We start from the raw sequence: 72,089 nt of genomic DNA on the forward strand, positions 1-72,089 counted from the left end.
GGCTCACACAGATTCCGTTAAAATTAGACAGAATCTTGGACAAAAGTTACAAAAACATCGTGGTGAGTAGGTTTGGCATGGTTTTTGATGGGGTAGGCTTTCACACACACACACACACACATATATATATATATATATATATATATATATATATATATATATATATATATATATATATATATATATATATATATATATATATAGAGAGAGAGAGAGAGAGAGATGAAAACCTACCCACTAAAAAACATGCCAAACCTACCCCATGAAATTTTGTGTTTTTTTTTTTCAAAATCCTGACTATAAATGTGTTCAGCAGGATTGAATTACTAGAAATTGACACTAGAATCCTTAATTTTGGATAGAAAAAATGGCATTTAGAGCCTTGAAAATTTATAAAAATTATACACCATTGATTTTAGAAACTTATAAAAACCTTCTATGCTTCTTAATCAAATGCTCCAAGAACTGATTACTATAAAAAAGCATATAGATCACATCAATACGATTGAAATTTTGAAAAAAAAAAACAAAAAACCAATAAAACGTGCGGTGGGTAGGTTTGGTATATTTTTTAGTATGTAGGTTTTCATCTCTCTCTCTCTCTCTATATATATATATATATATATATATAGAGAGAGAGAGAGATACGTAAGAAGGTAGGTGTTGCACCCATTGAAAATAAGATGCGAGAGAATCGTTTACGGTGGTTTGGACATATTCGGCGAAGGCCTAATGATGCTCCAGTTAGAAGGTTGGAGAAATGGAAAAATATATTAGTTAAAAGAGGTCGGGGTAGGCCTAGGAAGACTTGGATGGAGATGATAGGAAAGGATATGAATGCTTTGAACCTCACCGAGGACATGGCGTTGGATAGAAATGATTGGAGGAAAATGATTCATGTGGAAGACCCAAAATGAATTTCTTTTTTGGTTCATATCGCTGACCCCAATTGTTTTGGGATGAAGGCGTAGTTGTTGTTGTTGTATATATATATATATATATATAAACACCACATGGTTACGGGAAAAGTTATTGCTATTCATTGCAAAAGATTTTTAACTGCCAGCAGCGTCCCTATACAGAATATGTTTCTATTGTCTTTGACAGGATGCAGCTTGTTCACTCTCCTGTTTTACACATACTTCAGGACCCAATCACTCTCAAAGTTTTTGCCAAACGAAGCCACCACACATAGCCCGCTTCAAACTGCCAGTCATTCCTATAATGTTAGGATAATACAATATCAATCATAATGATATCCACGATGAAACCAACAGCCTTACATGTTTGAAGTTTGAACAGAAGCTGTATAAGTTTCATCTAATTTTCATGATTTGATTATGGAATGCATGCATTAAAGATAATAATGAATCAACAAAAAAGCTTGAGAAGCAAAATTCATGGCTAAAATAAAAGATCAAAACGGGTTCATCATCTTTTCAGTCATCTGCACCATAGTTTACATCAAAGATGCCGAGATCTGTGCATATCTGAGCAGGCACGTTTCCTCCTCTGGAGAATAAGTTTCTCTAATTCATTCAGTCAGTATATTCACACAAATAGAGTAATAAATGCCAGAGAGAACTTGTGAAACTCTTCTATATTTCTTGTCAATTAGGATTTTTACGGTCTATCATGATGCATGGCAAAAAAACTCAGCAGATCTCCACCTTAGTTTACATCAAAGATGTTGAGATCTGTGCATATCTGACCAGAGAATGCATGGCAAAAAAACTCAGCATATCTGCACCTTAGTTTACATCAAAGATGTTGAGATCTGTGCATATCTGACCAGAGATGTCTCTTCCGGAGAATAAGTTTCTCTAATTCATTCTGTCAGTATATTCACACAAATAGAGTAATAAATGCCAAAGAGAACTTGTGAATCTTTTATTTATATATTCCTTGTAAATTAGGATTTAACCTGTCTATCATGATGCATGGCAAAACAACTCAGTACATCGTTAAAGAGGAGACACAAAAGTGTTTCATGAATGTTTCTGTGCCATGGTGTCCATGCATCATTTTTTGATGCTACATTGTTATGCAATACAACCTGTTTCTTGCATGTGGACGTTCATAACTTAAAGAATTTGCATACCTGACAGTAAAACCTCAAATCTCATCTTAAATGTTTCCTTCCTTTTGCCTAGAAAAAATGGCTGACTCCCTCAAATCTATACAGACGAAAAATTACTAGGAGATGGTATGTTGCTCTCTCAATTCTCCTTTTGTCTCACAAAAATGACAAGCATCAAAATCACGGTACTATTGATCAAGAGAAACCCCAAATGAATGGCACATCCGTGGAATATTTTTCCCACACCACCAACCAGTGCATCAGGAACCACCAAAGCACAGATCATATATTTTGTGCACAAAGGGCTTTTAAATAATGGCATGGTTCTCACCAAATGCACATTTTTATCACTTCTATCCTTTTGACTTTTCTTCACGCTGCTTTTCTTCTTGACATCTTTCATCTTTCCAGTTTTGAATTCTGATTCATTATCAAGAGGATTCACCTCTTTGAACTTGATTGGGTTTATGGGAACACCAGGTCTCTTGACCACCTGAAAAATTAAAACAAAAAACTTAATTAAATCAAACTAAAAAAAATGATGGAACAAAGAAAACTTGCTTCAAAGTCCCATTTATATGAAACCCTAATTGTACAAGTAATCATACACATGGGATGTAACTGTACATGGCCATCTTGGCATGCTACCCATGGATTGGCTTGAGCCAAGTTGTGTGATAAGATCCCTCTTCTAAGGATGAAGATAAGAACCTGTCCATGAAAACGAAACTCTTACGAAAAGGAATCTTATCACCCTTCTTGAACCATGCTATCTCATTCCCCTGGTATCTGTCAAAATAAATTTAATGGCCAACTAAAGGTCAAACAGTAATCAAAGATTGTCTCACTTGTGAGCACACACACACACATGAACTGGGAAAATGCAGCATGCACATGAAAGAACGTGCATCTTCTAATCTAACAGATTGGGTGGTGCACAACATGAAAAAGCACCCTTTAGTAGTGGGCAAAACCACAGAAGCTTTTAGCAGTGGTTTCAGCCACTATTCAAATTCATTTTGCGGCTTTTTTTCCCTTAGAATTGACGCAAGGCACCGGTCTGCATTGATGCAGTTCATACCTTCTCAATCCTCTGCATATGTGTGCGTGTATATATATATATATATATATATATATATATATATATATATATATATATATATATATATATATATATATATATATATTTTGCAATGTTTTACAGTGTTCTCATCCAAAAAGCAAGTAGCACATGGTTTTACACATGAAAACAAATGGGAATACTAACTGTTAGATCAAACAATAACCAGCTTTCTAATATTTTAGAGGAAAGACCCATGTTTATAAGCTTTCCTCATCTATCATACTTAACATTCATTTGATGGGAGAACACAGTTTCTCTCTATCTCCCACACATATGCACAGGCCCCCAGAAACTAGCATTTACTGTTTAGTAAATGAACTTCGTGACTCTTTATACGTTGACAACTTTCACTCTTTTCCTACTGCTATTTTTAATAGTAAAACACAGATATTGTTCTCTTGGCTGCAACATTTGCATGTTTTCCAAGGAAAAACAATTATCCAAGTTGAATACATTTTTAAGGAAAAAGGAAAACAAATGTTTCAAACAGTACTATTAAATATGCTTGGTATCACCTATGTCTATGGAAAATCAAGCAATACACATTTTTTCCAAACAAAATTTACCGACTGAACTATTTGGCAGTCTTTCCATATGTGAGATATGATGGTTCAAAGTTCAAACATAAGCTTAGGCAAAGAATATCCTAAAGGGAAAATGGAAGGGAAAACAACAAGTTCAACTTCCATCTTTCAGACCCATTTCCCTGCATTTAAGTTGGTTCCCAACACAACTGCCAAAACTTTTGAAAAAATGGTATGGTTAGTCAACTTCTAGAATCAAGACAATCCTCGCTAAATTCTGTCACATCAAACATGAAGCATTAGTAACAAACAATATTTGCACTAAAAGAGGGCCGATTTAGTTCTCGAAATGACTTTGCTGGGTTGAAATCAGGTCCAAGAGGCACTCACATGCTTTGTTCAAAAACTTCCTCGTACTTATGTGGGAATGGTAATGCTGCTGTATAAAATTTCTCAGCCTGCTTAAACAAAGTTCAGTCACTACATGATATATAAAGTGAAGAATAACTTACAATAAAACCATCATATCAAGGATATTCAATAAAGGCAAGTGTATTGACACCCAGATCATGCAGTCAAACACAATAACAGGGAGCTCCATTATATCGTTCTCACCATTCTCAATATCTTTTCTTTTTCCTTTTTTGTTTTTTCTTTTTTATGATGAGGAACCTGCCTAAGAACAAGGTCACTTAATGTGCCACCCCTAATAGATAGTAAATCCCAGGTGAGAGCCCTAGCCAACGAAGAACACCACAGGGCAAGCCTGGGTCTCACCGTCTTTGCAAGAACCGCCTTGACCACTTGGGCAGCCCATGGCGGGATTTTCTCTTTTAAAACCAAAGATTAGCACAACACCACAAAAAAATGCAAACAGACACAGGCATGCACACGAATGTGCATCACAAATACGATGCAAAAGCATAGGCACAACATCCACCAGATAGGTGGGATTCTTTTTCTAACCAAAATGCAAAATAAGAGTTAACCCTCATGTAACCTCCTCTAACAACAAAAAAAGTACAATTCAAAGAAAATTAACCTTAATATGAAAGAATATCCAGAAGTATTAGGACAGCATAGTTGATAAATGTACAAAATTCAAAGCAAAACTGCAGTCCATGGCATCATAAATGTAAAGAAACCTGGCTTCAATGAGAAAATTTATGTAAACAACAAAACGATTGTCAGGGCTAAGCCTACCTATAAAGTTAGGGGACCATAAATATTCAACTGGAGGCAGTAAGTTAAATGAAACCACAACCCATTCAAGAAAGAGCCAATTATTGCCAAGGTAGACAACATCATTAAGCAATGAAAATTAGGACTTAATTAGGGTGTGTATTGTGGAACATAACAGAGTAGTAGATATTAGTTAAACTTACACATATATAGATGCAAAGCAACCACTATATATCTTAGTATGCTGGCACAAGGAAATGGATTATGTACTTCACAGTAAGAGAGAAACAAGGGGTGAAAAGACCACAAGAACATGATAAGAGGGTTAACCTTATAATTTGCAGACACATTTTTTTTCTTGTTTCTTTACCATCACCAGTTGGTCAACGTTAGGTGAATGATAATACCTTTTACCATGATGGACCAAACAAAAATATCACTGGCATTAACACAACATAGGAAGTAGGTTTACCATATATAGGTAAAACATATTATCCAGCAAGCAGATAATATAAGTGAGAGCAGCCTAAAAATGTGCCCACTAGTACCATTACAATGCACCATGAACATGAAAGAAGAAGCCTCTCTATTTTAGCAGCTAGACTTACATATGTACCATCTCAAGTCTAATGAGTTTAACAAAATAAAGCATAGGAATTAACAACAACAACAACAACAACAACAACAACAACAACTACTACTACGCCTTCATCCCAAAATAATTGGGGTCGGCGATATGAACCAAAAAAGAAAATCATTATGGGTCTTCCACATGAATCCTTCTCCTCCAATCATTTCTATCCAATGCCATGTCCTTGGTGAGGTTCAAAGCATTCAAATCCTTTCCTATCACCTCCATCCATGTCTTCCTAGGCCTACCCCGACCTCTTTTAACTAATATATTTTCCCATTTCTCCATCCTTCTAACTAGAGCATCATTAGGCCTTCGCCGAATATGTCCAAACCACCGTAAACGATTCTCTCTCATCTTATTTTCAATGGGTGCAACGCCTACCTTCTTACGTATCTCCTCGTTCCGAATCTTATCTTTTATTGTATTTCCACACATCCATCTCAGTATACGCATCTCAGCTACACTCATTTTTTGAATATGATGTCTCTTGGCAGCCCAACATTCCGTACCATATAGTAAAGCAGGCCGAATAGTCGTCCTATAAAACTTTCCCTTCAACCGCAATAGCATTCTACGATCGCACAACACTCCAGTTGCACTTTTCCATTTCATCCACCCAACCTTTATCCTATGATTTACATCTCCATCAATTTCTCCATACTTTTGAATGATAGATCCCAAATATTTGAAACAATCATCCACCGGTATTTCTTGCTCACCAAGCTTCACTACACTCTCATCATTACTTCGTTGCTTACTAAACCGACATTCCATGTATTCTGTCTTACTCTTACTCAACTTAAAACCTCTTGCTTCCAATGTTTGTCTCCATAATTCTAACTTAGCATTAACCCCAGCTCTAGACTCATCAATCAAAACAATATCATCAGCAAACAACATACACCACGACACATTTTCTTGAATTGATCTCGTAAGCTCATCCATCACTATAGCAAATAGGAAAGGGCTTAAAGCATAGGAATTAACAAATTTTGAAAATGAAGAATTTTAGACAAGCTTCAAGAATTCGGAGAACTGACCTTTTTGTTGGTCCTCTCAGATATAATTGCATGTTTAAGATCTGCATCTTTTCGTAATTTAAGTGCATCTTCCCTGGCCTTTTTCGCAATTTCATGCTCTTCTAAAATCCACGAAGGCATGCCTCTTTTCTGTTGGACATCAGTCCATTGTCCCCACCAAGGAAGAGACATTGGTTTCTCAGGTACATGATTTTCCTCATTCAGGAGATCCAACTTTTCCTTCTTAAATTCTCCCTCCACATCATCACCAGAAAAAGCACGTTGTATAAGCTCAGGCATTGATGGAAGCTCATAGTCCGACATGGAATTATCCGACTGACTATCATCCTCTGTCCCATCAGCACCATCATAGCCAATAAGTTCATCCATTCCCTTCACATATACACAACACGAAGAAAATTGAATCAGATAAGAAAATTTGGTTGATATTTCTAATGAAGCTGAGATGATACAGACCTCCCGATTTTGACGAAGATTCTGCTCCTGTGTCTTGGGAAATTTTACATCCTTCCTACCTGCTATCTCTTCATCCTTCCACTGAAGAAGGCATCAAATTGAATTAAAATATGATTAGATAAACAGAAAATTATGACTTCAAAAAAGCTAATTTGATCGGTATCAAAGTTAAAACCACCTGTATCAGAGATTCTGGCGCACAAATTGAAACCTCAAACGTTGTCTTAGGACCTGATTCTCTTTTCAAATCATCAAAATTCTACAGGCCAATAAGCAATAACGTAAATGGCATCAAATCCTTATAAAAATCTTGAATCTCAAACTGGAAAAGCTAGAATGTATGATTTTCTACCTTTAACACTGGATCATGATGAATCCCCAAATCTTCCAAAAGTAAAGTAGGATCAATCTCAACATCCTTAGGAGCTCGCCTGGTTTCACGTGGACCAGCATTGACCTTTTCCGCACTTTCAATATCACCTTCCACACCTTCATTATTAAACTCTTGACTAATATGATCCTGTTTAACCCTCAAGCTAGTTCCCTGAGATTGCCTTTTTGCTTCACCAAACACCATCCTACCACTTGAGACACCTAGTTTTTGAGTTTCAGCACCACATGCACTATCTTTAGGCTGCAAAGATGAGTCATACTCATCTTGAGCACAATGAGCTTCTTCATAAGCAGCCTCCTTTCTTTTCTCCATTCCACGGACCTGTTCATACAGTGTATATAAAGTTAAGCACCAGAACTAACTATAAGAATAACAAGTGTGCATTCATGTTTTAAATAAAATACATATAAAAAAGGTATGATCAGGTAAATAACAAGCTACATGATATAAAAGTATAATATCAGTCATGGCTCATTACTAATTTACATCAGTTGATGCATATTGCTGGGTACTTTACCAATAGCTGCTAGAAAATGCATACAAGTGATAACATGAATCAGATTATGCTAGATCAATAAACCACCCTTGTAAACTAATGAAGAAATGTACCAACCAATATGATTCAATAAAGTACTCATTTTTCAAGACTATCAACGATAAAACTAGAATAGAAATTTTAAGAACCTATCCACTAATAGTACTACAAAACAACCACTAATATATGAAAAAAATGTAAACACTAAAAACAATCATAAAAATAATGAAAAGAAGAGGGAGGGGCAAATAGATACTAAATAAGGATATGACAAAGGAATGCCCCATAACATTAATTTATTCCTTGTCACCTGAATATCCTTCAAACAAGGACAAGTCCCCTTTCAAAGAAAGGTCCAAAATAGAACATAAATAATAAGGCAAAGCACAAAGAAGATCTGGAGTGGGAAAGTTTCTCTGATTGTGCTCTAGGGCCAAAGGTTTAAAAAGAATTTTAATAGAGGCAATATCGAGGAAGCATCAAAGACCTAAGAAGGAGATGTCATCAGTCTTTGAAGTAAAAAAGGGTGAAAGGTTGGGAGGGAGTGTGACATGAAGCCAGAATGAGTTAGGCTAGGTGGATTATAAAGTATAAACCCATCAGCTTGTTACGCCAACAAGATGCAGAGAGAGATATTTTAAAACAAACTCCATTGAAAAAAGGTAGATGGCAAGCCCCAGGCAGTTAACATTGTTAGAAGAAACATCAAGGAGAATAACAATAAAGTTAATAAATAGCCCATCATAATAAACATCTAAATTTACCGATTCCAAAAGAAATAAGTTTAATCTTCTATTCTATTGCCATAGCATCGCCCTCCAATAGAGTAAAAGAGCACAAATAAAAACTTCAAAGAAAGTTTTTTTTTTAATTTCAATAATTATATTTTGATTTTTTTTTTTTGATAATTATATTTGGCTGCTGAATTCACGATATTCCTACAAATTCTTTATGACTTTTGCTTGCCACATTTTAGCTCTAACGTAATCATCTTACCAGAGGACCTTGTGGTTATGGCTTACCTTTTGATGCATAATTTTGAAAAGCTGCGCATGCATTTGTAAATACATGAATCCTTAGGTGTCTTTTTGTAGATAGTCCTAGATTTTAGTATGATCTAGAATGGTGATCCTTATAACATTCAATTTACAGGCATTGGTGTAGGGTTTACTATACTTGCAAAAATCCTGCTTATGCCATCGCAATAGGATGATTCAAGAGCTGGTCCTTTTAAAACCAAGCATGTAGATCACATTCGAATAGTCAGATCAAGAAAGAAAAACAAACAAAAAAACCATGAAAATCTTGATTCACACTCTAGTTCTTATATTTCCAGTTCTCATATTCTAGTGAGTGTAGAACTTTTTGTCGAGTCTGAACTAAATGTTATTTAGTACTGAATTAAACCCAACACAAACCTAATGTTGTACCAAATGGAACCAGTTTATACCTGAATGGTTGTGGACCCAACCCAGTTCATACTCAAAATCATCATGGCTTTAGTGATTGGAAGATCACATTTCTTCCAACTTCTTCAAGTTACCAAATGGTGTAACGATCCAAAGGCACCAGATTTTGTGTGTCTTCATTCATGCGCCCACGTGTGTGTGCGCGTGTGCACCTGCATGCAAAGCATCAAGGAACAATGCCCTCAGTAAATCAAGTGCTGCAACTTCTTTTACTCACGTGAGGTTTATTTCTACTTCTTTAAGTGGTAGGCTCGGTAAGGGCTTGGGTGTCAGTGTTCCCAACCAGGGTTTACCTTCCAGGGGGACGGGCCCATTAAATGACCCAGTTCTCAGCATGGGTTCCTCGTCATTAAAAGAAAAAATACTATGTTATAGACAGTAGATTGTAACTCTAGTAAAAAAGAAATTAATCTGTGTTGGCCTTGATCACTGTGAGCTTTAAGAACAGACACGAGTTCAGGTCTATATCCAGAACTAGCTGGAGAAGACCTGGGCCTAGCCTGATTTGTTAATTCGAGTTTGATTTTTGAAAGTTTTATGCAAAAGTTGAGTTGGATCTGGACTTGAATCCAAGTCAGAAATAACCAATCTAGCTCCTGTTTTGTGTGAGGTTTAGATCCTTAGGGAATGAATTCACTACACCATAACCAGCCATAATGACAGCCCTAGGCCGTCACTGATAACCAAAGGAGCCGTCGCTAGCCATCATGAAAAGTGTATACAGTGATGGCCATGGCCGTCAATGATACTCGTTGGAACATTGTAATTATCTCCAGAATTGGTGACGGCTAAGGCCCTCACTAATTCTGGTTGGAGTGTTGTGTAAAAACTATTAGTAACGACCATGGCCGTCCTTAATTCTATTTAGCAAAAAAAAAAAATTGCACACAGGTCCTTTTAACAACCTACCAAATCAATATAACATCAGTCGCAATTTCCATTTATGATGGGCATGAAACAAAGAAACCTTTCAACTTCTCCAGCATGATGCTATTAAGGAAAGGAAAAACCTCAACAATTCTGGTTATTGCCATTACCAAGAATCCTCACAGTTTAAAAAGAATTATTACACAACCACGTCATTTCCTTCTTTCGCACTAGCCAACGTCATTTTCAGGTCTTCAACCTTATGGAGAGTCTCAGCCCCCACCAAGGATTGCTTTCTGTTGGGCTGATTCTGCTTCCTTTCCATGTATGTCAACCTCCTTCATCAAGCGAGTGACTGATGTATCGCTTTCATTAAGATAGCCTGCATCAGAATGAAAAATAAACCATGTTGCATATCAGTATCAAGTGAAATGACATACACAACCAACAGACACTCGAGGGCATCGGCTATGAAACCTAAACTTACATTCTCATATATGGAATTGTCTACATGAAATTCAGTCTCATGCATACTTTATGGCCACCAATCTTGTTCTACATGTGCCTCATCATTGATTCTTTCTGGATATACAGTCGCAAAATAAAGGGTGCCTCATACATCTAATTTTCTCCAAATTTTCAATCAGAATAATGAACATTGAAACCAAATCAATCAATTAGAAAATAGAAAGTTCAATATTTCCAAATAACTATCATATTCATTAAATTCCATATAGCAACAGAATTTATCCACATGTGTTTACTACTTAGAGAAGAAGATGCTAAAAAAATGATACAATAACATACACTGCCAACACTTCCAGAAAAATAATATATAAAGAAGAAAAACAAACCCTTGGTGCTTGCCATTTTACTTTGAGGGCCAACAGGGACTTGCTCAATCATATCATAACCAAAACAATGACGCTGTAGTGAGCACTAAATGAAACCAAAGTGAGAAAAAATGAAAAAAAAAGTTTGGGTGGCATCAGTGTACCTGTGCAAGAAAGAGGAAAATCCAATTAAAAACATAAGCAAGCTTTGATGCTGCCTTATAAGCACTTGTTGACAGCAATGGTTAGAAAGAAGTTCACGTTCTAACAATGTGCCCGAAGCAATTATGCTGAAAGATTGAAAATATTTTGTTAAATATGCATGAAATTATTGATATATGAACATGAAGACGAAGGACCACCTGGCCACCACCACCAGAAGGCAAGCGACATTAGTCACTTGAACTCTAGTCCTGCTCACTTGAAGAGCTCAAGATATGCCTGCAAATCCAAATAAAGAACTAGATTAAGGCTTGTTCCTATTCAACAGGCATGTTAAGTTTTTCTTATTGTTATAGATTTTAACAATGAGTGTGAAGTAATAATTCCTAGGGAAGCAAAAACAAAAGGGAGTTCCACCTAGCTCAGTTCATGTCAAGCCGCCAGTCAAGTGCTTTCATTAGCAGGAAACGTATTCATTACTCCCTTTGCTCCACCGGTTTTGTTTCTCACATGTTTTATGATATTCTGCTTTCTTGAATTCCTGCAAACTCAAGAAGCATGTCCAATGGAATTTATTTGAAGGCAATATAGAGCCTTATCTTCTTAATAAAAGTAATAACTCAATAAATTTTAAAAATGATGTGCAGAGATGTTCTTTCTGGAAATAAAATAAAATAACACAGTTTGAGGCAAAGATGAACTGGTGCATTTCAACTCCACATGATATACTGTTCTACCTGAAATATGCAGAATGGATGTTAAACCAAGAGATTAATCATGCCTCCTAATAAATATGATAAACAGGGAGAGAGCTCTTATGACACTCAAGACATCTCAACAAGGGAAGGGCCAAGGTTGGTATTCAATCAAAGTAAGGCAACTTACAGTTTTAGCTAAAAGCCACACCCCATGCTTATGGACTTCCACAACTAGCAGCTCCATCCTGTAAGCAGCATATATCAATTGCAGCAAAAGTTGTTCTGTTACTCACTCTGAAACAAGTCTAACTTACAAGCATTCATAATTGACCATGAGGAAAGAAAGATTTGAAGTCATTTTATAACCAAGCACCAAAACTTGAACAGTTTTCAACTTTTCAGACAACTACCTGTAGACGAAGAAGTTAATGTTACAAGTGATAGGGGGCAAAGGATGCAACACTAAAAATTCCCTTAGGCGTGAAGATTCCTACTTGGTGATATAATGAATTAATTATTTTGAGTTAGGAAATAAAGATATCAGAAAAAGAAAAAAACTGAATGAAAATAGCAAGATAACTAACATCACAAGGGTTTGAGGCTTGAGCATGTTTCGAGGACACAATGAATTCCAAGAACATCTTACAATGAAGACCAGGAAAACAAAAGCACAAAGGATAACCAAACCACCAAGCATCCAACAAACCACATTGAATTCCTGTATATGAATAAAATAGAACCAGAACACACTATACAATGGATCAAATGCAAATTAGCTAATTTGAATTACATTGCCAATATAGGTTGATAGCATGCAGTTCTGATAGTTAATCTGGTCAGATCCGCTCACTTTTAGTTGGACCTAATTAGACCTTGAACAGTGGATTCAAAGTCAGACTCACACTTTAATGCTTTATGCTAAAAGTAATAGTACAAAATTAACATTAGAGTGCTAATTTGACATAATATACTCTAACAAGAGTGAAATTATGACTTGACCTTCATTTCAGGTTGATGAACAACAGTTACACTACATGACAATAGGTGCAAACTCCAAGTTGACTCTCAGTGGCATCACAAAATTTTACAAACATCAACTATAGATGTCCTACACAATTTTACAACATCAATGTGGGAAACCATCCCAGTTTCTGTGCCTAATTACACCAGAACCACTTCGTAGTTCTAGGGTTGTAACCAGTGTTGTCGGTATACGTATCGTATAGCCAGAAAATCGATTCGATACTGACCTGAATCAGTTATTTTTTAATAAATGTAAAAAATAGCTTAAAATTAATTCTTAATATTATTTTAATGGCTTTAACATGTGTCACGTTCTGATTGACACGTAATATTTTTTAATTATTTTTTGGCAACCATTCACTTAAGAATCGATATCAGCCGATTCAGGTGGCCAATCGATACACGGTCCGATTCTGATACTGACAACATTGGTCATAACAATGGGACCCTAGCCAAACTTTTAGCATAGGCAGTCTAAGGGAACATGATCTTACCCTGGATTCGGCGTTTATTTTACAACAAATAAAAAATTAATATAGGCCATGTAGGGTTTTACCAAAGAATGTAAGAATAATACCTCACTAATAACCAAGAGGGAAATATTGATTTCAGCAAATCAGTGAAACTCACACTAAGATCGTGGGGAAAAAAATGAAAAGAAAGGAAAGCATGTATTTTAGCACATGAGAAAAAAATCTTAGATCCATGTTTAAAAAACAAACGAAAAGTATTAGAATACCCTAACAGTAGACCTTTGCATTAGAAAATAAGAGTGATGTATCATAAATGTTAAGTTCAGACCCTATCAACACCCCATTTTGATGCAAAAACCAAACATAAAATAAGCCAGCCAACATCTGCTCTGGGCCTGAACTGTTTCTAGGTTTGCTCCAACAATTACCCAAATGTATTTAGCTGCTCCGGGCCTGAACTGTTTGCACCCCTACCCAATGGCATTCAAACCCAGATCCCTGGGTAGAAACAGCACGAGTCTTGCCGGTGTTGCTACACCACCTTAGGATCATTAGATTGGTTCTACATTGTGATATTTCACATTTTTGATAGATGACACGACATAAAGCCATATGGTAAATATAATCCTAAAATTGCAACATCTTTGGCAGTTCTATTGAATTATATTAATGTAAAATTAGTGTAAAATTAGCTAAAACATCTGGAGCCCTGAACCACAGGGACCACTACATGTGAAGAAAATTAGTACCAATATAAAGAAACCACACACACTGCCAATCAATCAGAGATCAACAAATTCGACCTATGTATACATTCACAATCAGGAACTAAAATTAGCCATTTCAAATAATAATGCCAAACATCTTGCAACTAAACAATAAATGAAGTTGAGTAAAACTCATCATATTAAATGATAATACCTGTTAGAATCTGTGAATATAACAAATTGATGAATTAGATAACAATAATTGTACAAACAGTTCAGTTTTTGAGTTTAAATTTCAGATGGTCTGTAGACAGTACAGTCATCCTGATATTTTAGTTCATTACGGCTGCAAAATGCAAACCCACCATTTTTGTGCTCCCTCAAGTATCTGAGGCTCATGCATAAGAGCTTTATCAATCAGCATAAAGCAGGCGCAGTCTCTGAGATGATTATGTCATTGTTATTGCATGAAAACATTTTTGATACACTTGGAGAAAAGAACCAATGAGAAGACAAGATACAAATGGTGCCTCCAATCTCTGAATTTTGCTATTACATCATAGTATGAAGTGAATGCCCCACTGCTGCAATGTTATGCTACCATAAAAATCCATGCCAGTGTTCAAATCCAAGAAGTTCTATATTGCCTTCCAAACAAGTATATCAGAAGTGGATTGTCTTGTGAAATTAAAAGGAGCATACAAAATTCCTTGAAATGCTGGCCATTCATGCAGTTACTGAATATGATCACCTTTTCACCAGAGAGAGTTAATGCAAACAGCAATAGAAGATGCACCAGAAGCACTAGTAGCAGGTATTCTCCCACATAAGACCAACATTTTCCCCGGTAACTGAATGTTATCAACTGTTCTCATTAGAGACAGTTGAAAGCAGTAAAAAAATGTACCTGAAGTAGACATTCATTCCCATCGAACTAATGCTTTTCCACCACAAAAGGATCCATGGGGATGTTAAATTCCTTTATTCCTGGCTGTTAAAGCAAACATTATTTTTTCTCATAAGCTCTATATTCTCAGCAATTGTTGAACCTGCAGTCCCAACAAAACCTAGTGAAGCACAACTGCAGATTGTCTCCTCAATGTACAAAAGAATGTCGGGTAAAGCCGGAGAAGGACAATGGTTGTCTCTAGTTGTTTCGCCAAGTGTCTTTGGAAGAAAGCCAGACCTAATGCCATGTTCTGCAGCGAGGACCTTTTGAGTAGTTTGTATCACCAATTCATCTCCTTCATGCAGGCTATAGAGCCTATATAATTTAAAATCATTAGCCAAATCCCCCAAGTATGTCCCAGTCCAATTAGCCAAGGGAAGATCAGTCATAACAAATACGTGGACAGTGCCACCACTCTGGCCCTTCAAGATCTGAACCTTATCCTTCAATGCACCAAAGGTAGCCTTCCAATGGTTCTTAAACTGCCCATCTAGCAGTCTAAGCTGCGCACATAGAAAAGAAGATTTTATCATGTTCACTGCATAACTCTTTCCAGCACTCACAATTTCAGGAGCAAATGGAAGAAACTCGATCTGACGAAGCAATGTTTGTATCCTATCATCCCTTGGGGCATCATGGATATCAATATATAACTCAGAACCTTTATAAGGAGCAGTGAAAAGGCTTCCAAAAGAGATCACAGTGGCTATGTCTGCTGTGGAACCAGGCCCCAAGGCCTTGTACACGTCCCTTCGTTTTCTAACATAGGGAATCTTCTTCTTTGCTTGCATCTCTTTGTTGGGCTGGAAGGAATCCAAAGTCTCATGGTCATTCTGCTGGTAGGTCCAAACCCTTGTTCTACAATCTTCCTCTACACCATAAACACAGTTAGCTAAATCCTTGTCTAAACCTGATAATAAAGATCCACACTGCTCAAAGCTACCCCACGATGATAGTCCCTCAGAAATGCCACAGCAAAGACTACCAGTGCAAGCTAAGCTCACATCTACACTGCACCATAACCGAACAAAAACTCGCAAGTCGATCGTTTTAACTGAAGAAGATGATTTCAAATATGAGAGATCAATAATATCAGCTATTGAGATATACCTGCGTTTGATAATGAAGAAAATCCTCAAAGTGGCTTCATAAAACATGAATAGAAAGCAATGAGAACAACAATATAACCAAAGAGAGGCTTAATACACTAGATATAAAAAAAAATGGGCATCATTCTGAGGTTTATGACAGTTACCAATTGCCTAAAATGTAGATCTTCAGACTCAGCTAGTGAATTTGAACATAATTGACAAGCAATTGATCATAGTTCTGACAACGAAAAACTCGAGACCAAAATAAATCTAAACCATCAAGTAAATTCTCCACAAGGAAATCAATAATGGTAACAACCGATTCACACAAATCAAACAAAATTAAACTGTCATGCAATTCTCCACCAAAAAAACCAATAACATAACGACCAATTCACCCAAATCGCATCAAAACACCGCTTGTGAATCGGAATCTACACTGAAAAAAGGAAACAAAAAACCCACAAAATTCTAACCCTGAGATAAAGCAGAAAAGGATGAATTAAGTGCATCCAAAATTTCAGAGAGGAGGGGGCTTCACCTACGACTCCGAATCAACCGAACAATGCTTCGCCACACTGCAGATCGGAGATCCTGCGGGCTCTCAACCCTGAACTTAGGGCAACTCCCGAGGGCGAGGGCGTGGTGATCCAGCACGGGGGGAACTATGAGCGTCCTGTTGAGTATCCCCGCCATCAGCAGCGCGTTCTTCAGCTCCGCGACCTGGTTGCTGAACCCACTGTGCGGAGCGAACCACAGGTACTTCTCCCCAGGAGGAAGCGTACCTAGGGATTTTCCAGAGACCCCGCATTGCGAATTTGGGCCTCGGAGTTTGCCGGAAAAGAACAACGGTGGGTTCGAGGAACGGAAGGCGACGACGATCAGGAAGGAGAATAAGAAGAGGGGAGGGAGGAGCTTGCAGAGACTGGATTTGAGGAGGTATGCTAGGGTTAGGGTTTTATTCTTTGTCTGATTTCTGGTACAACTGGAAGGAGGCATCCTCCCTTCTCACGAGTTCTTCCTTTCTTTGGGGTTTCTTTCTTCCTCTCAGTGACGAAAGGGGGACGCGGAAACTACTACTAGGCGGAGGTCGGCGACGACCCGATTCCGTCCGGTCTCTGGTCGAGGAAAGGAAAAGAGGAGGAGCAAAGGACTCTGGCGACTGCGTGCGAGGAGGGAGAAAGGAAACAAAGGAGAAGGCGGTGGTGGTCACGGCGGCGGCGCGGCTCCGGCCGATTGGTACACGGGGAAGGAAGGAGGCGCGGCTCCGGCCGATTGGAAATCCTCGGGTAGCTCAAACTCGAAATTCTCGATGGGGTCGAACCTCGGTTCTTCTTGGTCTCCTCATGCGGCAACGGCTCGTCGTACTCGTAGACAGAGTCCCCGGGGTGCCGATTCTCCTGCGACTCGTCGCCGCCGAGTCCTATCCGTCCTAGGAGCGGGATCGGGCGAGGCCGGCGAGCTCTCTCTTGAGTCCGGCGGGGATCCGATGGCCGGTGCCGCCGCCGCTGCCACTCCTGCGGCCCTTACCGCCGAATCTCTGCTTATTGTTCCTCTTCGAGTCGCTCTCCCCGTGCTTCCTCTTCCTCTTCTCCTCGTTCCTTTGAGATGGAGAAAGGGGAAGGCTTGCGAGTAGCGCGACCTTCTTCTCTCCTCCGCTGTGGAGACCAGGGCGGGGAAGAACAAGCTTTTATGCTAGGGCTGTTGGCGGGTCGGTTATGACCAAGATCCTGAACCCGCATTTCAACGGTTCGGTTTCAGTCGGTTGTGAACTTTGATCAAATCAAAGACCCATGTGGTCGGAAAGTGCTGTAAATGGGTTTGGTTTATGAAAGAAACCCGACCCGAATGCCCGCGTATCAGCATGAAAATTTTCAACCTGAATATTATTTGGGTCTGTTCGAACCCAATCTGAGCAACAGGCGGGTCGGGTTTATCATGCAATTTTGCCTACATATCTGACTCGACGTGACTGACCCGATCATTTTATATGTATTTTTTAGTGAAAACATGCATTTTAAAAACTTTTTATGTTATCAAATCCTGATCTAGCACACACCAGACCAGTTGATAGTATGTTGTCAGTATCGGAATGGGCCTTAAATCACTGGACTGCCCATTCAACTGTATCGGCTCCATACCGATACTCAGCTGAATCGTTCTGTATTGGCCCCAAAATAATAAAAAATTATTAAGCGTCAATCATTATATGACACATGTTAAAATTATTAAAATAATTTTAAAATACCTATATGGTTGTTGTCCGTGTCCCACCCCCCTTGCGGTAGTTAGGATAGTTGTCCTGACACCTTAAAACTTTGTGAGCTTAGGTCTCATCCCACTGTGCCAAACCCCTTTTGGGCCCTTGAGGTCTCTCTTGCATACTGAAGGCTGCACTCAATTTGGATGTTGTAGCAAGAGATGCTCCTTGTGGATTTTGAACTAGTGACATTAATTGTGTATGTTTTTATTGAATCATACTAATTAGTGTCAATTGGCAGTGTAAATTTTATTAACAAGGAAAAAAAATGAGATTCAATATTATATTGGCATAATATTGATGCGTAGAAGATTACAAATTTCAATAAAAATACAAATTTAAGAAATATGTAAAATATAAAAAATTGAGTTGATCATTACAATAGTATTATGATAAAAAAAAATCAAGATATTCTAAAGCTAAGTGATGCTTGAATTATTAGTGTGATTTTATCAAGTTTTGATCATATATCATGACCCTTTCAAAATATCGTCATTATTTGTAACTATGATTTAAGGAGGTCTCGGCCGCTCGGCGGGATCCGCAAGCGGCATCTCCTGGGGATATGCATGCGTTCCTATCATCGTCGTTGTCGTTCTTTTCTCTATTACTAGCGGTTTCTCTCCGTTGAGTTTAAAGAGCGTGACTTCATTGCCGGAGGATCGGATGCGCGAATCCGAGTTGAATGCTCTGAATTTATTAAGAACCCAAAGATTAGGGTTGTTACGATTCTGGAATCTCACATTGGCCAATTCTGTGGCATCGAATTCATCGTCTATATCGATAAATTCAACCACGAATGTGTGAACCTTGAGTAATTTATATTGCTGTTGGAGATAAGACATGAAACTGGTTTGGATGGTGTTAGCTGGAAAAGCTTGTGTAAATGGTGAGGGTAAGATATGGGTTTGATGCGGGTGATCAAACTTGTAGAAAGGAGGCATTTATTTGCTTCCAAGTTAACACATTCACATCATTTGTACTGGTATTTTCTGTATCTATTGGTGTTCTTCATTTGGTGTGTGATAGATTGGGGTTGGAAAAGAGATAGGGATAACAATTTGCGTTAATTATTTTAGTTTGAGATGTCTGAAAGCATAACTTTGATGGTTAACCATGAAGTCATGCTATTCTTCTTCTCCTTGAAGTGGCACACTTGCAGCTGGTAGGGATTAGAGAGGAATATAAGGTAATCAGACAAGTTATTCAATCCAAGAAAAAAAAATCCAAAATTTGATGAAATCATGACCCAAAATTTGGGAAATGAGGAAGGGCCTCAGGTAGTCAGATACGTCGTCAGTGTCATATCAGCACTCAACTTGATGGTGGTGCATACAAAAGGTTAAGGTTTGCTTGATAAGCTTTTAGCTAGTATTTCATCTTTCATAGAACTAAAGATAAGCTTCATTTCTTCTTGGACTCGACTATACTAGTTTTTTGGAAGAAAGAAGAAGGTCAGGTAACACATAACAACAGAATCACATATAGCTTTTTCACGTCTCAATTATTGAAGGAAGGACGTGTGACCCTCATGCTATTGTTAAAGGCCTGGAGTATAATCAATGCATATTGAGGGTAAAGTTGAACACCTTCAAAAGAAGGCATTACATGTTTGTGATGAATTAATGAAATTCAAAGCCAATGACTAAGTCCAAAAGTCAAATCAGAATGATCCTTATTTTCTTCACTTGCCATTTTGCATTGACAAAGTTTACATCCAGAAAAGGGTAACTCTCAATGGCACCAAAATCACATTTAGGGAATAACAAAATTTCAATTAGTATGCCAATTGGGCTTGAAGCATGTCACACTATCCCTAAAGTTGCACAGGTTGAGCTTTGGCCTGCTTGAGTTTGGCTTGGTCTGTAACATATCATGTTGTGTAAATCAAGGTATTACATGATTAGTTCAAGATGTGAGACAACAATAGTAACAAGCCTTGTTGTGTCTTGCCGATGAGAGTGTGAACTCTTTTCCTTGATGTCAGGAGTCAACTATCTTAAAGATAGTGATAGTCTGACATGCACCAAGTTCAGTTTGGGATCTATTTAATGATTTTTTATTCCCTAAATTTAAGCTTCAATTAAATGAAGCCGAGATTTAATCTTGGTGTATTTACTATTTACTCAATTGTTGTATCTTTTCGAGTAGTATTATCCCTAATTTGATCTAATATATTATTGACTTTAATTCTTTTTTTTTCCTCTGTATATTCACCTTCGTATTTGCATTTTGGCCATGGATGTTTGTCTTCCCAAAGCATTTTCCATACTTTGCATTTTGCACTGGAGAGTAGTGGAAAGTTTACTTGTGGCTTAAAAAATTGCTTCTCCAATCGGGGAAACGTTACATCACCTGTGCTAAATTGGTTCTATCACTGTTGTCACATAATCAAACTTGATTGCCAAACTTCTTGCACTATGCGGTACTATGAGGTTTTCTATATGAATTATCATGTCATAAAGTTTCACACAAAATTTTCAGAGTGGAATTTCTCCACCTTCTCCCACTTTTCCAGGTTGAAGGATGCATTTGAACACTCCTTCACTGTTTATCTTTTTTTGTTGGTTGCTTTTCTCCTTCCAATTTGTTCACTGAATTTCAAAAAAGTTTTCATAAGCCCAGTTGGAATCAAGAACAGGAAGTTCTAACAGGCTGTCAACGGTCTGACTTTCTTTTGTTTACTTTGTGTAAATCATATAAGATGTTTGACATGTGATGTGTGTTTTGAGCAGCTCCTCTGACTAATAGTTTCAATCTTATTATTTTATCTCATTTGCTCTATAATCTTGTCTTTATTATTATTATTGCTCCTCTCAAGATTTTCATGTAAAGAGGTTACCAGTTTCACTATACCTGAAAGAATATATTGCCATAGTTTGATTAGAAAAAGTATATCACTGCAATCTCATCAGGAAATATATCCGGTGGTGGCGTTGGATCAGGGTTACTGGAAACACTATAAAAGAGTGGGAAATGCGTTTTCCTGGTAAACCGTTTCGGAAACAGGAAACACTGCATTTCCGAAACATTTGGGAAACACCAAAAAAATCATGGGAAATACATATATGTCACAGGGACTCGGCAAAATGGGTGCCGCACCCGTGTCGACGCGATGCGACATGGGTGCACGTGCGACACCTGGTGCGGTCAACCCGACCCTGAGTGCGGTCAACGCACCCAGGGTCATTTGTGTCTTTTTTTTTAAACTTAAAAAAAAAAATCACCCGATAAATTTGTTGCTGAGGGGAGGATTAGGAAAAAAATTTGCCCTAATCCTCCCTTCCTCTCCTCCGCTGGACCCGTCGCCACCGCCGCTGACCGTTCCGCCGGACCTCTCCTCCTCAGGTACGCTCTCTCATCTCCAACTCCCTCTGCTCTCCTCCTCTCCTGTCTGACTCCCTCTGCTCTCCTCTTCGGCTCCTTCCTTGCACAAAGAGGGCTCATGGAGGGGGCTCGACTCCTCCCCTACCAACAGAGAGTGCATGGAGGGGGCTTGACCCCTCCCATGCACAAAGAGGGAGGACAGGGAAGGGGCTCGGCCCCTCTCGTGCCAACAGGGAGCACAGGGAGGGGGATCGACCCCTCCCCTGCACAAAGAGGGAGAACAAGGAAGGGGCTCAGCCCCTCTCTTGCACCAAGAGGGAGGATAGGGAGGGGGCTCGACCCCTCCCCTGCCAACAGAGAATGCAGGGAGGGGGCTTGGCCCCTCCCCTACCAACAAGGAGTGCAAGGAGGGGGCTCGACCCCTCCCCTGCCAACAGAGAATGCAGAGAGGGGGCTTGGCCCCTCCCCTGCCAACAAGGAGCGCAGGGAGGGGGCTCAACCCCTCCCCTGCACACAAAGAGCACAGGGAGGGGCTCGGCCCCTCTCCTGCCAACAGGGAGCGCAGGGAGGGGGCTCAACCCCTCCTTTGCGAACAGAGAGTGCAGGGAGGGGGCTCGGCCCCTTCCCTGCACAAAGATGGAGGACAAGGAGGGGGCTCGGCTCCTCCCCTGCCAACAGGGAGGGGGCTCAGCCCCTCCCCTTGCCGCCTACGTGGGCTTTCGGATGTTCGGTATGTGTTGGTTCATGTGGAAAGTAGAAACAACTCTCCTTCCTGCACTGATATTTTCAATGTCGGAATCGACGAATGACGCTTCGCAGTTGCGCGGCCTTCGGGCCAGTGCTGCGACGTTTATGAGGGATGCTACCTGGTTGATCCTGCCAGTAGTCATATGCTTGTCTCAAAGATTAAGCCATGCATGTGTAAGTATGAACTAATTCAGATTGTGAAACTGCGAATGGCTCAATAAATCAGTTATAGTTTGTTTGATGGTACCTGCTACTCGGATAATCGTAGTAAAGCTAGAGCTAATAGTCTTGTAGAATAGAATTGTAGATTGTTAATTTGATTTATTGCATGCATGATGAATTGATTTGATGAAATTGTGATAATTGTTTTTGATTTGATGAAATTGTGATAATTGTTTTTTATTTCATTAGTGTTAATGTTGTTAACTGATAAAACCTAAAAATTATATATATATTGCCGCACCCGCACTCGCACAGCATATGAGAAACATGTTTCCATGCTATGGGAAAGTGTTTCTCGTGTTTCCCCTCACGTTTCCCATGTGTTTCCCAAGCATTTCCCTTTCATGGGATGCATATTTTTTGTTTTTTTGTTTCATTAATTTATATATTACTTTTTCTTAAACGTTTCTCATGCATTTTCTGGTTCGGTTCCGTTTTTTGTTTCACATGCGCCTAAAAAACCTCATTTCCTGTTTCCCCGTTTCTGTTTCCCTTTCTGGCAACCTTGCCTTGGGCTTTGTGTACACACGTTCATGTATGACGCACACATGCACATGTACTCGTGACAGACACAAACTACTGGACTTCATTCATTTATACACAAGGATGGCTCGAATTGAATTGCACTGAATTGGTTGGTTTCTTTTTCTTTATAATCTAAAAAATCATAAGGAAAAAAAATACAAAAAAACAGCCTATTCAACCCCAATTCAGTTCGAATCAGGCCGATTTCTTAGTAGGGCCTGTTTTGACACTGAAGCCGCCAGTCAAGTGCTTTCATTAGCAGGAAACGTATTCATTACTCCCTTTGCTCCACCGGTTTTGTTTCTCACATGTTTCATGATATTCTGCTTTCTTGAATTCCTGCAAACTCAAGAAGCATGTCCAATGGAATTTATTTGAAGGCAATATAGAGCCTTATCTTCTTAATAAAAGTAATAACTCAATAAATTTTAAAAATGATGTGCAGAGATGTTCTTTCTGGAAATAAAATAAAATAACACAGTTTGAGGCACAGATGAACTGGTGGATTTCAACTCCACAGGATACACTGTTCTACCTGAAATATGCAGAATGCATGTTAAACCAAGAGATTAATCATGCCTCCTAATAAATATGATAAACAGGGAGAGAGCTCTAATGACACTCAAGACATCTCAACAAGGGAAGGGCCAAGGTTGGTATTCAATCAAAGTAAGGCAACTTACAGTTTTAGCTAAAAGCCACACCCCATGCTTATGGACTTCCACAACTAGCAGCTCCATCCTGTAAGCAGCATATATCAATTGCAGCAAAAGTTGTTCTGTTACTCACTCTGAAACAAGTCTAACTTACAAGCATTCATAATTGACCATATGTTAGAGTGCTAATTTGACATAATATACTCTAACAAGAGTGAAATTATGACTTGACCTTCATTTCCGGTTGATGAACAACAGTTCCACTACATGACAATAGGTGCAAACTCCAAGTTGACTCAGTGGCATGACAAAATTTTACAAACTTCAACTATAGATGTCCTACACAATTTTACAACATCAATATGGGAAAACCATCCCAGTTTCTGTGCCTATTACACCAGAACCACTTCGTAGTTCTGGGGTTGTAACCAGTGTTGTCAGTGTACGTATCGTATCGCCAGAAAATCGATTCGATACTGACCTGAATCAGTTATTTTTTAATAAATGTAAAAATAGCTTAAAATTAATTCTTAATATTATTTTAATGGCTTTAACATGTGTCACGTTCTGATTGGCACGTAATATTTTTTAATTATTTTTTGGCAACCATTCACTTAAGAATCGATATCAGCCGATTCAGGTGGCCAATCGATACACGGTCCGATTTGATACTGACAACATTGGTCATAACAACGGGACCCTAGCCAAACTTTTAGCATAGGCAGGCTAAGGGAACATGATCTTACCCCGGATTCGGAGTTCATTTTACAACAAATAAAAAATTAATATAGGCCATGTAGGGTTTTACCAAAGAATGTAAGAATAATACCTCACTAATAACCAAGAGGGAAATATTGATTTCATCAAATCAGTGAAACTCACACTAAGATCGTGGGGAAAAAAAATGAAAAGAAAGGAAAGCATGTATTTTAGCACATGAGAGAAAAAATCTTAGATCCATGTTTAAAAAACGAACGGAAAGCATTAGAATACCCTACAAGTAGACCTTTGCATTAGAAAATAAGAGCGATGTATCATAAATGTTAAGTTCAGACCCTATCAACACCCCATTTTGATGCAAAAACCAAACGTAAAATAAGCCAGCTAACATCTTAGAATCATGTTTGGAAAGGAAAGAAGACCAAAAGCATCAAAATAATCTTGCAAATAGATATCTGTATATGAAAAGTGAGGACACTTGAGAAACGTTGCACACACTGATCAATATTCAAAGAACAATTTTAAGAGATGTGGTCGTCGGTGGTTTAAAGATAGGAGTTGTGATCAAAGCAACCCAATGGTTATGAAAATGAAAGGAACAGAGCCCACAATCTCAGAGAGAGAGAGAGAGAGAGAGAGAGAGAGAGAGAGAGAGAGAGATTACATATGCATGTGTGCTCCATAGTGACAAATATCGCGAGATTTATGAACATCTAACGATAATATCACAAGAAATTGCCTGAAAGTTTAAAACAGTGATTTCTCGCAAGATTTTCAAAATGTCATGACATTTATGAAAAAACATAAATATCACGATTTAAACACGATATTTACGTTTTAAACAACTATTTATTGTGAAAAAACCATGTATTTTTATTTTAAAATAATTTTTATTAATATTTTTTGCACAAATTATTATTTATATTTTTAATTTTTTTTTATTGCCAAGATTTTGCTGAAAAAAAATTGAGATTTATGAAAAATTTTCAAATTCTCATGAGTTCTTGAAAAATGAGATTTTGCCATTTTTAACGTTTGTCACTATGGTGTGCTCGAAGGTTAATCTAGGCAGACAAAATCAATGTTGTTACTGTTATTATCACAATTATTATTGTTAGAATTAGTAAGAGGCACCGTGCAGATTAGCTTAAAATCAGACACCAAAGAGCCATTATTTGTTATGGAAATTATCATCATAATTGATATTCATTATTGGACAAACATATATAGGATTACGTCTAACAAGATCTTGACAAAATAAAGATAAATATGGTACATCCGTGCCCACTTTCACTAGCTTGATCAAATTGACCTGAAAAGACTCATTTTAATAAAGTGCTTGCAAAGGCAATTTGCATGTAAACTTGGTGTATACAACCTAGTCCTTTCTTGCTGCAAAGTTAAAATGATACATGAACTGTGAGTTTTAACCAACTTAACAAGGAACAATCCCAAGGGGTGTTGGCGTAGTGGGGTTGGGCCTTGGCTGTTAGATGGACAATCAGGGTTCGATTCCTGCCGGTGTTACCTCCTGAGCAAGCTGACCTCCAACATAGGCCCTGGGGGTGAGGGTCCTAGCCTCGGAGTTTTATGCCTCTGGGATCGCAGGCCGAGCCAACGTGAGCAGGTCTTCAATCCCAGATGCAGTTTCTTCGAGATATAAACAAAAGAAAGGAACACACCATCAGACATGAAAGCATCAAAAATTTTGAATACCAAGAAAATTCCAGTTGTTCATGGGCATCCAAACACACTCTATGTAGTGTGCATCTAGGTGATGGCAATTGCTTTAGACATACTTCATGATTTTTTTGCAAAAGCAAGAAAGCCCAAACGGCCATTTTCTATCTGCCTTCATGTCCATGTGGGAGAAAAATTGGGGTTTGCCTTGTGGTAGAAAGCAAGGATGATTGCTCACAAGGGCTTCATTTTCCCGATTCGTTTGTCACCTGATATGGAATGACCATGGTTCAAAATCCATGAGGGTCGTTCCTTGCTGCAAGAATGAAGCTAGTTGTAACTTTCAATGAGGGTAGGAGAAACCTCCAGGACTTTGCCAACCAAGGGCTACAAATATGTGGTTGGAAATTAACCCTTGGCCTAGCTTAAAAAAAGAAAAAGGTAAAGAGGATTAGAGAACATTATTGGAACAGTAGAAGGTGTGCATATCTAGCATATACATTGTATGCATCCAATGAGTGACATCTGGCATTACACATCACAATCATTGTTCAAAATGCTTTGTTTGTCAAAACCTCCTTACAGTTTCAGAACCGTGTGCAAGACTGCAACTCCAAATTAGTCAAAAGCCACTCAAAAATTGATGTCAAATTGGTGAAATGAAAAGAAAAACTCATTACGTGATTTTGGGGAGCATCTGATATGGTTGGTAGGAGGTAAAAAAAGGACAAGAGAAAACAAGGCCCACATGGATCGCAACTTTAACAAGTGAAAAGATCAGGTGCAAATGTGCAATATGATTGCACAAATATTTGTTCATTAAGCACCCGATCACCCTTCATCTTGGGGACAGCGCTTGTCAGGAGTAAGACCCAATACCTGATAAAGGGTGATGGGGGGTGCTTAATGCACAAAATTTTGTGCAATCATATTGCACCTAAGAACAAACGGGCTCCCAAAATGGATGAACTTGGACTTTTGTAGGGTTTTGTCTAACTTTAAGCTCATGTTAACACTACAAACATGATAGACTTTCAGCCAAGGACTTTTTCATGGCTAAAGGCCGCAGGATCTGTCACTAAAAGTCTGAGGATCTGTTACTAATTGTCTTATCGCAAAATGTTTTAGCGACAATCAAGCCATCACTAAATAAAATCTCTAATGACGGTTACTTCTGTTGCAAGAGGGTAAATCTGTAGCGTTGAATTTGGCCATGGCTATAGGTCTTTGCTTTGAAAAAACAATGCTTTAACGGTAGTGATGGTTCCCCCAAGAGTCTAGAGGGGGAGGATTTATCCTGGTTTTCTATGTTGAATTATATCGATCAAATAAAAAAATTCTACACCCAGATGAATTTATTCATATCATAGAAAGGTTCCAATGTAAGACGACACATTGTCAATAATCAACTAACTCCATGTTCTTAAGTAGACAAAGTATCAAGACTTCATCAACTACTAGAAAGCTGTATAATATTAGATAAAGGATCTAATACGTGAATCTCATGCACTTACCTCGATCTTAGACAATGTCAATCTACCTCTTAAGGACCTCCTGTCTACTCAGAGGCACGAAACCTTCGTAGATCTAATTGATTTTACTACCTAGATGGAGGCTAACCTAAAAAGGGTCCATATGATGGGATCATAGCTAACAATGAAGCCAAAAGAGTTGGATTCAGGAAAATAGAATCATCCAAGAGCCAAGTTAATGTGTCTGCTTCTCAAAAAGTAAAAAAAAAGTTTAAGTCTCATAAGCAAAACCAAGGGTAAATATGAAATCATAGATGGCCTAACAACAAAGAATTCAATGAGATCCAACATACTTAATATCAAATCTTGGATAGTTTGCTATAAAATAAGAATTTTGAATTACCCAAGCGTCAAATCCGTCTCAAATGAAGGAAGAAGATTGTATTGTAGATATTATAGGGCATTGGGTTATGACTCTAAAAAGTGTATTCTCCTTAGGTACATAATTCAGAACTACATTGAAAAATGTGAGCTAGTCTTAAAAAATAAAGAAGCTCAAGAAAAACCAAGTTGCATTCAGAATGAGAAAGTCCACATGATTAATAGAGTTAAATTAATATTAAAAAAATTTATCATAATTTCCAGAGTTTACATTGACTTTGCTGAGAGCCTCACGGTTGTCTGAATTACCATAATTTGCTTGCACTTAGGCCCACCAATATGAGACTCAAGTCAAGGAAAAAAAAGAGAATGCTTCTATCCAAGTTCCGAAAAAAGCGATTACGCACTACAAGAAAACACATTGTTAGCGACGGACGGTAGCGACGGAATATTTCCGTCCCTAGTTAGCGACGGACGGTAGCGACGGAATATTTCTGTCGCTAGTTAGCGACGGATTAGCGAGCAACAAACATCCATCGCTATAATCCATGAAGCATACGAAACCAGCGACAGACTATAGTCTGTCGCCCAGTCTGTCGCTATTTAGCGATGGATTTTGCGACATACTATTTTGTCGTTACGGTCACACGATTTGCCGACGACTCTTGCGACAAACTCTAGTCCGTCGCTACTTAGCGACGGACTTGGCGACAGAGGATAGTCTGTCGCTGGTTTCGTAAATTTGATTTACGTGGGCTTAGCGACGGATTAATTTCGTCGCTAAGCCATCACTAAGTTTCGAATAACCCTAATCCTAGACAACTTTTCCTTTTCTTCTTTCGCTGCTCCCGCCGTTCGCCGGTCCCACCGTCCGCCGGCCCCACCGCCCGGAGAAAGGTAAAGGACCCCCCCCCCCCCCCCTCGCATTTTCTGGCAGGGGGTCGACCCCCTGCCGGAAAGGCAGGGGGTTAACCCCCGCGTTTTCCGGCAGGGGGTTGACCCCTTGCCGGAACAACAGGGAGTTAACTTTCTGCCGGAAAATGGAGGGGGTTAACCCTCGCGTTTTCCGGTAGGGGGTTAACCCCCTACTGTTTCGGCAGGGGGTTAACCCCCTGCGTTTTCCGGTAGGGGGTTAACTCCTTGCCGGAACAAGCAGAGGGTTAACCCCCTGCCTGTTCCGGCAGGGGGTCGACCCCGCCAGGGGGTCGATCCAGGCAGGGGGTTGACCCGGGCAGGGGGTTTAACCACCTGCCGAAACAGGCAGGGGGTCAACCCTCTGCCTGCTCAGGCAGGGGGGCGACCCCCTGCTGTTCCGGCAGGGGGTCGACTCACTGGCGGAATGGCTGGGGGTCGACCCTCTGCCGTAACAGGGGGTCAGTTAACCCCCTACGTTCCGTAAGGGGGTTAACCCTCTATGTTCCGTAAGGGGGTCGACCCCCTGCCGGAACAGCAGGGGAGTCGACCCCTTGCCAGAACAACTTTTTTTTTTTCGTGGTGACTTCATTTTAAAAAGTGTTTTTTTGTGCAGATTTTTCAACGGAACCAACTCGTGCTCAGCCACCTGTGGTAAGTAAGTGTCAAAAACAATGCAAATCGGGTAAATACTTGTGGTGAGTAAGTGTATCACATGTTAATTAATTTATTAGATGTAATACTTTATTGTTCACACACTCACTTAGTTGTTGATATTTAGGGTTGCTTTGTTGGAGTTCGGAGATCTTGCTGAGCATGATTTTAATGTATGAATATTGAAGTGTTCTTATTTTTGGAGTACGGAGTCCATGCTAGGCATGATAGTAGTTAGTGAGATATTGAAGTGTGTTTGCTGCAGGTACATGTTTGTCATTTGTTTGATATGAATGATTACGATGTATTGCAATGTTTGATATGTACTTGATGTGAATTATTTGAATGTATTGTATGACATATGTTATTTGTTAAAATATGGTTGATGGAGGTTACAATGGTCACTCATCCAGTAGTAGCCAGGCCCAACCTTCATCTTCACGGGCTCCTGTGATAGGTATATCATTTAACTAATTGGATGCTTGATTAGTTCAAATGCGCATTCTGAGAATTTCTAACGTATTTTTTTACAGATGATGTTTTGCCTATACACGACCCACCTACACCAGTTGATCACACAAGTCAGGACCCAACACAGGAAGCAGGGTCTTTTCAGTCTGGCACAAGAAGACTCATTCGAATAGTGTATATCGATAATCGACCGTAAGTATTTCGTTTTCAATTATTGCATATCTTATAAATATTTTATATTGATATTTACTGTGTAACAATTCATGTGCAGCATGAGGTTTGAGCCACAAGAAGTAGTACGAGAGATTAGGAATTCACTTCTTCAACATCTACCAAGACCGGTTGCTCAATGAAAAGAGTACCCAAAGGAGGTGTTAGACAGATTATGGTCCTCATTCACGGTATATAGTTGTTCCTTATAGGTAATCAGTTTCATATTTAATTTTTTTAAGTAATGTCTACTAACTTTCTGAAAATATTTATAGGCTTTGAATCACTTCGCAACTACGGTGGAAGAAAATGATGCAAGGATGGTGTGGCAGAAGGTGGTTGCCAATCGATTTGCAGACATGTTGCACACTATAAAGACTGCAGCAAAACAAATATCTGGCGTAGTAGATGATCCACTATAGTGGAAGGGCCATGACCCTATTAATATCAAGAGAGATTACTGGGATAAAATGTGCGATAAGTGGGTGGGAGATGCATTTCGAAATCGCTCTGCGAAGGCTGCACAAAATCAAGCGAAAATGCCCGAAGCCCATCTACACACAAGTGGATCTAAGACATTTGGGAGCCACCTGAAGAAAATGGTAACTCATCAATATATAATATTAATTTTATAAGTATTGTTGCAAACTTGTGTACTAAATCTTTTGTCCTTTAACTTCGCAGGAAGCAAAAAAAGGAGACATTGTACCATATAAGGATGTATTTGTTGAAACACATAAACGGAAGACCACGGGAGTCTTCGTATCAGAGAAGGCGAGAACGACAATGATATGTATTTATTCTATTAATAATCATTGCAATATGCAAGTTATCATAATGTTATCATTAATTATTAATGCATACTTTAAACATTATTTTGTAGGAGGCATATGAGCAACAGATGGTAGAGCGATATGGCGATGACGCTACTCAGCATCCATCATTTGATCCTGCAGCATGGGTGACTGCAGCAGGTGAACCCAAAAAAGGCCGTGTGTTCGGGTTTGAGAGTAATCTGAACACTTCACCAGTTATTGCTTCTTCCAGTTACGGCTCACAGGCTACTTTCGCCGACATAAGCTCCAAGCAACTGCCTATTCTTTTCGGTGATGATGTACGTCAGATCATTAATGACACAATGCATGACTACTTCCATGACACCGTCACCCCCTTTCTCCGAGATGAGATCACCAGTATTGTGCTGAATAGAGGATCTTCGATTGCAAGTCCCTCTCAGATATAATCACAAATTCAATTTTTTGACTGCCTTAACACACATATGAGCATGATAGAATCACATATATAACTTTTTGCCTGCCTTAGAGCACATATGAGCATGATAGAATCACATATAGAGTTTTTTTATTGCCTTAGAGCACATATGAGCATGCTATAATCACATATAAAGTTTTTTTATTGCCTTAGAGCACATATGAGCATGTTATAATCACATATAAAGTTTTTTGCCTGCATGAGAGCACATATGAGCATGATAGAATCACATATAAAGTTTTTTTGACTGCCTTAGAACACATATGAGCATGCTATAATCACATATTCAGTTTTTTGACTGCCTAAGAACACATATGAGCATGTTATAATTACATATTCAGTTTTTTGACTACCTTAAAACACATATGAGCATGCCAAAATCACATATAGAGTTTTTTTACTGCCTTAGAACATATATCATTCATGATAGAATCACATATAAAGTTTTTTGCTTTGCCTGTCTTAGAGCACATATAAGCATGCTATAATCACATATTCAATTTTTTGATTGCCTTAGCGCACATACGAGCATGATCGAATCACATATGTAGCTTTTTGCCTGCCTTAAAGCACATCTGAGCATGGTAGAATCACATATAGAGTTTTTCTAGTTGCTTTAGAACACATATGAGCATGCTATAATCACATACTCAATTTTTTGACTGCCTTAGCACACATATGAGCATGATAGAATCACATATATAACTTTTTGTCTGCCTTATCACACATATGAGCATGATATAATCACATATATAACTTTTTGTCTGCCTTAGAGCACATATGAGCATGATAGAATCACATATAGAGTTTTTTTATTGCCTTAGAACACACATGAGCACATGATAGAATCACATATAGTGTGTAATTTATTTTATTATATTTTGTTTATCAATACTGACTGTTCTTTTCTTGTATAGGCTGCTAGCGATAATCAACGTAGCGGAGCTGAAGTGACAGATAAAGGCAATGAACAAGAAGACGCACAAAATCTTGTCGATGATTAGAGAATTGTGTTGAAGAAGTTCTATTTTTTTATGTTTCCTAATTGTAATTGTTGAATTCTAAATAATTAAACTTATTAATTTTAAGGTAGAACGATTAATTGTTGTAGATTCTTTTTATATGGATTTTTTTAGTGTAGTTTGTTTTTTATTTACAGGAAATATAAATTATACAGGAAATATAAATTGTACCGTTCTCAGTATTTAATTTTCAAATATTTTTTTTTTATTTTTTTTCGTGTTTGCGATGGATTAGCGACGAAAACATCCGTCAGTATGTATATAAATCTAGCGACGTCTTAGCGACAAACGTAAATCCGTCGCCAAGCTGAGGTCGCCGTTTAGTATCGGCGGATTGGCGATGGAATACATCGCTCGTTAGTCCGTTGCAATTAGCGACGGATTTGGCGACGAATTTATTCCGTCGCCAGTTAGCGTCGAAAAATTTGCGACGTAAGCATACCATCGCCTCGTCATCATTAATCCGTCGCTACGCCTGTTAGCGACGAAATAACGACGGAATGTGGTCGTCGCTAATCTACTGCTTTGTTGTGGTGACGCTTAAGTCATGAATTGAGGATGTCGTTATAAAGAAGAAATATGAAGATCTTGACACGGCTTCAAAAAAAGAAATTTATGATAAAGTGTCTAGAGAATAAGGCTTTGTGAAGGCTCCAAAATAAGGTCATACTAAGACTAGAAAAAGAATGTTCAATTATACTTGAGTCAAATCTTGATGCTCTCATTATGGAGGAATAAGAGGTGTTTGAGAATCCCATTGTAGAAGATCTTGAATTTATTGATGTAATATAAGACTTTGACTCATCTAATTTAAGAGATGCAACTAATCATGTCCTAGATTATGTCATGATGAATTCAAAAGATTTCTCATGACTCTTTTGAAGAAGAAGAAAGTGCAGCTGATGAGATTCCTCAAGACAACCCAAAAATTGTTAAAGAAAGATGCAATATTATCATCATGCTTATGTTATTGATGGTCCTTAATCTTATGATCTCAACTTGTGCCATGAGTAGCGTTCAGAAAAAAAACAACATTTTCACAAATTCAATTCAAGCATCTGCTTTTTTTGTTTAATATGGTGAATGAGTCAATTGTAATTTGCATTGAGCAAACATATATATGCTAGGTTAAGAGAGCCAAAAGGTTAACAAACATTTTTAATAATGCAAAAGATCAACATCATATACCATTTTACATAACCATACTTACATCCAAGGCAACAATAGAGCAAATGTTCAAATCCTAATTTTTTAAAAGATCGAGGTTAAAAAGAAAGATAACAAAATCAAAATATGAATCACATTATACCTCAAGAAGAAAAATGTCATTGACCTATTATTAAAATAAAATTTTTAATTCAAATTACTGAAATAATTTTTTTATTTTTAAAAAATGTAACCTTTTAGTGTCTTGAAAACAAAATACTTACCTTATCTTTAAGGGCACAATTGATAGAGGTGTAAAATTTTTCACAGGCCCTTGCAAGCACCATCAAACATGCCTTTTTTCCGCTACCCTTTTTTGCCTTTGAGGAACAAAATGCAAGAAGAAAAAGTCCGGGGGAGGGGGCTTTTTTTTTTTCTTAATTTCTGCACCATCAAACTGGTGACAGATTAGGTGCAATTACATTGCACACTTTCAGTATGCCACTGCACCTGGCTGCCCTCCATCTGTTGTTGGGCTCCACAACTGGCAGGCTGTCAGCCAAAGATAAAGGACAACCAGGTGCAATGTGCAATGTGGTTGCACCTCATCTGCCCTCCCACCAAACACACTCTACAAGTGGCTGCTCCTTGCTTTTATGTATGTTTGGTCAATTTTAATCAGTTGAATGCTGCTAATATAACTAGTTAATTATTTATTTTTTTGAGAGATGTACTAGTTTAAAGTTGGTTAGGTCATTTTTTCATTCTTAGTACGAAATTGGCCAAAGAAAATGGTCTCTCTCTCTCTCGCGCGCACACACACACACACGGCCCCATGCCGGATGGAGGGGTCATTTACGGTTTTTTGTCATTTAAGCCCATGTTTATAAAAATTGAGAGAGGGAGGGGAACAGGGAAGTGTGATGTTGTAATGGTGATGGTCGTATCCCGTGCCCACCAAATCCGTGCTATAAAAGCCTTCTTAAATTCTTGCAGCCAACGTGCTGGGTACGTAAGCTACGTAGACATTACCTACAAATCTCTAATACTAGGATAGGGACCATCTCTCTCTCTCTCTCTCTCTCTCTCTCCAATTTGACCGGCTCATCTTGTCAATTTTCTCATCATTTTATCAATTTCACCTCGACCATTACTATTGAATCTCTCTCTCTAGCTCTCTCAAATTTCTCCTCATTTTTATCAATTTCATTTCTACCATTACTGTTGGATATACTTTCACGGTCTCTCTCTCTCTCATCAAATCGACGCGCTCATGTTGTAAAAGATCTCCATTTTATCGATTTCACCTCTACCATGGTCCATGACTATTGTGTATATTTTCATGTTGCTTTCACGGTAACTCTCTCTCTCTCTCCATCTTTCTCTCTCAGACAGGCTGTACTAAGGCAATCCAGCAATCGATTGCTCTACCCTATAAAGAAAACCCATTTCCAGGCTACAGCCAATTTACCTTTATCATCTCTCTCTCTCTCTCTCTCTCTGTGTGTGTGTCTGCACCCCTCTCTCTCTCTACCCACGACATGCTAATGCTGCTAGGTGGGGGAACTCTTCACGTTGGAGAAGCAGGGCACGTGCCAAGGCCCATCTCTTACAGACGTCTCTGTGGACTCTCGCACGTGCTCCCCTTCTCCAACACGGTGTCCCCTCCTCTCTCTCTCTCTCTCTCTTTCGAGCTTCCAACCAACCAACTGATGCCTCGTCATGTGCAGAAAGAAACAGAGGTAGATCTATCACTCTCATACTTCCATTATCTGAATTATCGCTGGGATCCAAAACTTTGCAGGAGGCAGCAAAAGTCCTTCAAATCTTGATTTCATTTTTGGGAATCAAAATCCCACTTTGTCTATTGGAGATTTTGGGCTATAAAGATTTTTGGTAACAATAATAATGAGTCTAGAGCATGGGATTTACAAAGATCTCCCCTTGTTTAGTCAATTACCTAATTGGCAGATTTATAAAGAAGTGAGATTAATTTGATTTATATCCTAAATATGAGAAACATTTGTTTGTGTACGCACACACAGCTACTTAAAGGTGCTCATTGCTTTTTATTTTGGCCATGGTCTGAGACAGATGTCAAAAAGTGGTCAATAAGCAACATATTTTTCTTTTCTAATATATATATAGACATGGTGGTATCTGCTAACCACCTTTTTAGCTAACCGCTATGCTAATTGGGTTTTGGAAGTTTTTTTTTCATGTTTTCTTTAAATATGACCATACAAATAAGTTAGACATGGTCAATTTACTAGAAAACGATACTTGAATCATATTTTTTTGATAAAAAAAACATGATTTTAAAGCCTTGAATATTTAGAAAAATGTTACACCCTCATTTTTTGAACTTAATAAAAACCTGTGTATCGAAATCTGATGATTCAAGAGTTATCTGTATGGACAGATTTAAGGAAAAAACAAAAAACCCTTCTAAATCCCGGTTTACAAGGTGGTTAGTAGCTACCACCTTATATATATAGACACACCGCTGAATCATTTTCTCACTATTTACACGCAAACTAACACATGCCATATCCTCTTTTAACCTTCTTTTCAATCTTAGATTCGTTCAAGAAGAAAAGTAACCAAGTTCTTGATTTTTAAATTTTTTTGGCTCTAAATATCTGTTCAGAAACATTGAGGGCTATGCTTTGGCCTGTGATTCTTGATCACAATTACAAAAGAATCACAAGCTACACAAATATGAGAATGTGTAGCTTGTGATTCTAAAATCTCAACTGCAAAAGTTGAAACTTTTTTACCTGTGAAAGTTGGTGGCAGGCTGAGGAATCAAAAGTGATAATTATAAGCTGAGGAATCACAGCTGTGATGAAAACAAATGTAATGCCTTGAATTTCCTGTTAGAAATTAGTTCTATCATGTATCCCAGACTTTTTTTTATGGTGAAGTAAAACCCTCACCCAGAACCAAGACACTTAATGAGCCTGCCTCTCTGTGAAGTAAAACTGTGGGTTGAGGATACGACCACGAGCCTTGTGTGCCCAAACTGTGATAAAACAATGGCAGCCTCCACACACAAGCATGATTCGATCCTAGGTCTTCAGCTTGACACAAGACCCTGCTGACCACATGGGCAAGCCCTTTGTCAAAACACCTAATGTTTTTAATGGCTATTGGAATGGTATTAACTCATATTTATTCATTACCTATGTCATGCCATATGTTCTATGGATAGAAGTTTCTCAATGTTCCAAATACTGATTTTGTGGATTCTGGATCAAGAACTCGGTCATTCTCCTAATGCACAAAGGAAAAGATATCAAAAGCTAGATCTAATGGATTCATTGGAGTTCAGGAACTCGGTCACAGTATCATGTGATGACAAGTACCCCCTTCAAGAAGGTGGATGTGCTTGTCTAAGAATTTCATGGAGTTATCATCAATTTTTTTGTTTTTGTTTTTTTAAAAGGCAAGCTGGGGTTAGGCAGACTCCTACCAGTTACACTATATTACTGGGTTTTGAACCTGCAACGCCCGAACACAAGGTGACATGCACTAGCTGCGGGGACGATTCACTTCAACGTCCATTAAAACAATGAACAACCTCACTATGAGCAGTTTATTTTAAAACATTTCAATGCCGTCCTTGCCGTTCATCTTAAGATCAACGACATTCAAAGGTGCTCTGACGGCACTCTGACCTGATCTCAGGTCAGACTCGTCAGAGTAATGATGATACCTTTGTGCTACCCTTCATCATTCAAGATAACTACACGTGTGATGTGCATCGGTGCACGTGCGGAACAGGTGCATGGAAAGAAGGATATTCAGGAGGCGTTTGTTACACTCTCCATCAAGGGAAGCTTCCTTTGAAAGAGCCACTTTGGAGTGAAAATGTTTGTCCAAGAGGGGGAGGTATGAACCCACTTTGCCAGGAAAGCTTCTTCTGCATTTATTATGTGTCTCCCACCATATAATTTTCATGAACACTAACATGTTTCTTTCACCTTTTCTAGGAAAGAGGTCCTGTTTCCTATGAAAGAGAGAGCAGCTTTCATAAGAAAAAATCGTTTCCGAATATTTGTTTTTTTTAGATAACTAGTGAAAAACCATTTCGCTCACTGGGTTCACTGACGTAAATCGTAGGCCTCCCTTGATGGTTTCGTCCTATGCCACAAATATCGTGCTCTTGATATTTTAAAAAGCCGATTTAATACCCAAAAAATACATTGTTCTCTAAATTTTATTATTTTAGAATACCACGTTTAATTTGATATTAATGCGACAAAAACAGGTTTTGCAGTGTTTTTTTTACAATATTTATATTTAACTTTAATTTATTTTATATATATATATTACAGATGCTGATATTTTCCTGAAACTTTCTTGAGAAATAAAACAAAAAATTTCACCATTTCCCCAGATTTTCCTGAACAAGATTTGTGACGCTGGTTTTCATTGAATGGTACTTAAAGGGTTGAGAAGCTAGGAATAGTTAATCTCTTCAAAAGAAAACATACTTTCTAATAGGGGTGGGCAACCAGCCCCATGGGGCAAGCCGACCCGGCCCGTCATGGGCCGGGTTTGGGCCATGATTTTATGCCCGGACCTGTTAGGTACGGGGTTGAAACCCAGCCCGCGGGCAACCGGGTCAGTCCGATAGGCATAGGGGTGGCAAAATCTGACCCGACCCTCCAACCCGCTTCTTAGCCGGGTTCGGGTTTGGCTTAAACGGGTTCGTGTTGTAAAGGGGTCGACCCGCCTAACCCGTTTATTAAACGGGTCGGGTTCGTGTTAGGGGTATGCCAACCCGCCAACCCGTTTGACCCGTTTAATAAATGGTTTAGGCAGGTGGGTCAACCCGTTTACACGAACCCGTCAACCCGCAACCCGTTTATATATGTATTATGTATAATATGTATTTTTTTTGTGTCGGGTCGGTTATTGTGTCTATGTTATAGGGTCAACCCGTTAATAAACGGGTCATTGTGTCGTGTCGATCCGACCCGATTATTAAACGGGTTAACCGTGTCGGGTCGGGTTACCCATTTAATAAACGGGCCGTGTTCGTGTTTGCCACATCCGACCCGTTTAATAAACGGGTCGTGTTCGGGTTGAGGTATTCTGACCCGCCAACCCGACCCGATTGCCACCCCTAGATAGGCCTGAGTTATTTATTAATTTTTTAAATAATATAAATTTTTTTAAAATTAATAATTACCCAATTAGTTGAATGAGAACTTGCTATTTGTTAATTATTACTACTTACCTAATTACTTAAACAAATTAGGAATTAGTTGTCCATGAAAACTTGATATTCTCTGGTTAACCCATAATTTCAGTCAAGCATTTGTGCATTTTAAGATTGGGTTCACATTGGCCCGTTGAGCCAATGGGCTCGGCCCTAGGCTTCTCTTCAAACTCGAGCCTGTTGAGAACCAGGCCAGCCCTATGAGGCCTATGCCCACCCCTACTTCCTAGAGCTTTGCTTTAATAAGGCTATGCAGCAGGGTTAAAGAAACCAAGAACCATCAACCTTCAAACCAATGAAAAAAAAAAACCTTAGATCGGTTACACTCATAATTTCATGATACATTTATGTAGAGCCGAGAAACAAGACGAGCTGCTCATGGTTTTAAAGAGCTTGTTCAAACTCGTAAAATAAGCTCGGCAAGTTGAATATGAAGAATAGGCACTCGGCTCATCTCGATTCGTACAAGCTTGTTAGATAGTAAAAAAAAATACATTTACATGTATTTTTTTTATAATCCAATTTCTTTGAGCTCTAATACAATACAATGCATTTTTTTTTCTATAAACAAGCCAGCTCGAACTTGGCTATAGTTTAACTCGAACTTGGCTTGGCCTGCCATAAGAGTGAGCCAAGCTTGAACACTTGAAGCTCGATATTCAGCTCATTCACTGGCTCTACATATAGAGGTGTCAACCGGTTTGGAACTAGACTTGGACCAGATTTTTGGGTATGGTATCTTGTCCACACCTGAGTCTAATTGACTCTACTATAAGAAAAACTATACCCATACCCGATAAAAACTACATAAACCAAACCCGGACCATACCCGATAAAACCATATTTTTTTATCATTTTTACATTAAAAAAAATCGGGTCTTAATCAGAAGTCGGGTTGAGTCTGGATCTGGTATAAAATTTCACAAACTATACCCGGATCCATATATTGATCAGACTTTCGAATCCAGACTCACTCAGGTCTTCTTATTTATACCTATACCCAGACCCTATAAGGTTTGGTTCGGGTCGGGTCCGAGTAAACCAGGCCAGTTGACATCCCTCCCTTCATATATTATATGAATTGGCCATGGTGTCTTTCAATAAGATAAATAACTTCATCTAAATGTCTGTTTTGATTGAGATTTGAGAATGGTGATTGGGATTGTAAATTTTTTTGATATATGAATGAGATAGCAGTGTTGCATTAAATAGTCTGAGCCACTTTTTGTTCTTTGGTTGTTGGCCTCTTATCTAAGCTGAGATCTACTTTTTGAGGTGATGCACCTTAGAATTTAAAGTGGGATTTCGTATGTTACAAGCATTGGGCTGTTTGGGCAGAATTCTTGACCAGTTTTTTTACCAAACAAAGGCACAACAAGGGAAGGGTAATTGAGTGGTTGCAGGGTGGTGTCAGTAGAGCATGCATAACATGGTGTCAAACGTTTAAAACGGGAAAATAACGTCAACTTTTATCTCGTGATAAATTGAAAATTGTACTTTTCTCGTGTATTTATTTTAAAATATTGGTAAAAATTAATTAAAGTAAAAAAGTGAATTCTTGCAAAAAAAATCGAAAAATTACTTTTTGCAACATTTGATGTTTTCGTCTGCCAGCAAAATATCACAATTTTTACGTTTTCAAAATAAAAAAATGGTGACATTTGTCGCTACCTTGAGTTTGACCCGACCTGTACCATACCCTATAGGATTAGGGTTTGGTGATAACTAAGTCTAATTAGAAACAGGGTCAAACCCGAAGAGTCCAATTAATATATATGTAGCCGGGTATGGTTTGTGAAATTTCATACATCACCTGGGCTCAACCCAAGTTCTGACTAAGATCTGCAAATTTTCAATATAAAAGACAAAAAATATATTATTTTACTGGGTATGGTCTGGGTCTGGTTCATGCAATTCTTATAGGATCTGAGCATGATTTTCCTTACGGTAGATCCGTTTGAACCCATGTCTTGAACCGATATCAGCATCTCAAATCAAGTCTGGGTCTGGTTTCATTTGGGTCTGAACCAAACCCGACCCGTTGACATCCCTACCTACCTTGAGCAAGTGATGCTATGAACTGCCCTCCCTGCTCATGGGGAGGTGGCAGAGTACCAGCCATGTGGGTACATCACCAGAATCTACATCTGGCTTTTATGTTCCTATCTCAACTTCACTTGGGGCTGTCAACGGATTAGGTTTTGAAAAAATTAGATCCAGATCCATTCTTTCAAAATTGGCTGAGATGAGATATATCCTTTGTGACAAATATCGCGAGATTTATAAAAATCTTGCTGATATGTTGTGAGAAATTGCCTGAAAGTTTAAAAGGCAATTTCTCGCAAGATTTTCAAACCGTGACAAATATCATGATATTTATATTTTTAAAAGATATTTATATTTTTAAAAGATATTTATCGTGAAAACTCCCGAGATTTTTAGTTTTAAATGTGTTTTATTTATATTTTCTTATAAAATTTATTTTTTATATTTTTAAAATTAATTTTTATTTCCAAGATTTTGCCAAGAAAAAGCAAATTTATGAAAATTTTCAAAATCCCCCAAGTTTTTTTTCCCGCTGAGATTTTTAGGTTTTAAACTTTTGTCACTGTGGATATATCTCAGACTGACAACAGAATGGATAGGGTCAGGAACAAGTCATGCCCAGTTTCACTTATCATGTTCTAGTTGGTGTTTTTTTTTTGGTTTTGAGAAAATCTCATGAAGATACTAGTATATCTATAAAAAAAAGCATAAAAGTACAAAAGCTTTTTAAAATTGTAAAGAAAAAAACATCTAAAAATATTATAAGTGTTTTATTGCATTAATATATGGAAAAATGTGATATTTTAGAGTAGATGATATTTGGAAAATGTGGGGGAGGTGTTCGATTCCTTGGCCTAGCAAAAATAAAAAATAAAAAATAAAAAATAAAAAATCTTTTGTGCCCTAGTGAAAGTGTCAGGGCACTCATCTTGAGATTAGTGCTCTAACATATTTTTAGAAAAAATGTGAAGGGCTTGGGCCCTTGATGTGCTTGTGACAATCAAGAAACCGTCGATGCCACAATTGAAGAAACATGTTTTCGACGACCAAAGGAGATATGTTATATCAAAGGAAACTCATCAATCTTGATGATTGTACTATCGAAAAGTGTCAAGGAAGAAGAAAGAGAAAAATAGATATCAAAGAGGAAATTTCTCAAAAAAAATTTCAAAATACTTAGTTATGCAGGCTAAGTCCTCCTTATATAGTCTAGGGGTGGATTAGGTCCTGTGTTGATCCAATCCAATATAAACCAAAGCAAATAAGAAAATAATGGATCAGTCCAAGATGAATCCAATCTCAAACAACCCAAACCAAAATCAACAAGTCCAAAATCCATCTAAATATCTGACCAAAATACACACGGGCCTACACAAAAATAAATGAATCTGATCAATCCAAACATAAAAAAATGGATCCAGGTCGGTTCGTAACAGAGAGTTTCACAAATTTCATCTCATGCACCAACATTACAGCCGAGATAAAGTGTGATAATTTTAAAATAGATAACATTTTGAAAATATCACATTTTATAATTTTCAAAAAATCAGGATATTTATGACATAGATTTGGCCAAACTAGATGATGGATCTTGATAAGGTTCCAGCATAAGTGATAATTCAGACTTTACATGGAACCTGGATAAATATGCCTAGAGTCCAAATCCACTGGCATCAGCCATCGGTATTTTACAAGATGTAGACGCCTCTACAATACCATGAATTTCCCCAAGAATAGTAATGAATCAGGATAGTTTTTTTTTTAGCTAAGATGGACTGTTGGAGTGTTAGATTCAGTGTTATCAAAAACATGCCTTGAGGCGCAAAAGGCGTGCCTCGCCTTGAGGTGTGCCTCAAGGCGCAAGCCTGAGGAACATTTTTTTTTTACAACAAGACTTCTGAGAAGTAATCAAAAAGATTTTTGTAGGTTAATCTCATATATTTTCCAGTTATTTAAGTTACGTAATCAATATTTTAGTATATTACTATATTTTAACTTTTGTTGGTTAATCTCATATATTTTCCAGTTATTTCAGTCATGTAATTAGTTTCTTAATATATTTTAACTTTTGTTGGTTAATCCCATATATTTTCCAGTTATGTAATCATTTTTTAGTTATTTTTATATGTTAATCTCATATTTTTTAGAATAATCTCATATATTTTAACTTTTGTAGCTTAATCTCATATATTTTCCAGTTATTTCAGTTATGTAATAAGTTTCTTAGTATATTTTAACTTTTTTTGGTTAATCTCATATATTTTCTAATTATATAATCAGTTTTTAGTTACTTTTATATGTTAATCTCATATTTTTAGTACTTATTTGAGATTTTATATTTCTTATTGGTTGTTATTTCATCAATAAAGCATTTCTTTCTTTATTTATATTTTTAGATATTTTTTTATATTTTTTTTAAAGTTTTCAATTTTTTTTAGGCTTACGCTTTACGCCTCGAGGCTTATGCCTCACCTCGGTTTTTTGGTGGAGCGCCTCGCTATGCCTCAACGCTTTTCACAACACTGGTTGGATTAAAGACTAGGGTTGTAATTCGGGATGTCAACGGGTTGATTACCTGAGATGTACACAAACCCGCCAAAATAACAATTGGGTCCTATTTTTGCCGGTCAATAATATAAAATCTCAAACCTGGATCTGTATAATTCCAGAAGTTTGCTTTTACTTAAAATACATATAAAACACTTGGGTCAGGTTGGATATCCAGCAAAAAAGCTAGGTTGGGATGGGTACTTGACAAAAATCATAATCCAAACCTGGCCCACATTGTTTGTGTTGAATTTGGGTCAATCCAAATATTTTTGAGGTTAAAATTTTTTATGCCCATACCACAAAATTTGGATTTGGGTCGGGTCAGGTATACCCATACAAACACAACCTGTTGACAAACCCTAGTTGTAATCAGGAACGATCTTAGACTAGGGATGCAAGTGGGTCAGAGTTAAACCATGTCCAAACCAGATCTGATCTACATTCAGATCTTGATAGTCTATATCCAAATCTCAGTTGGATCCGTAACAGATAGAGTCAGATCTTTTAAAATCTGGGCTGGAGTCAGATAAAGAATGTGTGGACGGGTATGGGTTGAAGTTTATATATATATATACACTTGCCTACACGGATAAACCAGTGTAATGATGCATTTTTAAAAACACCATTTTTTAGCTAATGTTAAATACAATTAGTTAACATTAAACTAATTGCATTTAACATTAGTTACATTCAATCTTATTGAAATGATTAAAATATCTTTAAAAGAATGGCATTTTTTAAAATGCATTATTATTTTTTTGAAAACTGTAGGTCTTTTGAAAACTGTAGGTCTTCAAGGAAGCGTGCTTCTTCATATAGTATGACGCTTTCGATAACCTTGATTTTTACAGCGGAGCAAAAAGATTTCATATTTCCTATATCGATTAAAGGTTTCACTTGGCATCGTTCCCTCTTTGCTGAAGATACTTTATTCTTCAAGACAAAAAACGTATTCTATCAGGAATTTTCTGAATATCATCCAGGAGTTCGAGCTCAAATTAGGTCTTCTCGTGAGTCCTGGTAAGTCACTACATATCCTGTTCAATCTTCCTCTCAGTATAACTCTTCAGATTGGTGGCAAAGACATTCTCCCCGTGTCAAGTATTCAGGTCTCCCTCTCTTTAAAGGGCAACTTAAACAATCTTTATGTGAGTAAGCTTAAATTTGGCACTTGGGTAATGGGAATCATTTCTCTTTTAGGCTCGACCCTTGGGCAACCCCTCAACCTCTTATTGAACTATTGGATTCTCCCATTTTCATATCTTTAATCCATTTTTTTGCATCCTCTCAAAGTGCTCGATGTCCTCACTCCGGTGCAGGATTCAGACATTCCATTAACAGTGCGTCGGTACCTTGCCGAATTGGGGATCGATATTTCTCCTGCGTTGTTGAATCACCATAAACCTGATGCAATCACATTGGCAAAACTCATCTGGATTCTCATCCAAAGTTGCTTGGCAAATTATGCTTCACAAGCACCCGGTCAGACCCCTATTTAAGGGTATGTTTGACGGTTTGTCTAGGATTGGACAAAATGAAAAAAAGACAGAACAGTTCTGTTTGTTCCGTAACAACTGTATTAAGTTCAGTGTTTGTTTAGACCGTGCTTGGATGCTGTATTCCAAATGTCCGTAGTTTGATGATGATGTGTGGACAATGACATTATTTCAGTAAATAATGAAGAAACTCACGTAAAATTTTCAGAATTTTGTCGATTATTTATTTCCAGGAATCCTTATTAGTTTTATATATTAAATCAAATGGATGATTAGAGAAATGAATAGGAATTCACTGAATTAGCAACAGATCGCATGAAATAAATGGAAAATTGAAGAAACTACAGAATGTGCAAGAAACAAACAGAAAAATGGGAGTCTGAATGTCTTTTATACCTTATTCAAAACTCAAAACTATGCATAAACCTTTCTTTCTTCCTTTTCTGGCTCCTTCACAATACAAAAATTGTTTTTTCTGATTGGTGGGGGTGGTTTGTGCAGAGGTGGTAGCGATGAGTAGCTGTGAAACGAGCGGAATCCAGGGACAAGCTGGCGGCACTACAGCTGAAGATCGTGGCTACCTTGATCATCCTGGTGGCAGGAGCGGTGGGCTCCTCCCGACAGACAGCAACCTCTTAGTTACCGTTATCATCCTTGCCACCGGCTTTGTTAATATGCTTCCCGATGCCAATCAATCCAACCCAACTCTCCCTTCCTTCTTCTTCTTCTCCTTTCTTTCTTCTTTGCACATAAACAGAGAGACAGAGAGAGGTTCTAGATGCTGGTGTGGCATGGTTGGTAGATGAGGTGAATCGATCATGACAGTAGGCAATTAGGGCCTCGCCTCCCCCTCCGTCGGTCACCGCTGCACAGGAGAGAGAGGCATTGACAGGTTCTTTTCGAAACAGGGAGGTGAAACTAAAATAAAGAGGTAACGTGGATGCGATGGATGTGCGTGTGCAGCGTCCCATGTTTGTTAAAACACATGAATATTAAGCTGCATCAAGTATACCCTAAATCTATATGGTGTAAGGGTCGTTTCCCTAGAGCGACAATATCCCTACAGTTGGCAGGACAGGTACGTCTATTAACACAGTATAGACTGTAACGAATGGGATTCTCTTTGGTTAGCAGATGTTTCTGCAGACACGAGATCGAATCTGCAGATCATATTTTCATTCTGTCAACTGGTTCAACTTGTGTGAAGGCTTATCTGTGGTAGATTCAATAGATGGTGCATCCTCTACAGATCTGTTGTGCACTCTCTTAAACGGTGGAGCGGTAATCAATTTTCTCCCAGATTTCTATATCAGGCCTGGTTAGTCAGTTTTCAGATCATCATATGGGAAATCATATCGATTCGTTACCATATTATGTTCGAAAAAAAAAACTCTACTCGCTCACAAATTCAGTCTATTTGTTGCAAAGCAGGCGATGTCGGTATGATAATCTTTGGAGACAGCATCCTATGCGTTGGCTCAAGCTTAATGTGGCTAGCATCTATAGATTTTGATGGCAGGTTGGATTTACCATGAGAAATCATGGACACTTTTGTTGGCGTATTAAAAAACTAGAACCGGAATGTAAAGGTGACACATACCGGTAGACGCCATGAACAAAACGATGCGAGGGTGCTTGACGTTCTCATCATCCTATCAACACCCATGATGAGCTCAAACCTTCAAGTCAATGGTGAGCAGGACCAAGACCCTGAACCCACTGAGAAAAGCGAGGACAATTAAGCTACTCTCATCATGTAGCTTTGCCTCTATTTATAATGGATGAAAGTGGGGGGTTACAAAATGTGAATCCTTTCACATTTACGTAACTCTTTTCCCATTAACTCCCACTAATTACCCACTAACCCTTCATTAGTGTCAAACTGGGTCATACTAAGGGTTGAACTCAAACCCAAATGTTCAACATTCTCTCACTTGACCCATTGATACTAAAAAAGTATAAAATTGAGGTTCATACTGTTATCTTGACTTAATTCTTCATGTGGGTTCACATACTATCCTGTATTACAAGAATGAATCATATGAGTCATAAAGATGATCACCTCTTTATAAAATATTATATTTTTATGTACTATAATATAATTCATTTTTATTGCTTTAGCATGTTAAGATCGTTTGTTGGATATGCACAGAAGTAGAGAGAGAAGAGAGAGAGAGTGAGAGGGTTGATGTTCATGGCCTTCTCCAGGGGGAATTCTTTACCTCCCTTGATTTCTTCTCTAGAGAGAGAGAGGGGTTTTTACAGTGTTTTACGGAGAAGAAAGAAGAAAAAGATGACGATGAAAAGTTCAAACGGACATTTTTGATGGCTCAGGTTTGTTTCGTCGGATGACCATCGGATCGTCGGCTCACCATCGGATCGTCGACTCACCATCGTTTCACCGGATTATCATCGGCGAAACGACTAAGGTTTGTTTCGCTGGATAGACTTTGAAGAGTCAACATCATCCTTGACTTTCTGGATGGAGGACATGTTTGTCCTTTTTTTGAACTGTTTGTTTTTTCTTTTTTGAATGAAAGACATTTTTGTCATTTTCTCAAACCATTGCTTTATGAGAGGAATAGCAAGAAAGGGTACTTAAGTCTTTGCAACCACACCAGACTCCAATGCTAAGTGATGTCAACATACACGGGAATACGAGCCCCATGTGCTTATATACATGGTGCTCATTCAGACCCCCTAACACATACGTGGGATTCAGTGAATCATCGGGGGCGAACATACACCACCCTCCCGAGCATGACCCTTGAACAATTATGAGACCTGTAACCCTTAAAACTGAATCATGTTGTCCCTTGATGTGCCCATGTCAATACGGGTTACAGATGTTAAATTTTGGCACCCACCTAAGTGGGTACCACAAGAGACAACATATCATCATAAAAGGTGATATATATCATCTATGTCACATTGACACTCCCAAAAGGACATGGGATATGCTGTTTTTGTGCAGTTTCTTCTAAATAGCATATAAGGGGACACATGCATAAGTTTAAGAATCCCTGTGACATAGGTCAGCATGCATGTCCTGTAAATCCTTGCCTCAAGGAGCCTTCCTAGTCCTATTTGCCCATAAAAAATAAAGTACCAATAAGGATCGGTTATTAACAAGCAACTTCTGGTTGGCCTTTTTTGTCATAAAAGAAAGTCCAGAATTCTTCTTACTTCATTTACATATTGTTAGAATTTGACAAGGAACAGATGGATTAGAGTGTAAGAAAAAAGAGACTTGTTGGTGGTCAAGTAATATGGATCATTTCATTGCGTGATTGATGATGACGAGCCCCATGACAATTGCTTGATCAATTCCTGGTTGCACACACATACTGAGCACGTCTTTGCCCAATGCCACTTTTAGAATCTTGACGCACTTCTGGTTGACCTGTCAATCAAAGATAAACAACCATTTATTTTTCGTTCATGTCCATAAGCGCGTTATCAGTAGGGCTGGAAAAGAAGCAGAGCCCTCAAGTTCGATTTGCAAAGAGCTCGTTTAAACTCGTAAAATAGGCTTGGCAAGCTGAATATGAACAAGTATTCAGCTCGACTCGTATTAGCTTGTTAAGTAGTAAGAAATATATTTTACATGTATCTGTTTTTGGTGCAACATATGGTTCATAGTCCCACTAACAACACATGCATCAAATTAGAAGTATCATTATGGTGGAAAATGGGTCTGTGCTAAACCCATTTGGTGCTAAACCGTGTGCTAAATAGGTTTTTGGGCTTCTCCAGTGCTTTTTATGGGATTCTGGCCCCATAAATGTGTTGGGCATGGTCTATTTACTTAAAATCCACACCAGGATCATGTGTTTTTTTATGAAAAACATATGATGTTTGGAGCCTCGAAAATTTACAAAGATTTTGAACCGTTGATTTTTCAAACTTTATAAAAACCCACCATGTGTTGGAATCAAACACTTCAAGAGCTGATCCTTATAAAATCAAATACATAGATCACATCTGTACAGTCAAAATTTAAAAATAAAATTTAAAAAGCGGGAAAAACTCATTTAGCACATGGTTTAGCTCCAAATGGGTTTAGCACCGACCCATTACTCTCATTATGGTAGCACAGACAAGACATAGATCATGGGGTTGAGTAGTAAGGAATGCTAAGTTTGATTACAGCGGATACTGGGCAAGAGAGAGAGTTTGGATGGTAAATCTTGTAGCAACCTTGGCCAGGAGTGCAAGCAATAAGATAGTCTATTTGGGTGCCACTCACTGTGATCTTATACCTTGAGTTCCCAACAAGACCCTTGGTGGCTGTAAACAGTGGTTTAGCTTTGCCAGCCAATCCAAATAAATCTCCTCTGAAAGCTTCCCATCTTTCTAAGATGCTCAGTTTCTATAAGAACACAAAAAGGGCAGGTTTCATCAATATATCAATTTTAGATCAGATGAACTACTAAGATGCACTCATGCATGCTAGCAACAGAGCTTAAGAGGTGCAATTTAGTGCATTAATAAGTTAATAAAGTGTAATACCTGTTTATTACTTTTCTTTTAGAAAGAAAAAAGGGCCAATATATGACGTCAAGTTTTTTCTAAGACCAATAATTCTTTATTTTTCGTTGGGAAATTTTCAAAATGCACAAAAAACATTTCATTTTGAAATGGTTTAAAACACTCCTAAAATTGACAAAGACGGAGATGTCACTCATTTTTCGCACCATTTCATGTATTGGCTGAGACCAAAAAAATATGACAAACAGGCGAATTCAAGACTTAAAATATGAAAAATATGAAAAATATGGCCACGTATTTTTCTTGATGATTTTATTCATTTGTCATAAAAAAATAGGCACCATGTAAGTTGTCACCTGAAAAAATCAGGCGGTCATGACTTTCGACAAAACCAAAGAGCAAAACTGTCAAGAAAACAATAAATTGGCCATGTTTGTTATATTTTCTAATTCACAGTTATGATATATATTGTGATAAAAATTAGTGCCATCTAAGTCATTCTCTTCAGTTAAAATTATACTCGATTTAAGTTGGCCTGCTCTTCTTCTAAGCGTAAGTGTGAATCTAGCTTTCCATTATCCCAAGTTGAGTTTTGAGGGAAAATTTACTATGCTCTAGAATTTTGAGGGAAATTTCATTATACACACGAATCTTTTTCTTTTTGATAAGCGAAGTTAGGCTTGTTTCCATATCATTACTAAAAGGCTTGGTCCTTTCTTGAAAATACTTTTTTGAGAATAAAAAATCAAACAATTTGATGGCGACCTTGACAGAAGGAAACTTTTTTTTTAATTAACCATGACACAACCTGATTGTACTATTTAACCATTTAAAAAACTTAAGGGTATTTTTTTTATTACCGTGATAATTTAAGTGTCATTTTGAAAATTTCCAGTTTTCGGAACACATGGTGATGATAGGTATGAATAGTTGAATACGAAATTATTTCAATCGACAAAAGGGATCTTCTAATTAAAGAATCGATGGTTGATACAAGGAATATTTTAAGAGGATTTTCTGTTATAGCAAAGAGTGCCGTTTGGCAAACGATCCTGGTGAATCGGCCGATACCGGTTCTCAAGTGAATCGTTCTGAATCAGGTAAAAAATAATTAAAAAATATTTTGTCTCAATAAAATGTGACACCTGTTAAAATCATTAAAATAAATTTTAAAAAATGATTTTAAGCAATTTTTACATTTATTAAAAATAGCTGATTCAGGTTAGTATCGTTTTTCTGCCTATACGATACGAATCCGGATACAATCCGATTCGAACCAATACTGACAACATTAATTGTGTCTGCCTATCCCTAGTTTGATAATCCAAAAAAAAAGTGCCTATCGGGTCAAAGTGGCTAGGGATGGCAGTGGACCGAGGTAGGGGGCGGCCGGGGGACAAGATCTCCACCCCCGCCCTGTCTCAAAATCCTGCCCTCTATCCGGGCATCCATCCCCGCACGGGTTTTGATTTTAACCTCCATCCCCGTTTCATGTCTCCATCCACGGTCCAAACGAGGCGAGACATGGCGGGGTTCCGTTTCCCCTCAGTCCATTGCCATGATCTGCCTATCCTCGTTTCATGTCTCCATCTACGGTCCAATCAAGCATGATCTCTCTCTCTCTCTCTTTACTTCAACAACACCAACTTCGAGTAGAATCAGAAGGGTGGTAGGTAATTGATTGATCAGGAACAGTAGCAAAACAGATGATCATCTAATGTATCAAGGAAAGCTTATGGTAGACGAGAGTGAGTAGGTGCAGCACGTACCTTGCTGGGCCGGATGGTGAGGAGAACGTTGCCGGAGAAGTCCATGAGGAGGGTCTCCCGGGGACGTTCTGACGCGTAATTGTCGACCCGGAAGACGACCCTCCCGTCGGAATCGTAGACGGTGTAGCCTTTGCCATTGAAGAGCAGAGACCTTCGCCATATGGTGGGGGAGGAGGGAGAAGGACAGCAGAACTGAGGGACGAGGATGCCGTTGGCTGCGATAGCAACGTCGGAGGGAATGCCGTCGCGGCCGTCGGGCTGTTTACAGTGACCTCCGCTGAGGGGAGAGGCAGCCATTGGATAGATCGCAAGGTTGGTAGAAGTTGCACCGTTCATGCGGCCTATCTCGTCTCTATCTCTCATGAGAAGAGACGTGTTACGATATTTATAGAACGAGGGGAGGGCTACGAGAACTACGTTGTGGTATGACACTGTTTGAGTAGGTGGTAGTGGGGCCTTTCTTTAAAAAAAAAAAGTGGTGGGGGCTCACATTTCTGGACAAAACATGGCCCACGCGAAATTTGCTCTTTTTTTCAAAGTCAAGAGAGTCCACGTCAGCTCTTATACATCACCGTAGAGAGAGACGGTGGGGGTTGGATGAGACGTGCATGATACGATTCCGTAGCTGCGGAAGCAAGGGAGGGTGGTGTATGTTCCCCCGGATGATTTACTGAATCCCACGTCTGTGTTCGGGGCTTTGAATGAGCACCACGTATACAAGCACATGGGGCTCGTATTCCCATGTATGTTGACATAACTTTGCATCAGACTCTAGTGTTGTTGCAAAGACTTAAGTACCCTTTCTTGCTATTTTTCTCATAAAGTGATGATTTGAGAAAATGACAAAAATGCCCTTCATTCAAAAAAGAAAAAACAAACAGTTCAAAAAAATGACAAACATGTCCTCTATCCAGAAAGTCGAGGATGATGTTGACTCTTCAAAGTCTTCTTCTTCTTTCTCCGTTCAAAAAAAGGACAAACATGTCCTCCGTCCAAAAAGTCGAGTATGATGTTGACTCTTCAAAGTCTTCTTCTTCTTTCTACGTTCAAAAAAAGGACAAACATGTCCTCCATCCAGAAAGTCGAGGATGACGTTGACTCTTCAAAGTCTTCTTCTTCTTTCTCCGTAAAACACTGTAAAACCCTCTCTCTCTCTACCGAAGAAATCAAGGGAGGCAAAAAGTTCTCCCTAGAGAAGGCCATGAACATCAACCCTCTCACTCTCTCTCCCTTATCTCTCTACTTCTGTGCACATCCAACAGACGATCCTACATTGCTCCATCAAACACTGACTGACCTGCACATTGACTGTAGCATCGTTCAACTTGAAGAGTTGTGGAGTCTGATTCAGAGTTTTTACCCTTACAGAAGGGGGGTCTGAGGGCTCCTCCCAGTGTGAGTAGCATTATTCAACTTGATGAGTTGTGGAGCCTGATTTAGAGTTTTTGCCCTTACAGGAGGGCGATCCAGGGGGGGCCGCCCCTTGCGGGGGCTCGGGGGGCAGCGCCCTCCGGACCAAACTTTTTTGGGGCCTTCTAACAGCGATTTGTAGTATTATCGGGCTTTCCTACAACGATTTGTAGTATTTTCGGGTCTTCCACAAATCGCTATAGCGATTTGTGGTGTCTTCCGCAAATCACTATAGCGATTTATAGTGTCTTCCGCAAATCGCTATAGCGATTTATAGTGTCTTCCGCAAATCGCTATAGCGATTTATAGTATCATCCACAAATCGCTATAGCGATTTATAGTATCATCCACAAATCGCTATAACAATTTGTAGTGTCTTTCGCAAATCACTATAGTGATTTGTAGTGTTATTCAGTAAGCAAATCGCTGTAAATCGCTACCCGAATTAAGACCAACTTGTCAGGGTCATATCTCCCTAACCGGATGTCATATTTCAAATCCGTAAAAAGTTGTGTTTTTGTTATTAAGTCTAATTTATTTCTGTAAATTTTCAGCGATTTCTATTGTCATTTCATTCTCCATTTTAACTAAAAACCAGACCCTTATTATTCTGTGTTATTTGAGTTGCACAACACCATTCTCGCTTGACATCCACATCTTGATTCTTGCATGCTCCTTGTTGGATTTTTCATTGATTTCTTTCAACCTTGTTTGGAACAAAAATATGTCTTTCTCACCACGATACCCTGTGCATTTTTTGACCACAACACCCGAAACGCGTGCCGGGGGGAGCTCCCGGACCCCCCTCCTGTAAGGACAAAAACTCTAAATCAGGCTCCACAATGAATCAAGTTAAACGATGCTACCCACGCTGGGAGGAGCCCCCAAACCCTCCTCATATAAGGGCAAAAACTCTAAATCAAGCTCCACAACAAATTAAGTTGAATGATGCTATCCACGCTGAGAGAAGCCCCCAAACCCTCCTCGTATAAGGGCAAAAACTCTGAATCAGACTCCACAACTCATCAAGTTGAATGATGCTACCCACGCTAGGAGGAGCCCTCAGACCCCCCTTTTGTAAGGGTAAAAACTCTGAATCAGACTCAACAACTCTTCAAGTTGAATGATGTTACCCACGCTGGGAGGAGCCCTCAGACCCCCCTTTTTGTAAGGGTAAAAACTCTGAATCAGACTCCACAACTCTTCAAGTTGAATGATGCTACTCACGTTGGGAGGAGCCCCCAGACCCCTCTCCTGTAAGGGTAAAAACTCTGAATCAGGATCTATAACTCATTTAGTTGAATGATGCTACCCACGCTGGGAGGAGCCCCCAAACCCTACTCCTGTAAGGGTAAAAACTCTGAATCAGGATCCACAACAGTCAATGTGCAGGCCAGTCAGTGTTTGATGGAGCAATGTAGGATCTTCTGCTGGATGTGCACAGAAGTAGAAAGAGAAGAGAGAGAGAAAGAGTGAGAGAGTTGATGTTCATGGCCTCCTCCAGGGGAGATTTCTTTCTCGGATAATCCTGCAGTGCAGAGACTGGGTCTTAAATAATCATCTTCGGGGCACTTAAGTCTTTACAACCACTCCTTTTCAAGAATCATCATTTTTTTTACACCAATGGAGGAGAGGGTACTTAAGTCTTTGCAATCGCATCAAACTCCAATGCTAATTAATACTGACAAACATGGGGATACGAGACGCACATGCTTACATACGTGGTGCTCTTTGGGACCCCCGAACATGAGATGTAGCTAACTGCCCTGTTCGGGGGGGGGGGGGGGACATATAACCTGCTTCGCCGAAGTAATTACATACGAGAGAGAGAGAGAGAGAGAGAGAGAGAGAGAGAGAGAGAGAGAGAGAGAGAGAGAGAGAGAGAGAGAGAGAGTATGAAGGAAGAAAAAGGGGTGATAAAAGAAAAAGTAAAAGGGTAGAGACAGAAAGAGAATACCTGTGGATCTGTGTATGCTGAATACACGAGAGAGAGGACGAGTGTCTCAGGTCAGAGAGAGAGAGAGAGTATGAAGGAAGAAAAAGGGGTGATAAAAGAAAAAGTAAAAGGGTAGAGACAGAAAGAGAATACCTGTGGATCTGTGTATGCTGAATACACGAGAGAGAGGACGAGTGTCTCAGGTCAGAGAGAGAGAGAGAGTATGAAGGAAGAAAAAGGGGTGATAAAAGAAAAAGTAAAAGGGTAGAGACAGAAAGAGAATACCTGTGGATCTGTGTATGCTGAATACACGAGAGAGAGGACGAGTGTCTCAGGTCAGAGAGAGAGAGAGAGAGAGAGAGAGAGAGAGAGAGAGAGAGAGAGAGAGAGAGAGAGGACAATCTCATCTCTTCCGACTTTCTCTCTCTCAACCCATTTCTTCCAGTGGCGGAGCCAGGGGTGGGTGGTCACCCACCCCAGAATTAGAAACTGAGGCAAGGGGGGTGGGCATGATGACCCAAGCATTTCTTCAATTCCTTGTTTACCCGGATATCCTAGACTTTCTCGTCCTCATTATAATTTGCCTACTTTACAATGACAATCTTCTCATTTGCATAACCCAACATTGAGAAAGGTCAATATATTAAGAAAGACTTTGTGTGTGTGTGCTGGCACGTACACACGTGTTCTAACTTGTCAGTCACCATTCACCAATATTCCTATCAGCAACATTTTGAAAAATAGTCACACTTTTTCAAAGATCATGTAAAAAATTTGGCAAAGAAAATTTAAAGAGAAATACCTTTTGTCTAGCTGAAGTAAAATGCATCGACACAAAACATTTTTTAAAAATAAGTAAAAACCACACACAAAATAGATACATGATACAAACTACTAAATATGCAATTTGGGTACAAACTGGATATTTTATATACTACTTTCACAAATCTGACCTCACATATGTGTTCCACATAGCATATTTGCTAGGAACCAATACATTTCAGACGAAAAAATATAACTTTTTGAGGCTTGAATATTAATGAAAGTTCTAGGCCATTTATTTTCAAATGTTAAAAAAACTTGCTCGCATGTTGCAATTATACGATCCAAGAGCCGATTTCTGAAAAATCAAGCATGGGTGCCCCCCCCCTCAGAATTAGAAACCTTGGCATGGATGCCCGCCTCCTTTGCCTCTGCGAGCCCTTCTCGACAGGGGGCTTTGCCGCCCATCCCTCCCTGTCCCTCGATTGTTGGCAGGGGCTCTGCTTCCCTGCCTCCTCTAATTTCCGGCCCCATCCCTCGAATAAATGAATCGTCCTTCAAGACCATAGCATTGTCCCCGAGACCCGAAGTCTGCCCACCCAACGAAAAACTTCTGGCTCCGCCACTGATTTCTTCCTTGATTAATTTGTTCTTCGTCGATTTTCCCTCTCTCCCATCAAGTACGAAAGAATAAAAAAGGACGAGAAATAGGAAAAAAGGAAGAGAAAGAGAGAACTCTCTCTCTAAACCCATTCCTTCCCTTGTGTTTTTTTGTTCTCAATAATCGTCGATTTCCTCTCTTTGTGTGCAAGCATATTTCCATCAATTGAGGAAAGGAAAAAGTGAGTGTTGTCAGTAGTATCGGCCAATACGTGCCGTATCGTTAGAAAATCTATGCTGACCTGAATCGATTGTTTTTTAATAAATATAAAAAGTAACTTAAAATAAAAATTTAATATCATTTTAAAATTATTTATTGAATTTAACACATGTTACGTTCTGATTAACATGTAAATCATTTTTAATTATTTTTTGAATGATTCAAAACAACTCACTTGAGAATCGTATCGGCCCATTCACCAGAATCGTTGGCCAAATGATAATACAGGTCCATACTGGCAAAATCTGACACTACCTGCCAACCGCTTCTTAGCCAGGTTCGGGTTTGCCTTAAATGGGTTTGTGTCGTAAATGGCTCGACCCGCCTAACCCGTTTATTAAAAGGGTCGGGTTCATGTTACGGATGTTAGGGGTATGCCAACCGGCCAACCCGGCTGACCCGTTTAATAAATTGGTTAGGGGGCCGGGTCAACCCGTTTACCCAAACCCGACCCACCAACCTGCATGCCAACCCATTTACCCGTTTACTCCTACTCGACCCACCAACCCGCCCGCCAACCCGTTTACCCGAACCCAACCCACCAACCCGTTTACCCGACCCTACTCATTTATTAAACCGGTTAACCGTGTCGTGTCGACCCGTTTAATAAACAGGTCGGGTTCATGTTGAGGTATGCTGACCCACCAACCCGACCCTATTGTCACCCCTGATACTGATTGGAAAAAGTAAGATTTTTTTGAGTTTAGAAAAAAGGAACTACAGTAGAAAGACTGTGGGGGCCCACAGACCGAGTTGGACGGCAGGTGTCCGTGCAGCCTGGCAGACAGTCAAATTTTTTGTGATATCTGATTCCGGGCACCCAGTTGGACTCGTCACCCCCGCTATGTCATCCCCATCGTCGTATCCCATCTTGATCTCTTTGATGCAATACATTTGGTAAAATCCACTCATAAATAGATTTCAATATGGTTGATTTAATAGGAATTGATCCCTGGATTGTGTTTTTATTTATGGAAAAACAAGTTTTTTAAATAACAAGTTTTATTTTTTATTTTTAAAATCATGTTTTTTAGCTATTGATTTTTGAATTGCCGAAAAACCCTTTGGTCAAGTAGGTTTCACACATTTTAAATGCAGATTTCACTGAATAGACAATGTAGATCACATTTATGCCCCCTCCCCCCTTGAATAAAACATCTTGCATCAATGGGATTCCAAGGAGTGGTATGATATAATAAGGGTGACTTTGGGGATGATTTGGTTCTAATTGCCTAACCCACCCTCATGATGCCATGAAATTAGTTGAGGTCGGTACATTGAGTTTATCCACATTTTGTACCTTCCTTTACAAAGGTACGTACCTAGTTTGAATCTCACGATGTAAGTTGTTTTGACATAATCAATTTAGTAAGAGTTGACTCTAGGATCACATTTTTTAATGAAAAACAAGTTTTTACGAGTAAAAAATATTGATGACATCATAGTAAATTGATTTTTGGATCGCAGAAAAAACCTTTACACAAAGTTAGATTTCAGTGATCTAAAAACAGGTTTCCACTAAACAAAACCTGTAGATTACATCTGTGGTGTTAGATATGAGAAACAAACAAACAAAGGGGTTATGCCTCATTTGCTAGGTACGTAGTTTGCGTATACAAATAGCAAATCCTGATTATACTTATATAGCAGTGGTAATAAACCTGACCCTATCCCTTCCCGACCCGTACCTGATGGGTATTTTTTTGAAAATTTGACCTTACGGATGTGTTCTGCATGATCGATTCATTAGAATTTGACTCTTAGATCATGCATTTTGGATGCCAAAAGTGGTTTTTGGAGTTTTGAAAGTTTTAAAACATTATTGACCATTCATTATAAAAACCTATCCATGCATCCTAATCAAATGATCCACTCGATTCTTATGAAAACAAGCACGTAGAAGGCATCTGCATCTGTAAGGTTAGAATTTCAGAAAAGCACCAAAATTTTCAAAAAAAAAAACCTATCTGGTACGTGTCAGGCATGGATGGAGTCGGGTAGATTCTTATTTTCATTATATATATATATATATATATATAAAGATTTTAAAAATAATGATGACGATCATGGTGGTATGAGACGAGTCATAGGAGCTTGTGCTATTGTACACAAAAGCTCCTGTAACTTGTCTCATACTATCAGATGTCATCATCATCATCTTAAAATAACAATTAAGTAAGCAAGGATTTGGGAGTCCATCTTAGCAATTCAGAAGTTAAATAACTCACCATTTGTGCATGTGGGCGGCCTGGACCATTTATTTAATTACTTGCATTCTTGTTGTTTACCGTTATCAAGCTACAATTGCATGTTTTTTTTACTTATGTGGATGAGATGACAACCCAAAACTCTTCTCTCTCTCTCTCTCTCAAGGTGGACTTTGACATAAGAATTCATGTCGAAGTTATTTTAGAAGGTGAAACTCAGTACAATAGTCTCTTTTGTTTTGCTTTACTAATAAAATTTCTTCTCCATTTTCAAAGGGGCAAATACAGTACAGTAGGGAGGTATTCCTGTTTAATTATGTATTCTCCAGAAATTCTACACACTGTCACATAGAAAAAATGATACATGATAAACTCAGACTTAAGGGGGTGTTTGATTGTCAGATTATTTATCTTGTTTTTGGGGATAAATAGGCAAAAAACCGAAGAGATATTCTCGAATTTATTTCTTTCATGTTTGAGTTGGACATGGGGTTCATACCAAAAGCAAAAAAAATTAAAATGATCCTGGAGATTATTTCTTCCACAGTTCAAACACTATTTTTTCCTTAAGTTATTTGTTGAATCATCTAGAAGAGATGTGGTTGGATGCGTTAATAGACTTATTGAAGGAAGGGTTAAATCTGATCCAGAGTCTTGCACTCTATTCGACTCTTTGTTGCTGTTTTCAATGTTTCTGTTGTTGCAGTGTGGAGAAAGAACATAATCTTGTTGCTATTAATCTAGCTCATTTGTGTTTTCTAGACTGTGATTGGATTTGGAAAGATAAAATCTTCCGAATGGTTTGTGCATCCTTATAACTTGTGAGAATTAACTATTGTACTGTGATAATGCATGAAATGCATTATAAATTAAGCACAATATGCATGTCATTATCTATATTTTTAAAGTTAAAACCCATGTTTATGTTGATTCAAGTCATAGGAAGCTACGTTTCGAATTTCGCTTAATTCAGAGTTAACTTGGTGAAGTTATGAGCATTTTCATGTACTGGAGTAAAACTGTCGAGATCTTGATCAAGACCCATATAAAGCATTACAAATTTTGGATTTTTGTATCAGATTGGATCACATTGACCCAATTCATAGATCTATTCACATTTTTTTCAAAAGAGGCGCCCAACAAATTTTAAGAAGTTTTGAAGTGTTTATGAAAATACTTTTTCATAAGAGTGTATTTGAAATTTTTGAGAAATGAAACAAAGAAATAGGGGATGCCTCTCTTGTTGCAACTTTTGTCCAAAATTTTTGAGAGCTCTCCATCACAACAGCCACCTCCATCTTCTCTTACCTCCATTGCCGTTTCGTCGCACCGAAGAACTTTCCGAGTGTTGTGCCGTCGAGGAGTTTTTCAGGCATCTTTCATCTTCTTTCTTTCTATGTCTTTTATGTGTTTTATTTTTGTGTCAAGCTTCTATTAAAATTTTGATTTTTGTTTGCAGTACTGCAACATCCATTAAAGGAGCTTTATCTTTGCACCGAGGAGTTTTTCGGGCCCTTAGGCGAGCCGAAGAGTTTTTCAGGCTCGCCCTTCTTTCCTACTTACAATCCTTTGAACCACCGCCACCATTCCTTCCATGAGTTGCTGGAGTTGCAGACATTTTTAGAAGCTTAGAAGAAGCTATGGGAGGCCTTAAGTCTTGGACCAAGCGTGGATCGTCCGGTAAGATCCTCGCTTCCTTTCATTTTTAATTTTATTTGTTATTTTTATGAAAATCAGCTAGACATAGTCTAGTTGTTTTTAAATCTTTACAAATTTTGTATGTCTAATTTTTTTTAGCAGTTCAAAATATCTGAAAACCATGTTTTTACTCCCCTAAGATCGAGTCGAGTTAGTGGTTAGTGTAAATAAAAATTTGGTTTTGATTTGTATTTTTTGTGTTAAGAACCAGTTTTTGGAGTCTCTTTTAAAATCGAGTTCTAGAGGCTGTCATCTTCTCCAAAGAGGACGACAACCATTGTTAGTCCAGTCAAGGTCTTAGTAGTTTTTAGTAAGTCTTAATTAGGTTTAGTAAGTTCTTAATGTAAAAACCCAGAAATTTTAAGGAATTTTCAGAGAAATAAAATTGTGAAATTTTGCGAAATGATATGACTATGTCAAATCCAATGGAATTCGAGTGAATCCGGGTTGGTCCACACGAACCCAATAAAGAAAGCACGGATTTGGACTTGGATTCGGACTTCAAGGAGATCCGAAGATCAGACCCAATTCACGAAGATAGCTCGAGACATATGAATACTCTAAGACTTTGGTGTGAGATCTGAAGTATATTAAATAGAAGTTTATGCGAAAATAAGAAGAATCGAGAAAGCTCACATGAAAATGAGAAAATCTACCGATTAATGAAACGTCAAGCGTAAACTCCCGAGGTTGGATGCAGGTTCAAAAACCCACTGTGCACACGTGTGTTATGAAGAAGCACATTTTCCTTTTTGACATAAAAACTGGAAATAGGCATAGACGAGTTTAAAGAAAATAAAAAATTACACCACTTGCAACGAAATGTGAATTGGTGCAGTGGTGGGGTTCGTGTTCCCTGTGGGGATGGACCTCACTTTGAAACCCCCATGTCCCTATTTTTTTTACACAAACTAAATCACATTTTTAATTACTTTTTAAAAAAGGTGAAACGTGGGGCCAAAGAACTCCTACATTTTAGCCATCTCCAATGAAAAACGTGTAGAGAGTTGCTACTCTTTTTACTTTTCCACGTTTTTAGGAAAATCCCACCACAAGAGGAGGAAGGGTACCGAAAATAAAAAGCAAAATTAGATGGAAAAGCAAAAATCCAACTAAGGAGGAGGGGCAACTTAGGAAGGTGAGTGACACTACAAGAAACCTGTGGATTAGTGACGACCTAAATTCGTCGCTAAACAGTTTAGCGACGGAAAACTTTCATCGCAAATTTTTCGACTCTAAGTAGTGCCAGAACTTATCTGCCGCTAATTCCGTCGCTAATTTGCAACAGATTAGCGACGTATATGATCCATTGCGAGTCCTTCACTATTTTAAATTAGCGCTGGATAATATCCGTCGCTAATCTGTCGTTAAATTAAAAAAAAATTGCTCGCTGTCGGCGCATTCTCCAGCAAGGAGTAATTTTTTTTGCACAGAACCAGCGCATTCCGGCGTCGGGACACTCTTCCGCAGCGAGCCAGTCACAATGGGGGAAGGGGTCGTAGCGGAGACGGGATCCGGCGAGGGAGAGGCAGGACGAGCGGTGGAGACCGACGAGGGGCACCGCCGGGAGGAGCGGTTAAGATAGGCGGCATAGCCAGGGTTGACGGGGGGAGCTCCTCTTTAAGTTCCAGGTCTGCCACGAGAACCAGTCGAAGAGCTTCACAGCGGGGGCGCTCAGCTTCAGCTGCGACTCCGCGCGGATCTTTGCGAGCTGCAGGGGGAGGAGCAACGAGTACGGCATAGGGGTGTGGGATGGCCACACCGGGAAGCAATCAAATTTCCACTACGAGACCCCCGGCTGGTCCGTCAGCGACTCCGGCAGGCTCCAGTGGCTTAGCTCCCCAACAGCAGCCTCCTCTTCGTCGCCACTCTCTACCCGAGGATGGAGAATTGCTACATCACCATGATGGATTTCAGGGAGAACAGGGCCTTGACGTCTCAGCTCTGGTGAAGCAATTACAACGGCTCCATCTGCGACTTCTCCATAAGTGGGGATCGACTCTTTGTGCGCGTCGTCAGCGGAGCTTCTGGCATCCTTTGAAGGGCCTCAAGTGGGGATGGTTTAAATCGAACAGGGGGAGGGAAAAACAAAGGGAGGAAAATTTTTGAACGGAGGGAGGGAAAATTTCGCACCTCAGGTGGGACGAAAATTAGCAACAGAATTAGCGAGGGAATTTTTCCGTCCCTAATCCATTGCTAATTAGCGACGGATTAGGGACGAAAAAGGTCCTTTGCTAATTTCGTCACTAATTAGCATTTTTTGTAGTGTTTTGGTGACAAAAAAATGTTGTCGCTAATCCCTCGCTAATTAGCGACGACTTTCGCGGCGAAAATATTTTCGTCGCTAATTTTGCAAATATTTCAAACGTTAGCGACAAATAGTTTTCGCTCGCTAATCCATCAAAAATTGGCAACGGAAAAAATCCGTCGCTAAGTAGCATTTTTCTTGTAGTGTGAGAAGCCTTAGGAAAAGGGAAATCGTGCATGGGTTGCACGGTTTCTACTTTTTTTTCAAAAAGATTTTTGAAAACCTATTTTTGAGGGAGATAAAGTAGGGGAGTAGCCCCTTGGAAAGTTGTGAATCCACGATTTTGGCTTCCATCTCTCTCTCTCTCTCTCTAAGCCACCATTGTTAATGTGAGAGTTCTTGATCTTCACCTTACGTGGAGCTCCAACTGAGAAGGAAGGAAGCGACGTCGTCTGCGGGCTCGATTCTTCAAGTTGAGGTAAAAGGTACTATATCTTTATGGGTGTGTTTGATGTCCTATAGCACAAGTATATTGCATCACCTTGTACATGTATGCAAATACATACATCCATTTAAAATGGAAATGGCGAATGAGAGATCCAACCGGTCCTCGTTGCATAGGCTACGGTTGAATCTCCTATCATGGGATGTCGATCTGCCCTTACTAGGGAGATTATAGACATAATTTAGATTGCCATGTCATAGACATCATTTTCAGTTTGTAATATATATATATATATATATATATATATATATATATATATATATATATATATATATATATATATATAACAACCCGATGGTTCCTACCGGGTATATTCAATTATGTTTTGAACATTCATGCAAATACATTATGGAGGAACCCATCATTTTATCATAGGAGTCTATACACTCTTATAATAGAAACTTATTTATGTAAATACATTTTGAACGACCCCATCACTTGGCTTCTTTTTATCACATGGGTCCATAAAATCATATAAAATGTTCACGTCTATTGATTAGGATACATAGAAATTTAGGTTTTTGAATTTTTTCTAGGTATAAATAACCACATTCACGCATATTGATCTGGTCACAAAGGAAAAAAAAAACTATACACATGAGCCATACACTCATGTCGTGGTTTGTACCCTTGCAATTGGTGATAGGTAGATACACACGTTTTACCATTTGAGATTGAATACTTTGACTGCTGAAAATGCAGAAAAGAAAAAAAAGAAAAAATTATTTTTACTTCATGTTTGTTGGTCTTGCCCCTATCGTGAGTGTTTGGAAGTTTAATTTGAAACAAGGCATGACGCATTGGACATTAAACAATTATGCAGTGGTTGCTGATTATTATTATTTTTTTTTGACAATACGTGGCTGAAATTTTTCCTTGGTGAACATGGGTTAAGTTGGGAAATAAAACATTTAGTTGGTAGTTCAGTGGTTGCTGATTAATTGTTTTGACAATACGTGGCTGAGAATTTTTCTTGGTTAACAACATGGGTTAAGTTGGGTGGGTGGTTCTCTTACGGTTACATGTGATATCGTTAAGGGGAGGGGGGGGGGGGGGGGGGGTTATGTATGCACGCAAAGTGTAAGCACGAGTTGTCATACTAAAGAGAGCCTTTATGTTTTTGGGCATAACCATATGAATGCAAAAGAATAAATAAAAAGATAAATGAAGAAACCAGATTATACTGAATTCATTTTTTTTGAGCTTCAGACGATGTTTCTTTTTGGGTTAAGGGTATATAAACTGAAAACCTGTTTGAAACTGTCCAACCTTATTTTTGTGTGTCCTCACGACCATGGGCAGACCCAACCATTTAGTTGATCTACCCCAGCCTGATCGGGGTGACCCGTCGTGATTCGAAATAGGCTGGCCAGGCCCGAGACTTAGCTTGCATTGCAGGGCACATCGTTCCTTGCGGGTGCTACTGGCCCTGCAGGCGCTGACAGCACTGCGGGTGCTGTTGGCACTGCAGGTGAAGCGGGTGAGCTGTAGACCTTGGGTTAGGGCAAACAACAAGTTTGCTTGAGCAGGGCATACCTTTGTGAATCGGGTGATATATATATTATCAGGTGTCAAGGCAAAGGGTGTTCACTCATTGACGGGTGCATAGTAGGACCAATAACGGTCAGCCACTGCCCTTCTACATATGCATATGTATATATGGAAAACTATATATATATATATATATATATATATATATATATATATATATATATGGCAGCATAGCTCTTTAAAATATGAATATTTCTCAAAATATGGTGGTACCCACATCTGCGATGGTTGCCAAAATTGAAAATTGGGTCAAATAATATAAGAATGGTTATTCTATTATTCTGCCCAACATGTTATTTGAATGAGTGTACATCTGTCTGATTTTTACAAAAAAAAAATGCAATATTGTTAAATGCCTATGAAAAGAGTGTGATGTTGTTATTGAGCTTTGAGAAAGAATGAAATATCATTTATGATGTTCATTTCGTTTATAGTATAGTACGTGTCATCCAAATTTGCATATGAATGAAATGATCATGTCCAGTGTATGAACCACCTATTGTTAAATATATATATTTTTGTTACAATTGCACAGTTAAGAAAAACTACAAGGGGGCATGATGGGCAAAATTGAAACTGAGCATGCAAAACCCTTGTGGTGTCGTATGAGCACTTATGATGCTAATTAATTCACATATAAACTGAGTTGTGATTGCAAGCAAATGTTTTGACATGGTTTATGCCAATTGATCTATGCTTGTTCTGCAAAAAAAATTACATAATAAAGGATATTTTTCATGCCATGATAATATGAAATCTCAAAACCGAGCTTGCGATTTTGCGGGACCATTGTAGTGCCATACGAGCATTTATGAAAAGTTGTAGTTGAGACATGCCATATGAGTGCATGATCAGTGGGGTACAAAAGGTATACCCGAGCTTAGAATTGAAACTTTAAAATGATATAAGTAAAAGTACTCGGCTCAGAGTTGAGCCAAAATTCTGAAAAATTATGGTTGGTGACTATTGAGCATTTGACGGGTAATGTGCATACACTGATATCACCCCGAGTGTGGGTTGAGATTTTGAAAATCCCTTGTGGTGCAATAACTTGCACTAAAAAACAAACAAGAATGAAAAATATGCACACATAACCTGACTGTGGGATTCTGGGTATACCTGAAAGACGTTATATGTTACCGGTTTCCCAGAATACTAGGTATACCTAAAAACGGTATATGTTACTGGTTTTTCAGGGCTCTGGGTATACCTGAAAGACAATGTATGATAGATGATACAAGCTCAGTGAGACAATTATGTTTTTGTGAGAGCTAGGCGTCTCACCCGATCCTCAGTCATCAGAGTTAGGGGGCCAGGACTACTAATGTGTCCTAGGTGGTTGATCCAAGTCTTATAAAGAAGTTTTCAGGGTGCATCCTAATTCTAGTTCTAGCCACTAGGAAGTACTCTCTCGGTTATGAACCAACCCCTTTGGATATTCATACGGCTAGTCATACGGGTTATTAAATAATAGACTCCCGTATGGTCTCGGTCTGATACGATGTCGAATGTCTGTGTGTACCCACAAGATAAGTGAAAGAGAAACATAAAAGTTTTACATTGTTCTCATAGTAGTTTCTGTGTAAATGTTGTAATCCTTGTATTGGATCGTAGAAATGATAGAAACAAGTAATGCCTGTAAGAATGAGCTTGTAGCTGATACTTTTTCCTTGTTTCATAATAAAGTAAAAAGCATGCCTGTCTCAGTAGATTTTTTTTTAGCAAGTTATGTTGCATGAAATTTTATGAGTTCAATAACTGCAAATGTTGCACATAATTGTACACAGAACACTGAGCACAACATATAAATATAATGCTTCTTATACAGACATGGGAGTCTGACCCTTCTGCATTAAAATTTTTCAGGTAACGAATGAATGGAACAATCGTGGGTGCCAAACAAAAGTAGCCATGGGATCTCAGTTTTCAGTATTCATGCTTAGACTCTGATTAGTAGATTTATGTTTCAGTTATGAGATGTAATTAATGACATTAATGCTTTAGTTAATGAATGAAATGTTTTTTAATACTTCTTTATTTTACCCCGTAATTCTCCCGACGATTGGACTTGTCACTTTCGCTATTTCAAAAAATAAATTTCTAAAAATTTCTATCCAATTTGTTGGGGTGTTACACTTAATTTGGTATTTAAGGCAATTAGGGCATAGATTTTTATTAATTATTAATTAACTAAGTTATTGTAAGTATTTCTTATTTTGGCAATTAGCATTCACGATTTTTTTGTGCATTCTAATTTTGTCCATACATTAGTTAATTTAGACATTATATAGATTATGTTAAGTGTAATTAGTTTATTATCATTTTTAATTTTTGATTTTTTTATATAAAAAGAAATTTGAGAAATTCAAAGAATAGGCGATTTTGGCAATTTGTGGGGGTTTCTAAATTTTGTGAAATCAATAAGAGAAAGAGTTGGGTCTCATTGAAGACGCCACCCAAGAGAATTTCCTCATCTTTGTAATTTAGGTAAGTGGACTTGAAATTCAAATCACTTACCTAAATTCATATTGATTTGATTTAAAACGAGATCATCTCCTTAATTAAGAAGATAATTCATAAACGTGTGGGCCCACTTGGGACTGGCATTTTTAGCTTTGAAAGGTAAGTACTCTTCTAAGAAAAGAATATATGGGACCCACCTAAATCTAATCTAGCCTAGTTGTTCATCAATGACCCTTTCTATTAGGTAGGTTAGCATAGTATATGTAATTTTCAACTTTCATTATGCATTTAGGTAAGTTTGACTTAGACATTTTTATTTATTGCATGTTAGTCAGGTTAGTTAGTCATTTTTAATTAACTTTTCTATTTTTATTTCATTATTACTTAAATTTTGAGTAGGTCCCACATAGGGGACAATTCATAGTAGATAGCAATTAACTTCATGCTAGTGTGTTCTTTAGGTAAGTCTTGTATTTACATTTCCTTATTATTTTATGTTAATTAGGAATTAAGATAGCATAGCAGTTATTTTCTCATTTTTCTTTACTTACATTTGTTATTAGTTTTTTTCATTTTAAGTATAGCTCGAGTAGGTCCCACATAGGGGACGACTGTCATTTAAGTGTGTTAACATTAGCATTAGTTTCACTTGTTATTTAGCTTAGCTATTCTATTTACTTGTTGCCTTAGAATTAATTCATTCTTCCTTCAAGATAACTTAGGTTTTATTTTTAGATTTAGTTTTTTAGCATAATTAAGTTATGTTTACTGTGTTTTAGCAGAGTGTTATGCCTGATATGTCTGTTATTACATGTGCATAAGGTTATTAGTGCATGAAGTGAATGATTTCTAATTGTTTTTGAATTGATTTTAAAAACAAAAAATTATAGTCTTTTGCACTCATCATTTTATGTGGATTTTTGTAGAGTTTTAAATCTAAACTGGTTCTATTCTCTTTATCCACGTGTCCTCTGAGTGTAGACCAAATTTCAACTCATTTAGAGTTGATTTGGTTAGATTTTTAAGTATTTTTCAAAAATTGGTTTATTGAAAGATTGAATTTCGAGACTGACCAATTTTCAAATTTTAGGTGTTCTTGAGAAGCTTATATCAGAAGATTCTGGATAAATTTTTGAGTTCTGTAAAAAAGGTTTGATTCTTGCACGTTCCAAGAATCCAATGAAATAAATGTCATCAATTTTGGATTTCATTTGATCCTTCAAATCATCTATTTTTTAAAGTCGGTTAGAAAGTCATTCCTACACTATAGCGAGGGCAAAACATACATTTTAGTAGTTAATTAAATTTCTGTATTTTTTTATAGTTTTCTACATAGTACATATTTTGATTGCAGAGTTTAGTATAATTAGTATTAGAATAAATTAGTTGTTTTCTTAAAATTTACAAGTTAGTGTAATTTTATTTAAATTGCAAATTGGTTGTCGTAATTATTGTCAGAATTAATTTTAGTTATCTTTCTGAATTAGTTAGTAATTTCATTAGCTAACTTGTAGTTTTTATTTTTATAGGTTGACAAGCATACTGGAGGTTAAGAGGCATATTTACCCCAAGAGTGCGAATGTCATAACTTGTAAAAGGATGAAAATACCCTTTTGGACTTGAAGGAGTGCTTGAGAAGCATAGTTTAGATTCTTATATATATTTTTTAATTAATTTATATTTATGATTAGTGTTTGAGTTAACTTGTACTTTTTATTGTAAATATTTTGAAATATTAATAAAGTGAAGTAATTAGATTTGATATTGAATATTATCCCGTTCCCTATGAATTCGACCCATGCTCACCACGACTGTGGTAGTTCGGTTTTTATATATTTGGTTGCCAATTTTTCAAAATATTTATTAAAAATATCTTTTTAAAATCATCATTGCAAAAGAACAACCATACTGGTCTGGGTCTGCCCACACCAGCTTGCAAATTAAAAAAAATCTTGGTAATTATCAGTAAACATACACAATTGAAAGCGAAAAAATGTTCAAAAAAAATGGCAACTTTTTTCTTCATTCTAAACATGAGAAAATTTGTTATATGATTTTTTTTGTATAGTGCCATGATTTTGAAATGAAACGTTTCTTTGTCCTAGAGATAATGAATTAAAATTCTCCTATAAAGATAGGGCAGTCCTCGCCCTAATTAAAACACTCATCCTATGATGTTGTCTGGCGGTTCTGATATCCGATATAGATTGAGTTATTGGATGGAATGGGACATGTGCTAGAAGGATTTCTCAAACTTCATCTATTTTAAAACACATGCTCTGGATTGAATGGGGCATGGGTTAAAAGGATTTCTCAAACTTTCATATATGTGAAAACACATGCTCCGCCTATGAGTTATTTCAGCCCATCTCTAGCCACAGAGCTTTCCAAAACCTCCCAATGAGCACATAATGATATGCCTATGTGAACAACTATAGCCATGGTCATCATTTATAAGCGTTTTTGAAGATTGAATTTAATCCACCACTAATTAGAGATAGTGCCTCATAAAATTTAGTAACACTTTTCATGATCATTTTATAAACCATATAATCAAGTTTTATAATTAGGCTTAATGAGTCCACCAATCTTGTGGCTCTTGGGGTTTCGGTGTGAGACCCTATGACCATACTAGATCTAAAAACCACAATCCTGTCACCCTCTTATTTCTTATTTTTTCAATCGATTTTTTCATGTCACACAAACAAGAAAAAAAAGTTTCATTGAGAAAAATTCTCGTATGAAAGCTTCTTTATGTGTAAAATTTTCTTTTCTTGTGAGATTTTTTCTCAGTTCTAAACATTCTGTCTAATAACCGCATTTCATTCAAACCATCAATTCTGTCATGCTGAGATTGGTCTTTTGGGGTTGGCATAAGGGACCTTAAGTTGGGTCCCATCCGTGCCTAACAACCTCAAGCATTTTTATACTTATATAAACTTAAAAAAAAAGCTTACTTTCAATGACTGTCAGTCACACAACCTCTATTATAAATGGGCCTGACTCTAACATGCACATCATAGACTATCGTTAAGCATTAAGATCATGCTTGCCCTGTAATTGCTAAGGGATAGAGGTGCCTCCCTTGGTCAATCAGAGATAACTTACTTGAAAATAATGATTGTCTAATTTAACTAAGAATCTCAAGTCTATCTGACTGGACTGATTCCTTCAACTATATGTTATATATGTTATGGCAATTGATCCTGCACCACGGTGGGCCAACCTATAAAGAGGGTTACATCATCATTATAGCCCTTGGGGTGCAGTTGGACGCTTGCAGAAATCAAGGTTTTTTTTAGTTTATTATTTTTTTATTAAAAAATCAAGAGATTTATTGTACAAGGAAGAGCTCAAGTGCAATGTAATAGAACACTTTTTGTGTGTGCTGCTATTTTTTAGTATGGTATCGAGTTCGGGGCTAGGTTTAATCAGGTTTATTATAAAAGAAACCATACCCTGACCCAACAAGAACTACATGAACCATACTTGATAAAATAATATTTTTTATTATTTTTACATTAAAAAGTTGCGGGTCTTAATTGAAACTCAGTTCAGGTCTGGTACAAAATTTCACAAACTATACTCGAATCCATATATTAATCAGATCTTTAGGTCCGGACTCAAGTCTTAACCGGGTCTTATTATTTATCACCATACCGGAACCCTATAGGATTTGGTTCGGGTAAACCAGACCGGTTGACATCCCTACCCACAAGGTTGTATCACAAAGATGATTAGTGATAAGTTGCAGCAGCATGTTAAAAAAGTGTCATCACATTGCACTTGATCCTCCCTCAAAACAAACACTAGGTCAGGAGACAGACAGTGTTAGGTGTAAGAAGGAAGGGATATAGAATTCAAAGAAGAAACTGAGTTGTTTAGAGGAAGTGGTCTTGATGAGGTGGAATAGTCCCATATTGCTTGTGCTTGAGTTTTCTGTGAGCTTTATAAGCAACTTGAGAACTCATATACTTGTTCCTGAGAACAAGGGAGTGGGATGACCACCACACACACGCGCGCACGCGCCCGCCCGCCGTGTCATGCCGGGCTCGGGTAATTGGCCCTTTAGGGCCATATCCAATCAAGACAAAGTACATTTTTACCCAAAGTTTCTTTGGATATTTGGATTTTGTACCGGGTTATGGGAAAGGATAACGGGTCACGACTCCTCGTATTTCGTGCCCGTTATGGCTATTCGGATTTCGTAACGGATCTCGTTCTTTCGAAGTCCGTTAACAGATCACGTCTCCTCAGAATCCGTAACGGGTCCTTCCACGTTTCATAACCGTTCGTGGGTTATAAAAGCATGGTAAGGGCTGGGGTTACGCACAGTCTGAGACAGATGCATTTCTGAAGAAGAGCTCTGCGATTTTTCATTTTCCCTGTTGCTCTCTTTCTCTCTCTTTCCTGAGTTATCCCGAAAGGGTGTTCTGCAATATTTGGTTCGTGGAGGTTGTTTTCGAAGGATGATCTGCCGGCGTGCACCGTTCGGTTCGTCGTGGCTATTGTATCATGGGGGAAGGACGCTGAAACCTGATTTGCACTGTTTGTGGGGGCGAATCTTCTCTAAGGGGAGTACTTTCGTACGCCTTAGCCTATTACATAATCTAAACATGTTTCTGTTGTTTTCATTGTGTTCTGTGCATCTGTTTGCTCTTATGCTATCATCTGGATTTTGGTTGTATGTGGAAACCGACATGCCTGTACCCTGTTGTTGTTTCGATCATATGTTTATCATGCTATTTACACTGTTGTATTTCCTGTTTAATATCGTGTTTTATATCATGATGATGATTGTGAAACTGTGTGATCCGAAAATTGATCCAACAGTCTTACAGAAGATTCTAAGCATGTCCTCTTCTTCCGCTTTTGTACCAAAAGTGGACATGTCCGGTATGCCGAAAAAGTTTGTCGGTCAAAACTTCAA

General features: G+C 38.3%; 2 protein-coding genes across 10 annotated transcripts; both read right to left on the reverse strand.

Annotated features, from left to right (window-relative positions):
• Positions 1-1,889: 1,889 nt before the first annotated feature.
• Positions 1,890-12,227, reverse strand: LOC149839297 (uncharacterized). 9 transcript variants are annotated; one of them, XM_090002439.1, is made up of 10 exons: positions 11,717-12,227; positions 11,500-11,578; positions 11,159-11,197; positions 10,792-10,925; positions 9,419-10,686; positions 7,392-7,754; positions 7,218-7,298; positions 7,040-7,120; positions 6,584-6,955; positions 1,890-2,573 (listed from the first exon to the last, which is right to left on the reverse strand). In XM_090002439.1, exons 5-10 carry the CDS (start codon positions 9,461-9,463, stop codon positions 2,220-2,222), a joined length of 1,296 nt encoding a protein of 431 aa, XP_089858565.1. In that variant the 5' UTR covers positions 9,464-10,686; positions 10,792-10,925; positions 11,159-11,197; positions 11,500-11,578; positions 11,717-12,227; the 3' UTR covers positions 1,890-2,219. The 9 variants fall into 9 exon arrangements, with proteins under 9 accessions (XP_089858565.1, XP_089858566.1, XP_089858562.1 ...); XM_090002440.1 differs by having other exon boundaries at positions 10,792-10,886; positions 11,159-11,301; XM_090002436.1 differs by having other exon boundaries at positions 11,159-11,301.
• A 2,417-nt stretch (positions 12,228-14,644) lies between these two features.
• On the reverse strand, positions 14,645-17,902 carry LOC149839298 (O-fucosyltransferase 30-like). The gene is made up of 2 exons (XM_090002435.1): positions 16,782-17,902; positions 14,645-16,259 (listed from the first exon to the last, which is right to left on the reverse strand). Exons 1-2 carry the CDS (start codon positions 17,237-17,239, stop codon positions 15,182-15,184), a joined length of 1,536 nt encoding a protein of 511 aa, XP_089858561.1. The 5' UTR covers positions 17,240-17,902; the 3' UTR covers positions 14,645-15,181.
• Positions 17,903-72,089: the final 54,187 nt, after the last annotated feature.

Source organism: Nuphar pumila, chromosome 4, assembly GCF_984573655.1.
Source record: "Nuphar pumila chromosome 4, dmNupPumi1.hap1.1, whole genome shotgun sequence".
Classification (NCBI taxonomy): domain Eukaryota; kingdom Viridiplantae; phylum Streptophyta; class Magnoliopsida; order Nymphaeales; family Nymphaeaceae; genus Nuphar; species Nuphar pumila.

What these genes read in the sequence shown, in the direction of transcription:
- LOC149839298 (XM_090002435.1), bottom strand. Translation starts at nt 17,239, where the DNA reads ATGCCTCCTTCCAGTTGTACCAGAAATCAGACAAAGAATAAAACCCTA. An exon ending in CGGTTGATTCGGAGTCGTAG is followed by an intron (nt 16,260 to 16,781) that starts GTGAAGCCCCCT and finishes TATCAAACGCAG; the next exon opens with GTATATCTCAATAGCTGATA.
- LOC149839297 (XM_090002438.1), bottom strand. Translation starts at nt 9,463, where the DNA reads ATGATGATTTTGAGTATGAACTGGGTTGGGTCCACAACCATTCAG. An exon ending in TTGGGTCCACAACCATTCAG is followed by an intron (nt 7,755 to 9,418) that starts GTATAAACTGGT and finishes CTGTATGAACAG; the next exon opens with GTCCGTGGAATGGAGAAAAG. An exon ending in CGCCAGAATCTCTGATACAG is followed by an intron (nt 7,121 to 7,217) that starts GTGGTTTTAACT and finishes TGCCTTCTTCAG; the next exon opens with TGGAAGGATGAAGAGATAGC.